The sequence below is a fragment of the Botryllus schlosseri genome, chromosome 11 (assembly GCF_051294905.1).
Source record: "Botryllus schlosseri isolate E-star chromosome 11, Bs_hap1, whole genome shotgun sequence".
In the NCBI taxonomy this organism is placed as follows: Eukaryota; Metazoa; Chordata; class Ascidiacea; order Stolidobranchia; family Styelidae; genus Botryllus; species Botryllus schlosseri.
In genome coordinates, this window is record NC_137246.1 from 12,138,089 (window position 1) to 12,210,177 (window position 72,089).

Consider the following 72,089-nt stretch of genomic DNA (forward strand, 5'->3'; position numbering starts at 1 on the left):
TTCAAGCAACCTTTCGCGGGCCGCACTTTGCCCTAGTCTGGTCAAGGTGGTCGATTTGTCTCGACGAAGAGAAAGGACTCGTTAGCATCAGCAATCATATTTATTCATCAAAACTCAGCAAATAACAGTATAAATTTGGAATATTTTGAATGCGATGTAACTGTCCCTACGACAATGGCGAGTATCGGTTTAGGCTGCTCTACCATTGCGATTGTAAGCAATGCAATGTGCTTTAAAAGCGTTTCATAGTTTTCTGACAATGTTTCCACGTGCCAATCATCCTTGAGATATTTATGCAATATATATAGATTGGGGAGTATAGTGAAATAGTACGTTCCACAGATGCAGCACCAATGAGTCACTCGTTCGAGTCCAACCGAGCTTGGCTTCAGGATATATTCCTAAGTGTTGGAGGGAATAATTAGGCTCATCATCGCCATCCATTTCGCAAAATAATTGCAATAGCCTAGAACGAAAGTGCTGTAAGTCGGCAGCTGAGGAATCTTACAAACTAATGGCGATCTGTTGTAAAATGATCATAGATGTCGACATACTATGACTACTAAGTCAGTGTGTCGCGTTTACTCTCGATCTAGATCAGGGGTTCTGAACGAGGAGGCACGAAGAACCAAGGAAGGGGGTAAGACATGCAGCGTGGCATACCATGGTTCAGAATGCTTTGCGAAGAAGCAGATATGTCTTGAAAATTGGACTCTGAGTCATTTCTTGTTTACTTTCTTGTTTGTTTGTCGAGTCCGAGTCAATTCAGGTCATTTTAGGACAGTGGCACGATTCAAATCAAGTCACCTGAAAGACGTGACTCTAGTCGGCCTAACACTGATTACAAGACCTAAATTATAAATGCATTGCTATTATTACAAATTTATTTACTTCGGACGACTATTGTAGACGTTAAACGTTCATGAAATCTAAAAGGGTAGGCCTACTAGAGCTAAAACGCTAATAAACCCAGGTATACATTATCTGACTCATTGTGACGAGCAATAAATACTTGTACAAATGTACAAATTAAGCGTTCTTACTTCCAGTGTGATGATTTTTTTTAAAACTACCATTACACGCCTTCGCTCACAGCAGTTCAACCTATCATCACCCAGGCGGACAAATTAGCGCATCTTCGCCGTTGTATTTTTCAGTGACTATCCTTGTAATAGCGACGGATAAAATCATATCTATTGGAAAGTAGCTTCAGTCTTCTCACTGATTTGTTTATCCTTTTCGCCTCCTCCGGGAATTTGGCCAGCAACGCGAGGTAATCCTTTCTGTGCAGTAGATAAGTGTCGACGTTGCACAGCGCCACAACGTCGGCCGATCTCTCCATCTCGGTTGCGAATAGCGCGCCCTCGCCGAAATGCGCCCCGTCGCACAGGATGTTACTGAAACTGCTGGAGCGAATCTCGACTTCGCCGTGGATGATGAAGAACATGTGATTCGCCCGTTCACCTTCCTTCACGATAACCTGCCGGAATAACTTACTATTTGGACACGCGGAGTCGGATTGTAGCATCGGGTCCGCATCCGGAATTCATTTGATATCGAGTAAAATCTACTTTCACATCCGGTATGGTGAATTTTATTTAATCAAAACCAGAGTTGGTCAAAATAGTCATCGTTGGTAGAAGCAACGTCGAAAAATTTATACTCAGAGAGAAGCTATAGAAGAAGCGAGTAGCACGCAATTAGAAAAGAGAAAAGTATAAGTATTCTAGGCCTAGTTTGGTAAAAAAAACTGAAAGCTCTCAAGTAGAAATGGAAGTAGTCTAAAAACGTATCCGCTCGTGTAGTGCAACTAGGGAAAACCAACTTGAGTGCTTCGATAAAGTAACGGTATACTCATTAATGATCACCTCTGTTCTAAGCTAGGGGCTGGACAGCTGAGTGATAAGAATTTTTCAAATTCATGATCGAAATAATATTGAATAGTGAATAGTATCGGTATAATTGCAGTGCACACATTGCTATCAATTTTTTAATCCTCTCTCAGCTTATGTGATCAGATTTACCTGTGGAGCTGATAACAGTGGTGCCTTCAAAAATTTAGGGCACACCATCAATAATTACATCTTCAGGCTAGAGTAGCTATGATCAAAAGAAGCACCGATAATCACTAAACTGAAATAAACACTTTTTCAATTCTTGGTGAGACGAATCATATTCCTCTGCGGTCGTAACTGAGCGGGGCTAGGTTTGCAATAACAGGGCTATTCGACGCCGGACAATGGAATATTTATATCAAGGTTTCTACGAACATGCGGCGGTCATTTTCGGCCAAATTTTTCTGGCCTCAGGTATTTGTGGCAGCACACTTCGCGGCATCGCATGCTGGTGTTTCGTAGTGCGGCGATGGCCGGCACCGACATGACTGGGTCATGCACTGCACATGCACACACTTAAACTAAATCATCCCAACGGCCTCAAGCGTTATTAAGAATGCACCGCTTTTTCATAATTGTGAAAACAGTAGGAATCTTTTCTGTAAATTATGCATATTTTCGTCAGGGGGTATACAAGAAAACTGGCGAAAATATGCTACATCGCGCCATGCGCGAAGAAAATTTTTGAGTTGATTAAATCTCTCAAATCACTTTTATACTTTGTTGTAAATTACGAAATGTTGTTGGACCCCTTCGATCTCGACTATCCCTCCCAATTGGACGTTTGGAGTGCGGCTGTTAGTAGGGCTGGGCACAATGATTCAAGTAGCCTACTCGAATCTGAATCGAGCATTAATTTTAATGATTCGAGTCGAGTCGAGTAGTGAAAGACGATTTTTGCGAGTACTGAAATTATCCGCTTCTCACCCCTGAAAGTTATTTTATCAACGAGAATTATAGTTTCGGTACTGTTGAAGCCCTGAAACCTTGATTGGCGGTATCGTAGCATACTAAACATATCGTACAAAGCTACGAAGGTTACTCGACGTAGTACATTTCCGAAGTCATGATTACTCCACATCATTGTCACCAAGTGGAATGAAATCGGTATGGTCGAAAAAATACCAAAGTACCAAAATACCAAATACATTATATTCTTTGTAGTGGCATAAACGGTACATATTTGAACTTTGATGTATTACTTTATATGATGACGTCATAATGATCATAACGATTACTCGACTCGAAGCATATTACGAGATTCTGAATCGAATCACTCAGGTAGTCGATTTTGCCCAGCCCTAGCTGTTAGGGCCCTGAACGTGGCAGTTAGGCCTACTAGAATGGAAATTGTCGTTATAAATTCAACCTTTTCAAGACATTAATCTATGTAGATTTTTCATTATGTGATATGCGTCAATATAGTATATTACCATCGATGAATGTTCAATATAATAAGCACACAGGCTATCCCTGAATGCTCAAACATAAAGCTTGATCCGATCTCATCATACCTGCGTTTTCAGATAGACAGTATAATGCAGCCTGCATCCTAGATGATAGACAAAGTCGTCGCTCACATCTTCAAAAAGTGGTACGGAATGAATTAACTCCGCGGTATTGAACCAAACCACCTCTCGACGCAGCACAGGGTTCAGTTCCTTCAGTATTTGCTGTTCGTCGAATAGTTTTCCTTGAAAACGTTGCTCAAAATAGTCGATCACTTGACGCCTCAGCGTGGCCGGTACTCTACGAAAGCCGAGGTACTGGCGAATCTAAAACGGCGGTCAGGTTACGTTGCAGGTGTGTATCGGGTTACTCTGTATTCTGGATATGGGGTCGGTAACCTCCGACCAGCGATGGCATTTGTGGATAACAATGTCATATCGTGTCACCTGTCTTTTACCGTGTTTATCTTACCACAATGTGTGCTACTGATTAACACGGTTGACAAATAGAGGATTCTATCCCTCCCTCGTCTTTTTATGGAAGGAGAACAAACTACCGTTACTGACGCAAGTAAGTTTTTAAAATATAAATATACGTAGGTTCAAAGACAAGGTAGCGTTATGGTAATGCGTCCGACTTCTCGATCGGTACGGCGTCGGTTCGATCCCCGTCCGGGTCAGACCAAAGACCTGAATAGAACACCGGTATATGACTCTCCCGCTTGGCGCTCAACATTATCGGGATAGCGTGGAGGGGTGGGGCAAGACTTAGAAACCCTTACAAGGCTACATCTGCACCTTCCTTGTCCAGCGGCATGTGCACATCATGCACTCATGGTATGCATATGCACAGATCTTGTGTGAGTAGCCTATACATGCCGCAAAAACATCAAGGACAAAAATATACAGCGTCCTTTTCTTTTATAGAGTTGCATTTAAAACAAGAGGTGTTTTGAAACATTTCGTTTTAAACATTAGCATGAACATTCGCAACTAGAAATAGTCGACGTATCCGATAACGAAAGGCTGGAGCTCTCGATATCTTTGTCGCTTCAGCATTTACAACAAGCAGGAATATATTCTCTTACATTAAGGCAGTGGTTCTCAAACTGGGGGGGGGGGGCGAGAAAGCATCAGCAGGGGGCGCGAAGCTGCGGTCAGCTGGTATTTTTTTCGCGCTCCGCGCTATTTAGCTGCAATCCTTAGTTATTGCTCCATGTATGGTCCCAATTTCATATTTTAGAATAGTCTCATCAACAGTCATAACCTCTCACACCATCAAACTACCCTTGGTATTGCTAGCATTCTGGTTGTATTTTGTGATATGACGATAAAGGGACGCGGACTTTTTCACTATCATAAAGGGGGGCCGGTCAAAAAACGTTTGAGAACCCCTGCGTTAAGGTGAACGCAACACAGGATTGCACAATCCATGGTACTGGCTGATGACCTAATTAAATGGATAATATACTATATTGACGAGAATGTTTAGTAAGGCGCTATATGCAACACAGTCCGCCGTGGAGTCATCTACGTGAATTTGTCGCGAGAAGATATTTCTTGAATACAACCACCTTTCGAGTATTTCATGCTATGAACGCGCGCGTACCACTATATTGTAATTTCAGATGTTATTTTTCGTGTGTAATATTTGAACAGCTTCTTTGAGGTACAGAACTTCAATATACAATTGAATAGTATATTCATATTAAAATGAACCCGAATATTTTCGGCTGACACTCGTCAGGGGTAATCGTCAGCAACTAGTAGAGAATTCGAAAGAACAGCGTATATCAACAATCGCAACACAAAATATGACGTCACCAGCACGAAATGTCGAATACGAGAGCGTTCAATGTACTATTTTTTAGATGATACACGAACTCTTTTTGTTGACACAGCCTTGGCTGGTGTATTTTGATAAAAGTCGACTCCAAGGCGCACAAATGAAAGTGTGAGCGACCCTTTCCGAGTATGCCGTGTATCATCTAAAAATAGTACATTGAACGCTCTCGTATTCGACATTTCGTGCTGGTGACGTCATATTTTGTGTTGCGATTGTTGATATACGCTGTTCTTTCGAATTCTCTACTAGTTGCTGACGATTACCCCTGACGAGTGTCAGCCGAAAATATTCGGGTTCATTTTAATATGAATATACTATTCAATTTTCGTGTGTATTAAATCATGGCTGAAAATACAACAACGATAAAAACAAACAAGGGCCTCCTTTCAATATGTTTGTTTTGAATGCAACACAAAACTATACTTCAAAAGCACCCATGTCTCTCAAGTTTTCCGGTTTGACTATAGATAACTAACCTACGGAGGATACTAATCTATAGTTTCACATTGTAAAGTCATCTTTGCTCGGTGCATCGTCACAATGAATCCCTGACTACACGATATTTTTTAAATACTATGCTCCTAAATTTTCGTCAAGGCAGCTGAAATTTGTAGTGGGAATAATTTGATCTTCAATCGATTGCTCATCGTAGTGTCGGTCGTTGCCCTTGGACTATCTATTCAGATTTTGGAAACCAGTAACCAGGTTTGCCAACCTCTGGTCCACGGTCGTCACGCTATTTTACTTTCGATGCATCGCATCGCTTAGAATTCACATCATCGCAATAACGAATATAAGTGCTAATATATTTGCCTGAGAGAGCTTCATTTGGTAAGCATCGTTGGTGAGGTCCATCTCTTCCATGAGGTTTATGGCGTTGCTGACAAAAATGGCGAATATGCACGCTCCCGATATTTGGCTGATCATGGTAACCCATAAATCAATGATCCCAGTCGGTATCACTTGACTGAATCCTATTAAATTTCCGGAATTGTAAAACGATAATAGGATTAAATTATGCAGAGGTGATCATAGCATTCACTGGTCAAGTAAATGTAATATTGTTAAATTATACTCAAGTATATATAATATAGACATTCAAGGGCATGCAAGTATAGAGATTTTCAAGACCGGATAAAACTATATTTCACAAGTTCAACGTGTAAAGCCTAAATAGCATCCAAGCAAGTGGCTTGGGTCGCAACAACTTTCTTAATTATCGTTGCATCTCTGTTGCCAGAATTTCGAAACTAAATTCTGTGAGCATGGTAGTTATAAACACGGGGGGAATGGATTTCCTCGGAGCGGAGGAAATTGTTTTATTCAAAATCTGATTTTATATTGAGACATAATTCTAGTACATATCTGAAACAAGCTAGAATTCATTCCAAAGTTCCATAAGCATTAAACTTAAGTCGGTTCCCTACACCAAAATATAAATTCCTAATCACATCTCCGAAAGATTGAACTGATTCCAACAGAAATCCTAAAGTACACTATGCCAAGTCTATTACGGCGCAAATGTCCAATGTAAATTTACAACCTACATACATATAAAAAGCCGTTTCTACAGCGGGTACAAGTCTTTATCCTCACAACTTTATTCATAATCGTTTCGTAACATTAAACTATGTGAGTGAATAACTTATCCGAGTTTACCCCCAAAGAGAAGATGAAAATTGCGAAAATCTTACCGATGCACAGCATGTGAGATGTACTTTTGATAAGTGACCATGAATACGCCTCCCACCACGTTACGTTGGGATGGTCTAAGCCTCTCATCCTGACCCAGGTATCTTCAGGAAAGTCGTAAAACATCGGTACCATATACTGCGAGTATATATTGAATATTATTTATTACTTTTACGAGGTTTCGCTATCAAATAAGCAGGCCTTTTATGTTATTATTACTTGACTCAATTAGCGAAGATATCACAAAGAGTCCACGCTAGTCTAACTGTTATAGTTTGGCTCGTGAACCATAAACCAAGTCTATTGCGATACTTGGTTTGTGGTACAGAGAGGGTTGCATTTAAAACAAAAATCATTTTGAAACAAACATCTTTAAAATGAGACCCCTGTTTAAGACATTATGTTTTAAACGACGATTTGTTTTAAACGCAACTCTAGGTACAGAACTTGAATATTGCTTTCCTCGCTATACATCAATTGCAATAGTATATATATCATGACTTTCAGGGCCGTAACAGCACTTCGTCAGGCCCCCCCCCCAAAACTTTGGTCTTGGGCCCCCCATAGAGTTATAGACCGAACTTCTAGGGGGCCTTGCCCCCAGACCCCCCCTTCGGCGATACACTGTTTACCACTATTCATCTTAAACTCTGGGACTTTGTTTAGTGTATCAGTTTTTGTCGCCTATAAGCGCGCGAAGCGCGGAAAATTTATGATTTCATCAGTCAGTATGATCGGGAATTGCGTATTTGTTATCAATTTTTATCTTCTCTCTGCTGACGTAATCAGATTTGCGAGTAGAGCTGAGTGAGGTGTGTTTGAAAAGGTAGGACCACTCAATAATAATTAAACAGCACCTCGTCAGGCACCCATTACGTTGTTCGCGTTTGTCACGAAATTATCTGTACTGTATTGTGAGCCGAGCGATAGCGAGGCGCGAAAATTTTCGATAATTTATGATAAAATCGGTCAATCAGATCGGTGATTGCATATATATTATGCTATCAATTTATTGTCCTCTCTACTCACTTAATTAGATTTACCGGTTGAGCTGAGTGAAGTGTCTTGAAAACGAGAGGGCGCGTAAATATTGATTAAACATCTTCGGGCGGGCGGACCCGTTGATATGACTTCGTTATGGTGTTATTTCGTGACTTCCAGTCTGCTATATCAAAAAATATAGAATCGCCCAAACGTAGGCTTCTAAACTAAGAGACGCACACGATTTCAAATTGGTATTTCTTCACTGGCATAAAATTTTCCCCAGCGGGATGGTAATTGTCTCGTGAGGTTCAGATTGCAAAGACAGGAACATTCGGCGCCAGTCATTCAGGAGCCTATGGACAATTAAACCTATATGTATTTTGTATAGCCTATATAACGAAGTTTTCGGTCTGCATAAGGGCATAGACCTTTTCGGCCAAGCTTTTCTCGCTACCGATCGTTCTGGCACACTTCTTGGAGTCGCATGTTATATGGCCAAAAACTTGATTGTATGTCTTGGTGGGCCGTGGCGCGGTAATGGTCCAATATCTAATAATATAGAAAAATGGCTGCTTGAATTCGCGCGCAGCGCGAACAAATTTTGAAAACTTTGCATAAATTTTCAAAAAATACGCTATGATTTATGCTAATTCACGAAATAATTTTGGGCCCCCTTCGAGCTCGGGCCCCCCCCAATTGGGGGGTTTGGGGTGCGGCAGTTACGGTGCTGATGACTTTAATACTTCTATGGTGATATATATCATTCTCTTATGTAGGTGCAAATTTTCACGCGTCATTTTTGCAGAAGTATTGTGGGTGGAAACTTACGACTTACCAGCAAACATCCATTGAAGTGCATTGTGATTACTATGAAAACGACCATGTAGAAAAATCGTAGAACCGACACGGCGAAATCATATTGCAAGTTGAAGACTTCTTCCCATCGGTGAAGGCCTCGAATTAATCTGAGTCGAAACGTAAAATATCGATCATTTTGGATACTTTTAAATTTAATAGCTATATAGTATATAGCGATACAGGCGATGGAGCTACATCCACAAATGATTTTGACTTCTTGGCGAATTTATTATTTGAGTTTCATGATACTTGTAAAATGACATTCTAGGGCTAGGCATTTTAATCACCTTCCATACGATTCGAGAAACAAACCACTATACAGCATAAAAATAAGTAACATTGCCGGTGTATGGATTTAATTTAACATTGACAATTGAAAATATTGGGTAAATATAGCTCCTTTCACGACATATCTGTACTATTGCTGTTGAGCCGACTATTTTGAGGGTTCCTACCATCCCACATCGATATAAGTCGGCTATATCGGGTGGTAATTGTCCGTAGGCTCATACAACATGTTCTGTGAAAGTATTTACACAATTATGGCATACATTTACAACTTGAAATAACACAATTCTTTTTCAAGGCCTTTGTTTAAAACATTGTTTAAAACATGTTTTAAACAAAGGGTTTTTGAAGAGCTTCTTGGAGGTACAGAACTTCAATATACAATTGAATAGTATATTCATATTGAAATTAATCCGAATATTTTTGGCTGACACTCGTCAGGGGTAATCATCAGCAACTAGTAGAGAATTGGAAAGAACAATCGTATCACAAAGTCACCAGCATGAAATTTCGTGAATGAGAGAGCGTTCAATGTACTATTTTTAGGTGGTACACGAACTCCTTTTGTTGACAGAGTTTTGGTTGGTGTATTTTGATAAAAGTCGACTCTAAGGCACACAAATGGAATTGTGAACGGCCTCGCCCAACGATTCGAAATCGCTCGTCTCGATAATTATTCGCACAAATCGGATTATTGAATAGTATATTCATATTAAAATGAACCAGAATATTTTCGGCTGACACTCGTCAGGGGTAATCGTCAGCAACTAGTAGAGAATTCGAAAGAACAGCTTATATCAACAATCGTAACACAAAATATGACGTCACCAGCACGAAATGTCGAATACGAGGCCGTTCAATGTACTATTTTTAGATGATACACGAACTCTTTTTGTTGACACAGCCTTGGCTGGTGTATTTTGATAAAAGTCGACTCCAAGGCGCACAAATGAAAGTGTGAGCGACCCTTTCCGAGTATGCGAAATCTGTCGTCTCGATAATTTTTCGCACAGGCGGGATTATCCAACAAGTGTTTGCCAATTGCAGAATTTATGGCCTTTGATTGGTCCGCATCAATCTTGAGCGGGTGAGTTAAGGGTGAGCTTTTCATCGAGCGTGTTCTAATGAATCTAGGGACATGCTGATTTATGCGTTCCTGCAAGCGCTTTGACGTTCTTCCCACGTAGCCACAATCACAGTGACACTTAAATTCGTAAACTACATTGCTTTGCTGAAGTGCGGGTAGCACGTCTTTACGTGCACGTCATTACGTGCATCAGCATCAATCTTAAGCGGATGAGTTCAGGGTGAGCTTTTCAGCGAGCGTGATGCACGTGAGTAGTTAAGTAGATCGGTCTGGGTGTGCCTGGGGCTCTTATGGCGGGGTCGCGAGCGGCTGGAAAACCGGGGGTGGCGAGCGGCTCCTTATGCCTTATGGCGGGGTGGCGAGCGGCTATTGCGTCTTATGGCGGGGGTGGCAAGCGGCTCTTATGTCTTATGGCGGCGGTCGCAAGCGGCTGGGAAACCGGGGGTAGCAAGCGGCTCTTTTGTCTTATGGCGGCGGCGGCATGCGGCTATTGTGTCTTGTGGTCGCACGGTAACCCTTTTCAGCATAGGGATAGCTCGCACGCGGCTTCGTTGTTGGCATGTTGTACTTCGTGTTGAATATGTATCAAGGAAATAGTCATGTGATTGGTCCTTAGGTAATGTGTATATCCCAAATTACGGCGAGCACGACAATGATATATCGATATTCTTATGGACGCGGCGATGATTCGTACTTTCGAGTATAGACATCTCTCGCGCGGTGTTGAATATGTACAAGTCACCAACAATAACCGCGCAAACGGAAACGTGGCTTGTAAGAGGATTTACGCAGTGCGTGCGACAGACGGCGATTCGAATATCAACAATAGTCGCGTTCGCAAACTAACACTTCAAAAAGATGTGAAATATTTGTAAAATCCTACGATCGCTCGCGAACGGCCATCACTTCCGGCATATCAATCTATCACTCAATACACAACCGAAGTTGAATTGTAATTGAATGCGTAAATTTATCACCTCGACATCAAAATTCGAAAACAACAACTTGATGCTTTATGTTCTCACTCTAATTTCATGGTAAGTGTAATAAGTGCCGAATAACAGATACACCACCGGCGAGACTTGAATACCAACAAATTGTCACTTATTTCTATTCTAGCCGTAATCCTTTGTGAAGTTAACGCTTATTCAAAAAGGTGTGAAATATTTGCAAAACCCCGCGATCACTGACAAGATAATGTCTCGGACATAACCATCTTTCACGACTTGGTGTCATAACCATACCGATCGCTCACGCGGTGAAATTTTAGTAATCAGTTTGTCACAGAACTTGATTTCGCTGGTAAGATTTAACAAGTAACGAATAACAGACCGCCAGTGTCGGTAACTTGAATAGCGACAAATTGTCACTTATTTCCGCTCTAACCCTAATCCTCTGTGAAGTGAACGCTTATTCAAAAGGGTGTGATATAATTTTAAAACCCGACGACCACTCACCGGACAATGCTTCAGACATAGCAATCCCAACATTTGTTGGTGTTGGCCACACCTCGCGGTATATCATACTCTGACAGAATATCTATAGCGCTCGGTGGGTTTCTTAGCATTTGCTCACTGTATTCCATTATTTTCTCGCTCTTTTCACCACTGTGCCACCCGCAGGATCTTACGTTAGTGCCTCGGTTAGGTCTCTTAGCACTGTCTCTAATTGCTCGTCATCCTGCATTTTATTCCTCAATTTTAATCGTCTTTTAACGGATTTTGTGATCTGGTTGTGTTCAAGGTTCCGGCTTCTGTACTTTATGTCATTTCTTGTCGTCCAGGTTGCTTGCTTTAGTATTGTAATCAGTATCGTGAGTATGTCGTGAAGCCGTTCAGGAGTGTCTTTTTCCGGTTCCATGTATATTATGGTTTGTATTGTTGCTATTTCCAAACGTTGTCCTATTACTGTATACCAGGCTCTTTCTATGGCGGTTATCGCTTCTTCTGTTTTTTTTACATCTAACAAAGATGTGGGGGGTAGTCTCCACCGTATTTCTGCAGAGTTGGCATTCCCTTTCTTCCGTTAGCGCTCTTGCGTAGAGAGACTCATTGGTGTTCATAATGTCGCTGGCAATGCGCCAGTTCAGGTCCCTCTGCATAGGTGTCAGCATTCTATTTTGTATGTTCATCCAATTGGGTCCTTGCATTTCAGTTATTTGTCGCTCGTGTTTACGTTGGATTGCCCCACTGTATAGCTTGTTATTGTTTCTCATGTTGATGTGTTCCTTTTCGAATCCCAGTTCATTCATTACTCTGATTATTTCTTTCCAGTGTGTACTCGGTGTTAGCGCATGTGGTCTGGTGTTGTTTACTAGGTCGGGTCTGTATCTCCTTAGGGAGAGAGCTAGCTGGTGGTCCAGCCTCATGTCCCACGCCTCCAGTGGGCTGATTTGCGTCCTTCTGAGGTATTTTACCACTGGTTTGATCAGTATTATGTCCGTGTGGGTTGGGATGTCAATGACCTCCCTCCCACCTATATTCTCTTTCTGGATGATTTTGGAGTATTCTGGTGTTTTTCCTTTTCCGAAGAGGAAAGTCACCGTCGCACGTCTAAGCTCTCCTCTTATACTTAGGGGCATTCTTGATAGCGACGCTGGATACGTAAAGAGCGGGAGAATGTTAGTTCTCAGAAGATGTATTCTCTGGGGCGTATTTAGTTTCATATTCTCGATCTCTTTCATCAAGTCCCGGGCTGTAGCGATCGGGGCCTTCCAGGGCTCGCGTTGGTTTGGGACCTCTCTACAGATGGTATGACCCAGAATTTCCATTTTCTGTACCCACTTGATTGCTAGAAGGTTTGGTTGTTTCCCGTTCTCTTGATAGTCAATCCCACTGGTTTTGTTTTTGTTGATCTTGAGACCACTTGCTTCTCCAAAGTTGTTTATTGTTTCTAATGCTTGTTGTGCTTCAGGTTGGTCTTCCAGGGTTAGTGTGAGATCGTCGGCGTAGGCGGGGGATATAAATCTTCTCCTTACTCCTGGTAGTTTATAACCTGTGAGGTCTTGTTCTAGGTGTCTGAGCAATGGTTCGGTTGCAATCGTGAAGAGGAGCATGGAGATTGGGTCTCCTTGTTTTATCCCTCTTTCCATAGTGGCATGCATTCTCCTACCTCGCCCCCTATGGAGATTCTTGCTTCGGCTTGATGGTATATTTTTTTAAAGAAACCGCAGAATTTCTCGCCTAATCCTGCTCTTTTTAGTGTGTCTAGGAGGAACTCATGGTTGATCGAGTCATAGGCCTTCTCGAAATCAATCGAGATGATGGTGCCCTTCTGTGATCTTCTCATTTCCTCTGCTATCTCTCTTAGCAATAAGTTCATTTGCCCAATTGTTTTGGGGGGATTTACGTGCTGATCTTCATGCGTTATTTTCGGTAGGAGATGTTTCAGGCGGTTTGTTAGTATTCGACTTATGATTTTGTGGTCTACATTCAGGAGACTGATTGGTCTATAGTTCTTTATGTCATCCTTTTCCCCCTTTTTGTAGATCACCTTGAGGGTAGCCCTTGCGAGGTCCCTGTTTACTTTTAGATCACCATATATCTCATTGTAGACCTCCAGTAGGCCTTCTGCGATGATTTCCAGATTGTTGGTATAGAGCTCGGCGCTAAGACCATCTTCCCCTGGCGTTTTGTTTCTTTTTTGTTGTAATATTGCAGTTCGTAGTTCATCCTCTTGGATTTTACCATCGAGTTTGTCTCTTTGCTCTGTGTTGAGCGTTTTCTGCATTGCGTCAAGGAAGTCATCCGCAATGCGGGTGTTCTTGCTTCTCGCCGCATATAAGCTCTTATAGAAGGTCTCGACTATTTCCCTGATCTCTCTCTCATTATTGGTGTTGTTCCCCTCTGGGGTCTTTAGTTGTTTGATCGTCGCTACCTCCCTCCTTTTTTTTAGTTTTTTGCATAAGAGATAAGGGTTGTTATCCAGGATCGTGTTCTGGTCTGCTTTTGCTTCTTTTTTTTGCTTATTTAGCTCCTCCCTTTTTGCCCTCCAGAGGTCTCTTTTGGCTTTTATGTATTCACGTGTTGGGTGGTTATTGCGTAGGGCGTGTTGTCTTGCTCTTGTTAGAGAGCTTTCTTTCTTTTCTATCTCCTCCCTCTTTTCTCTGGCTGCCTTTTTTGTATATTTGATCGTTAGGTTCTTTATACGTGTTTTGATGGCCGTCCACCATTCTACCCGAGTTGTGTAAATGAGGGGGTATAGAGTTCTCCATTTTCCCCACCTTCTCTCGAGTTCCTCCCTAAAATCCTCCCTTAGGTAGGTCTGTGTGTTGTTTTTCCATGCCTTTCTGGTTGGATTGTGAACCCTATTATGCAGCTGGATTTTCGCGAAGACTGCGTCGTGGTCCGACATGTCACAGGGTAATTTAGTAATCAGTTTGTCACAGAACTTGATTTCGCTGGTAAGATTTAACAAGTAACGAATAACAGACCGCCAGTGTCGGTAACTTGAATAGCGACAAATTGTCACTTATTTCCGCTCTAACCCTAATCCTCTGTGTAGTGAACGCTAATTCAAAAGGGTGTGATATAATTTTAAAACCCGACGACCACTCAACGGATAATGCTTCAGACATAGCAATCCCTCATGCCGCTCACAAGGTAATATTTCGGTAATTAGTTTGTCCCAGAACCATCGCAGACGGTGATTCGAAAACCAACAATTTGTCACTTGCCCGCGATCGCTATATGTTTCACGCCTCTCGAATAGTGGCTGACTTTAGTTGCGTGATAAGATCCATGAAAATATTCAATCGATGTGCTAGTTTGTCAACTTGAAATGTAACTCACTACACAAATCAAGTTGAATCGTATTTGAATGTATTGATTCGACCCAACTCAAATCCTATTAACGCGATCTGTTGAATCGAACGTAACCTGAATATTACTGACGCCAACATTCACCCTCATCGGATCATTCACACATTCCACGCCGCTGTTTTAACACTTATAGAATCAATACCAACTATCTCTGACCCGATAATATTCAATCATTTTGGTAATTTGCCAACTTTAAATCCATTCGCGGGATGTACTAAAGGTAAATCCAAATAATCCAGAATGAAATATTTGGACTTTGACATTGTGCGAATTGAAATAGGTTTGACAAACATGACTACCAACTTTGATCCAGTCACATTTCAAGATTATACTTTGAAACAATCCTTGAAACTGACAACTCTATTCACGACTGAGTTTTCCGTTTATCAAATAGAGTTTCAGTAAATACTATCGCGATATTTTAATGTGTTATTACACACAATAGAATCAATCAATGAAATAACACCTGTTGTAAATATTTCTAACTTGACAACCACTTGTGCATACCGCGATCGACTTGTGACGCGATGAGTTAAATCGGAATATTTCAATCTATTTGTCGAAACCTTGAACAAACTATCGGGTTATTTTTGTTGCAATCGAGTGAACGGAAATAGTATTACATCTCGACATCTCGCCATCTTACCATATTCAAAGAGTCAACCACGAAAACATTGTCAAGTAAATCCGTTACCCGACCAACTCAAGCAGTTAGCCAAGCATACACGAGTCCATACAAACACTAAAACCTAAAATCCATAACAAGTTCGGATGTATTCGTATCCCTACGCATCTTTTTTAATCAACTTGAAAAGTCGTTACTATTCTGTAGGATAGAGGGATTACTACGCGGTATATTCTGCAAGACAAACTAATTACTACTCGGTATATTTTGTGAGACAAAAGTAATTACTCTTTGGTACAGGGGACTTGAGCTTAACATAATATGTTTGAGTATACGAGATTTGAAAGTCTGATCGACGTAGTTGCGACTTCATTTCTTACAATCGAACGCTGGTGTTACATTGAAAGTTATCATGCTGTAAACATAAGGATTGACACATCGATTTAACATATGTAATAGTTGATCATGACTTGATTATTAAATTATTCGCGTTAATTAGACCCGGCGTTGTGTTGAAAGTTATGACAGCAACAAACTTTTCAGTACCAATGTTATTAACATATTAAGCTGTAAAACTATGCGTGTCTGAAATGTTCTTGAATGGAAAATTATTCCACCTTGGTACATATCACCCTGCGTATCGCGGATATCAGAAAATATTTTACAAATGTAATTGTCCCCACTAACCAAGACTAAAGATGAAACAACAATTTCCTTTGTTAAACAATAACCGGTACAATACTTTATCATCGTAATCAGCAGTGAGAATTGAAACACTTTCGCACATTATCCGGTGTCAAGATATCACACTAGGTGAATTGACATACCGCCGCTTGCATAATACCTAATCCGTTCACACCATTTCACATACTTTGATCATTACAAAAGTAAGTTGGAATATGTTTGCTAGATGCATTCAATTCAGTTAGAAATGTCTGGTGCACAACAATCGTAATATCAAAAAAGTACTTGCTATACACTGTTATTTGCTAAACGTGTTTTGCATTGTTGTTCATTTGTAGTATTGATTGTTCTTGAACCCTCAAATAATAATTCCCGACATGAAACCAAGCCACTGAAAGTCGTTACCATCACGAAGAAACGCTGTGTACGATGTTTGTCAAATGTATCCTACCTGGCCACCAGAAAACAATTTTCACTCACTCGAAATGAAACCAATGTGATGGTCTCCATTCGATATTTTGTTTGTGTCAAATACTTTACAATGATCACATTTGAGTGGTTGAGCTTTACATCATCAAGCTGTTATTTGTAAATCAAGATTTCGGTAAACTTGTAAATGTATCGTTTAACTAACCAACATTTAGTGATTGTTGAACATACGACTTCGAAATACTGCGTTGATCGTAATTTCCATCATCGTGATAATCGAAGTACATTTCTTTCGAATTCGTAACAACCGACTATGACATGATAAATTTTTGACAAGTTATGCTTAGAAGATTGGTTGCATATCGCAAAAAAATAATATACCACTCATATTGATACTGTTACTCCATTGATCGATATTTTCAAACGAGTAAAATTTATTACTTGAGTTTCTCCGCTTAATGTAAATGAAAACTCAGCCGTCTTTTAACATCACAAAGACATTGATAAAAAGTAGGCAATCAAACACAACACTTTGTACGACACTAATTATTGTTCCACACATCTCATTTCATACTAAGTGTACACGAAAGATATTCATGACACATGAAAATATTCGCTCATGCTACGAACATACGCAATGATTGGTGGTGCTTTCAAACTGTTTCGATATCACAAGAACTTTATTGTCTGAATGGGTGTTCATGTATCTTAATAATCAAATAGTTCAACACAGAACTAGTACGAACAGAAACATCAGAGTTGTTTACACAAAAGTTTGTATGTGTACAGTATGCGAATACCATGTGTAAGTCCAGCGCAATTGTGGTATCCATCCGAGTTTAGTTAACACAAATTTATTACAACGGAGCCACGTAAACTTTCGTGAAAGAAAAGCATACTCACTTCCAGAGGGTTATGTCAATACCATAGCAGTAAATCAGCTACTCCAACAAGAAAGTACATATGTTTTCTAGTCACGATCCTTACATCTTTCACATAGATCAATATACTTTGCTAACGAAAAGTGCTGAGTCATCACATGATCGCCCTCACAACAAAACAGCCAGTAGATATTATCATTCAAAATATTCCTAACCCTTTACACACCAGTGACAAATCATACAACGAATATGTTTTGTGGGTCGAATTGTTGTTCAGTGTCAAGTCTACCTGTTGAAACGTACATTAAAACAGCGCAATTCAATTAAAACCACGAAGTGAAAATGTATTGCTACTCTGAGTAAACGATAAATCTCCAAAGGACAATGGTATTTTTTACTCTGGTAACGACTGACCTCCAGGTGAAAATGGTAATTTTACTTGGGTAGGTATCGTATGTTTAGTGTCGTTGGTGTTGTTAAACGTAGCTGTCGAGTTGTACAATATACTTGTCGTGAGTCTACAATTACGAAGGGAGAAAATGAAATTGCTATTATGATTGCCAGAAGGTTGTTGTATGTAGATTTGACAGTAACCCTATCATTCGCATATGACAAACACAATCATGGCCATTAACTAACTTGCTCGGTCTCGATCAATGCAAAAGAGATGATTCGTTTTTTGAAACCGTAGCGAAGACCACATGTAAATCTATGCGATAGACTTCTATCTCCTTACATTCAGTCGTGTCGTGTCCATTTTAATACGGATCCCACATGTATGACATGCACACACTAACGCCGTAAACAGAAGTCGATGATTTTGATTAATAAAAATATTTCTTGACTACATCGGAATGTCTATGTTGTAGAAAGTAAATACTTTTATGGTGTTGTGTGTTTAATGAAAGCGATTGGTTACAAGTATGTTTTGGTGGAATAAAATTTATTTTTCTGTATGTGACAGTTTGTGAGGAAATGAAAATAGATTCGTGGTTTTAATTGAATTGCGCTGTTTTAATGTACGTTTCAACAGGTAGACTTGACACTGAACAACAATTCGACCCACAAAACATATTCGTTGTATGATTTGTCACTGGTGTGTAAAGGGTTAGGAATATTTTGAATGATAATATCTACTAGCTGTTTTGTTGTGAGGGCGATCATGTGATGACTCAGCACTTTTCGTTAGCAAAGTAGATTGATCTATGTGAAAGATGTAAGGATCGTGACAAGAAAACATATGTACTTTCTTGTTGGAGTAGCTGATTTACTGCTATGGTATTGACATAACCCTCTGGAAGTGAGTATGCTTTTCTTTCACGAAAGTTTACGTGGCTCCGTTGTAATAAATTTGTGTTAACTAAACTCGGATGGATACCACAATTGCGCTGGACTTACACATGGTATTCGCATACTGTACACATACAAACTTTTGTGTAAACAACTCTGATGTTTCTGTTCGTACTAGTTCTGTGTTGAACTATTTGATTATTAAGATACATGAACACCCATTCAGACAATAAAGTTCTTGTGATATCGAAACAGTTTGAAAGCACCACCAATCATTGCGTATGTTCGTAGCATGAGCGAATATTTTCATGTGTCATGAATATCTTTCGTGTACACTTAGTATGAAATGAGATGTGTGGAACAATAATTAGTGTCGTACAAAGTGTTGTGTTTGATTGCCTACTTTTTATCAATGTCTTTGTGATGTTAAAAGACGGCTGAGTTTTCATTTACATTAAGCGGAGAAACTCAAGTAATAAATTTTACTCGTTTGAAAATATCGATCAATGGAGTAACAGTATCAATATGAGTGGTATATTATTTTTTTGCGATATGCAACCAATCTTCTAAGCATAACTTGTCAAAAATTTATCATGTCATAGTCGGTTGTTACGAATTCGAAAGAAATGTACTTCGATTATCACGATGATGGAAATTACGATCAACGCAGTATTTCGAAGTCGTATGTTCAACAATCACTAAATGTTGGTTAGTTAAACGATACATTTACAAGTTTACCGAAATCTTGATTTACAAATAACAGCTTGATGATGTAAAGCTCAACCACTCAAATGTGATCATTGTAAAGTATTTGACACAAACAAAATATCGAATGGAGACCATCACATTGGTTTCATTTCGAGTGAGTGAAAATTGTTTTCTGGTGGCCAGGTAGGATACATTTGACAAACATCGTACACAGCGTTTCTTCGTGATGGTAACGACTTTCAGTGGCTTGGTTTCATGTCGGGAATTATTATTTGAGGGTTCAAGAACAATCAATACTACAAATGAACAACAATGCAAAACACGTTTAGCAAATAACAGTGTATAGCAAGTACTTTTTTGATATTACGATTGTTGTGCACCAGACATTTCTAACTGAATTGAATGCATCTAGCAAACATATTCCAACTTACTTTTGTAATGATCAAAGTATGTGAAATGGTGTGAACGGATTAGGTATTATGCAAGCGGCGGTATGTCAATTCACCTAGTGTGATATCTTGACACCGGATAATGTGCGAAAGTGTTTCAATTCTCACTGCTGATTACGATGATAAAGTATTGTACCGGTTATTGTTTAACAAAGGAAATTGTTGTTTCATCTTTAGTCTTGGTTAGTGGGGACAATTACATTTGTAAAATATTTTCTGATATCCGCGATACGCAGGGTGATATGTACCAAGGTGGAATAATTTTCCATTCAAGAACATTTCAGACACGCATAGTTTTACAGCTTAATATGTTAATAACATTGGTACTGAAAAGTTTGTTGCTGTCATAACTTTCAACACAACGCCGGGTCTAATTAACGCGAATAATTTAATAATCAAGTCATGATCAACTATTACATATGTTAAATCGATGTGTCAATCCTTATGTTTACAGCATGATAACTTTCAATGTAACACCAGCGTTCGATTGTAAGAAATGAAGTCGCAACTACGTCGATCAGACTTTCAAATCTCGTATACTCAAACATATTATGTTAAGCTCAAGTCCCCTGTACCAAAGAGTAATTACTTTTGTCTCACAAAATATACCGAGTAGTAATTAGTTTGTCTTGCAGAATATACCGCGTAGTAATCCCTCTATCCTACAGAATAGTAACGACTTTTCAAGTTGATTAAAAAAGATGCGTAGGGATACGAATACATCCGAACTTGTTATGGATTTTAGGTTTTAGTGTTTGTATGGACTCGTGTATGCTTGGCTAACTGCTTGAGTTGGTCGGGTAACGGATTTACTTGACAATGTTTTCGTGGTTGACTCTTTGAATATGGTAAGATGGCGAGATGTCGAGATGTAATACTATTTCCGTTCACTCGATTGCAACAAAAATAACCCGATAGTTTGTTCAAGGTTTCGACAAATAGATTGAAATATTCCGATTTAACTCATCGCGTCACAAGTCGATCGCGGTATGCACAAGTGGTTGTCAAGTTAGAAATATTTACAACAGGTGTTATTTCATTGATTGATTCTATTGTGTGTAGTAACACATTAAAATATCGCGATAGTATTTACTGAAACTCTATTTGATAAACGGAAAACTCAGTCGTGAATAGAGTTGTCAGTTTCAAGGATTGTTTCAAAGTATAATCTTGAAATGTGACTGGATCAAAGTTGGTAGTTATGTTTGTCAAACCTATTTCAATTCGCACAATGTCAAAGTCCAAATATTTCATTCTGGATTATTTGGATTTACCTTTAGTACATCCCGCGAATGGATTTAAAGTTGGCAAATTACCAAAATGATTGAATATTATCGGGTCAGAGATAGTTGGTATTGATTCTATAAGTGTTAAAACAGCGGCGTGGAATGTGTGAATGATCCGATGAGGGTGAATGTTGGCGTCAGTAATATTCAGGTCACGTTCGATTCAACAGATCGCGTTAATAGGATTTGAGTTGGGTCGAATCAATACATTCAAATACGATTCAACTTGATTTGTGTAGTGAGTTACATTTCAAGTTGACAAACTAGCACATCGATTGAATATTTTCATGGATCTTATCACGCAACTAAAGTCAGCCACTATTCGAGAGGCGTGAAACATATAGCGATCGCGGGCAAGTGACAAATTGTTGGTTTTCGAATCACCGTCTGCGATGGTTCTGGGACAAACTAATTACCGAAATATTACCTTGTGAGCGGCATGAGGGATTGCTATGTCTGAAGCATTATCCGGTGAGTGGTCGTCGGGTTTTAAAATTATATCACACCCTTTTGAATAAGCGTTCACTTCACAGAGGATTAGGGTTAGAGCGGAAATAAGTGACAATTTGTCGCTATTCAAGTTACCGACACTGGCGGTCTGTTATTCGTTACTTGTTAAATCTTACCAGCGAAATCAAGTTCTGTGACAAACTGATTACTAAAATTTCACCGCGTGAGCGATCGGTATGGTTATGACACCAAGTCGTGAAAGGTGGTTATGTCCGAGACATTATCTTGTCAGTGATCGCGGGGTTTTGCAAATATTTCACACCTTTTTGAATAAGCGTTAACTTCACAAAGGATTACGGCTAGAATAGAAATAAGTGACAATTTGTTGGTATTCAAGTCTCGCCGGTGGTGTATCTGTTATTCGGGACTTATTACACTTATCATGAAATTAGAGTGAGAACATAAAGCATCAAGTTGTTGTTTTCGAATTTTGATGTCGAGGTGATAAATTTACGCATTCAATTACAATTCAACTTCGGTTGTGTATTGAGTGATAGATTGATATGCCGGAAGTGATGGCCGTTCGCGAGCGATCGTAGGATTTTACAAATATTTCACATCTTTTTGAAGTGTTAGTTTGCGAACGCGACTATTGTTGATATTCGAATCGCCGTCTGTCGCACGCACTGCGTAAATCCTCTTACAAGCCACGTTTCCGTTTGCGCGGTTATTGTTGGTGACTCGTACATATTCAACACCGCGCGAGAGATGTCTATACTCGAAAGTACGAATCATCGCCGCGTCCATAAGAATAACGATATATCATTGTCGTACTCGCCGTAATTTGGGATATACACATTACCTAAGGACCAATCACATGACTATTTACTTGATACATATTCAACACGAAGTACAACATGCCAACAACGAAGCCGCGTGCGAGCTATCCCTATGCTGAAAAGGGTTACCGTGCGACCACAAGACACAATAGCCGCATGCCGCCGCCGCCATAAGACAAAAGAGCCGCTTGTTACCCCCGGTTTCCCAGCCACTTGCGACCGCCGCCATAAGACATAAGAGCCGCTTGCCACCCCCGCCATAAGACGCAATAGCCGCTCGCCACCCCGCCATAAGGCATAAGGAGCCGCTCGCCACCCCCGGTTTTCCAGCCGCTCGCGACCCCGCCATAAGAGCCCCAGGCACACCCAGACCGATCTACTTAACTACTCACGTGTTCTGATGAATCTGGGGACATGTTGGTTTATGCGTTCCTGTAGACGTTTTGACGTTCTTCCTACGTAGCCACAATCACAGTGGCACTATAGAATGTAAACGTTTACATTCTATAGTGGCACTTATATTCGTACACTACATTACTTTGTTGAAGTGCAGGGAGAACGTCTTTGCGTGTTGAAGGGAGCAGTTGTGTTGTTGCAAAAATCACATTGGTTTTGACTGTGTCGTAACACTTACTGACCGCAGAGGTCAATTGTTTTTCAAAGCGGGTGGAAATGGGGCCAATCCAAAGTAGATGGATATAAACATCTTTTATTGTACGTTCGGTGGGCTCTGTTGGTTTTTCTGCGTTGAATTGCGTTAATATATTCTCTGTGCCGCAGCTCATGACGTGTTCAGAGTAACCGTTATCAAGTAAGATTTTTCGGATGTTGTCAAGTTCAAAACTCAGTTTGTTACCCGAACATATCATCAACGCTCTATGCGCGAGGGTGCCTATGAGGTTAATTTTTTTGCGTCGAGGACTAAATGAATTCCATCGAAGATATTGGCCTGTTAATGTCGGTTTCCTGATGACAGACGTTTCAAATTTGTTGGTATTGCGCTTTTCGACTAAAACTTCCAGAAATGAAAATGAGTAGGGCCATTTTTATATGACCGTAAAAAATCAATTATATGACTTTATTTTATGGAAAATATGACTTTATATGACTTTATGTGAAATAGTGTATTTTTACATGTAACCAAAGTCACTCATGGAACTGACGAGTAAAACATACACAACATAACAATAATACGCATCCATTTTTATTTTAAACCGCTGTTGTAGTACAGTTTCATGTAGTGTGGAATGTTGGAGTCTTTAAAGTGACAATTTGGACGTAAAAATGACTTTAGCAAGGAAATTGAGCGCTCCACAGACGCTGATGTGGGTTGACACTTCTGCAGTTTTGCATTCAGCGCTGGTAAAATGTCTTGCCTTCGTAGCTCCCTAATTTGTTTCACGTCGTTTTTGTCCAATCGCTTCATAATGTAATTCGCTTCTTAAGGCAATTTTTGAGCTCAAGCGGATCTTTTTTGAAATCAAGGGCATTTAGATCAGCATTAGCCTCTCTGATGGTGTGTAGCCTATAACTTTCCATTTTCAGTATCAAGTTTGAAATATTGTTGTAGTGGTGCCATATTTCGGTGACCAATTCTTCAATCATTTATTATAGTGGTGCCTACCGTAAATACTATTTTATCCAAATCCAAATGTATTTCTACATAAGTAGGCCATGATAGAGTTTTTTAGCCTGCCTACCCACTGACTGAACTTCAAATGACGTGCACAGAACTAAAACAGATGGTGTAGCAACACAATGCAGAGTGTGACCTCATAATGTAATGTGTGACCTTATAGGTATGTGACTGTGGTGTGATGTATAGGCTAACCTTACAGCAGGGGTTGGCAACCTTTTGCTAGTCGCGGGCCAAATTTCAGTCGTACAGCCTTTTGGCGGGCCGGATTTTTTCTTAGTACTATATTTTTAAGTTCACTTCGGTATATTATCCTACATTGCTGCAATCTCAATCATAGTAATCCGAAGACACATGTATTTACACTTCAACGACACAGAATAATTGTGACAATTGACGCAGCTTGCTTTGTGAAAGGTTTTCAACTTCTGGTAACTAGTCAGATGAAACAATAATCAGACCCTATTCAAAATGGACGTCCGAAATACGTGATCTTAGCTTGCTCTTCGTGAATTTCATTGTTCAAAACTATTGTTCACATGCGTACGTGCTTCCAAAAATCGATGCAATTTCTTTTGCATTGCTGGTCAAGCTTGGATAAAGACCAATTTCAAGAACGTACTCTTTGTCAAAGTCGTGCAGCGATATGCTCTTTGTATGAAATTTCTCATTCAATTCAACTGCATCGCATTTCAGAAAGGCCCATTTGAAATTTTCAGGCAATGGTGTTGGCGTCCATATTAAACAGAGTACTGAATAGTCAGGATTCATTTTGTAGAGAAGGCATGTCGGAAAAGCGGGTGAATATTCAGTAGTTAAATTTCGTATCACAGTTAGAAATGTAGTGTTGGTACTAGGTTTTCTCTCCTCCAGTATAGGAAAGTGAGCATAATTTTCTTTGTACTGTTGACATTTCCAGAGTCACAGATTTGTTTTGAATGCGCCTCAACATCTCATGTATGTAGTTGTTTTCACCCTGAAGTTGCAAGTTCAATTTGTTCAGATGTTCAGACGTTGAATGTACCCGGAAAGCAAGATGAGATACCCATTTTCGATAACAAGATTGTGAGTCGGCGATATTTGTATTTTAGAGGAAAGTTGCTATTTCATTTCCCAGTTCATACACTCGTGTAAGCATAGCTGCTCGACTCAATGAGCGAACATGACACATATAGGCCTACATGACATCGCCATATTGATTCTCTGCTTCTAGTAATATCTGGCGTAACTGATTCAGTTGATGAGACAAAAATCATATTAACAGTTTTGACCATTTTTGCCAAAACACTATTCAGGTTTTTTGTCTTGGCACACGATGCCTTCTGGAAAATCAAACTATAGACTGGCTAACTAACACGGAGGCTAGTTATCTATAATTGAATAGTTTGAGATTGCGTCTGAGATGCTCCAAGCGTTTTCGAAGCAAAGGAAGAACACCTTTATTGTCACACCCCGTTAGAGTGATTAACCCTTTAAAAAAGCATGAAACACCTTCGGTTGCGAGATACACCCAATTGATAAGCACTGATCCAGTCTAGTCTATTCTCCATCTCCTACTTCAACCACCTTCGTTTTATGGCGTAACGATAGACTAATACGATGTAGGCTACTATTATATCGTAGCAATGCCGCATTTTTTTCATGCAGCGCTGCACTGCAGATTGAAACTCATTATGAAGCGGCGGGGCGTATTCTTGTGATAACTAATAGGGATGGTGTGAACCTCCGAAAGGTTCAGGTTCGTGTGAACGCGAACCTTTTTGAAAGGTTCTGTGTGAACACGAACGTGAACCTCGTGACGTCACGTGACGTCATATTGCTAATTCCAACCCTTTCTTTCAATGAAGTGATGGCCTAATATGCCCTATATTAATGTACACGATACCTAGCGAAGATTCGGCCCACATAATGCCACAATGCTGAAGTACATATCGGCGTTTTAAACGTCGCTAAATGTATCAACCGCGGTAATCAAAGGATATAATAATTGCATAAAATCAGTACATTCCGTCGCTTTGCCAACAATTTCGACGAGGAATTACCAAGGAATATAAGCTTACGCCCTAACGGTCTTAGCCAGACCGGACAATGTGTTCGGAGTCTGAGTATTGCTACATTGATATTGAGCAGAGTGTACAACGGGTTTCTATACTCGCTACCGATACCACAAACAACAAGTTATGCAGCAGTAGCACGCACCTTAATCGCACGGATTTGGTTTTAATGATACATTAAAGATATGAAGTCAAGATTGACCCAGTACGACCGTTCGATTTTTTACATCGGAAGACGATATCAATGTCATTGATTGGTTGACTAAGCATCATTCGCTGACTACGTGTATCGATTGCGGGTCAGGCTCACAGCAGAGAGTCACTAAATATTCACAAACGGAAAGCTGGATATTCCGAGAAAATTTTTGCAACAAAGCAAGTAAAACTTATAAGATTGTCGAGGTGCATGGTGCGTGCTCGTTTAGTGTTGATTTTTTATGCTGCCAGCACCATGCATGGAGTGGCCCGCAGTTGAAATGCAATAAAATTGTGCCAAAAATCTTATAATGGAGTGAAAATTACAATTTACCAAAAGGTTCACAGTGCAGAACCTACCAAGGTTCTGTTGTCAACGTGAACCTCTAAATTTCCGAGGTTCACACTCAGAACGCGAACGTGAACCTCACGTTCACACCATCCCTAATAACTAATCATTATGTCGCGGGCCGGACAATTGCGCTTGGCGGTCCGGATCCGGCCCGCGGGCCGTAGGTTGCCGACCCTTGCCTTACAGCTTGCCTTCGTTCAATCAGAAACTGCCTTACTGTCTTAGGGCTTAATTGCTTCACCGCTTAAATTGGCACTTTTTATTTAAAGTATACAACAATCTGACTTTATAACTCAAATATGACATAACCAGGAAAATATGACTTTATATGACTTTAAAACTTTCTTAATATGCCCCATAGGGACGTGGTTTTCGCGGTAAAATTGATTTGACGACTTACTGATGAATAGAAAAAAATATGACTTTAATGACTTTAAATGGCCCTAATAAGGAGTTATTGCGTTCTTTTTTAATTGTGAATTGCAAGGTCGGGTGAAGCGCGTTTAAGCGTTTGTTTTAAATGCAACCCTACATGTAGTAGTTGTTGGCCATATGTCAAACAATAAACACTGATGATCTTGCATCTTGATAGTAGATTCAACTTTCCGTATAATTTAGAAGCGCCTTAAATTGAACCATGTCGCCAGTATTTCTCGCTGCAATGTAATCCTATTTTGGTGATTGTTTCCGTGGGCTTTTCAGTCCATGCGCGCGCTTCTCATCAATGTATCTTTGTTGCTATTAGCCAGTGGCGGCTCGTGACAATATCGGGTGGTGGGGCAAGGGCTGCAAGCGACTTTTTATCAAGATGACGTCACAATGGCGTTTTCCAACGTAAACAAGTAACTTAATGATGTTACGGTAACATGAATTGCCCGACAACAGTGGTTTTAACGTATGTGCCACGAGAGGTCTGCCGGTGAGCTGTGACTTGAAGTGTGGTAACTGCGTAAACGGCGTACGGAACAAAGATTCAACGCGGTTCATGTTCGCACTAGACCTGAATAATTATCTGCAGAAATGGAAATGACTATAACTCGAGAGATTGCGTAAGCCTAATTGGAAAGGTCAACGAGTTCGGACACATACCCATACCCAATTGTCATCTCATACATTGGGCCTGTCATATTGAATCCAAAACATCATTCTGAAGAGAATAGCAGTCTCGGAAACTCGGTCTCAGTACAGCATAGGAGATTTTGGCCTTGAAACTGGAGACTGTAACACGACACATATGGTTTTATTACTGTCTATAGGTCTGCTGCGAAATCGCCTTTGGAAAATATATTACCGAATATATACGTGGATGAAAGCCGTAAACTTAGTACACTGTTACACGACATCATCGAGAAGTAGCCTCATGGCCCTTTTCGGTATGGTACACTGTCAAAATTAATGCGAACAGACCGAATTTTGCGTAAAATTTACTGAGGAATAGGCTGATCAAGTGATCAGCTGTTAGCCGACATCGAAAACGAAATAGCTATCGCGCTTGACAGGGGGTTGTAAGCAAATGGCTTGAAGGCCACAATTTCACGGTGAAATTGACATTGTAGAATATAATATCAAAGTAAATATTTGAATGCAAATGAGAATGATATCATCATCTCGTCACCTATCTCAGTATGGAACACAGTTAACGTTACCGCACAGATACACCGGCTTTTGCGTGAAATCCGCAATGCGTTGTAGGCTGAAGTGTCAGATCAGAGCACATATCTACCATATTCGGCCTTGATAACGAAATTACTGCCCTAATCATTGAGTGTCAACCTTGAGACTTGGCACAGCGTTCGATACTAAAATCAAAACACACCGTGCAAAAGCTCATGACAGATCTAGGCAAGGAGCATCGTTAAAATCAATAGAGACCAATACCGGCTTTGCGTAAAATCTGTTAGCGATAAATGACGAGTCAGCTCTCACTCGACTTAGGAAACGAAATTACCACTAACATAGTTCAGTGACAAACTTAAAACTTGGTACAGCGTTCGATACTAACATTAAGACTTACCGTGCCAAATGTCATAACCGATCTCAGTATTGAACATCGTCAAAATCAATGGATACCAATACCGGCTTTCGAGTAAAATCTGTTTGCGATACATGACGGATCAGCACACACTCAACTTCGGAAACGGAATTACTACCCTAAACTTTAAGTAGAAACCCTGAAACTTGGAGCAATGTTAAATACCACCATCACGACATGACATACCAAGTTTCAAGAGTTTTCATGGTGTGAAACACCATCAAAATCGACCTATAACAGCAAAGGTTGACTAAACGCATATGACGGTAACCGAGTTCAGCTATAGATACGATTGTTACATCACACCTTAGGGGCACAGACCTATTGAGCCCCGGTTGCTCGGTAATTTTATGAATAGGAGAGAGTAAATCACCGTTTCTTTATTGTGCGCGGCTTTGAGAGAATAGACAGTGAAAGCTTGTTATGAGCGCTACCGGGGCATGCCCCGGCTAGGCATTCGCAAAGCGAAAACACAGAAGAGAATTCGATTTTCGCAGAGACTTCGCTATATATGGGCATTTACAAGCGAAAGGAGAAGAAGAATACGATTTTCGCGGTGATTTCGGTATATATAGATTGTTGTGCGTCTATAAATGGTAAAGAATTGTTATTGAACAGAATTTTAGGTGGGGCAATGCCCCAGTTGCCCTATAGGACGAGCCGCCACTGCTATTAGCTATGGTGTGAGCGTGAGGTTCACGTTGGATTTCGGTGTCTGAACCAGAGTTGGATCTATTACAATATTTTAATTCAATTAAAATTAAAATTACAATTACTTCCTTGCATGTTTCAATTACATTACAATTACAATTACTCAATGCTAAAAATAACAAATTACAATTATCACTTACAATTACTGGTAAACATGTAATTTATTATAATTACAATTACAATTACAATTACTTTTAAACAGGTAATTGATTCAGTAAAGAGGTGTTCTTTAACAACCGTAGCGACGTAAGTAGCAACAATCTCAAGCTATTCATGTTTCATTCCTGATATGTAGAATACCCTTTAATTAAAAAACTCTAACGTATTCGAACTATTCCTAATAATGAGTATTGAAAACTACAAGCACAGAAAAATGTTTCAAGCGACTGTTAAGAACGAAAGGTTTGAGCGACTAGCAGCGAATAGGCTACAGGACAGTCAATGAAATGTAATCAAACAATTAGGCTACTCAGAGCTGAGTCAGGATAATGAAATGTAATTGGTAAGGCGTCAGCGATAAGGATGATACCGATAAGGTGCGTAAAATTAAAATAAATGCAAAAGGAAAGAACCTCATGATAACTAAGAATTACAATATTTTGGTTCGCATTTATATTTTAACTTGCTCGGAAACTGTTAGATTGCATTTGATGAACATTAGGGTGTGAAAAGTTTCTGGCCCCAGTAAATTTGGCCAAGATTAAAGGTAAGATTGGGATAACATCTCTACAAATGCGTGATCAAGTTTGATGAAGCCTTGGTTGGAAACTGGAATTTTTTTGCTATCGTTGCAGCAAGCCTTGGTACTGGTCAGAGATTAAAAAAACTTTGACCGTGGTGTAGGAAATGGTTCAGCACAGGTTTCAGAAGAGATTGCTGTTCGTCCATTTTTGAAATATGAAGATTTAGTTTAGCCCACTGGTTCTCTAACTTTTTTAGACACGCCCCCCTTATCGTCATAACACACAATGAAACCAGAAAGTTAGCAATCCTTAAATATAGTTTGATGGTATGGAAGGTTATGACTGTTGATGAGAGAATTCTCCAATACGAAGTTCAGACTATACCCCGAGTAATAACCATAAAACGGAGGTGAAAAGATTTCAGTTCACTGGAGCGTCGCGCCCCGTACAGATGCTTTCACGCCGCCCAAGGGGGCACGCCCTCAGTTTGAGAACCACTGGTTTTTTAGCCTATATTGTAATTCACAAAGTTTTCTGTTGCTACTGAAGTATCGGGAACAGTTTAGCGCAGTGGTTCTTAACCTTGCCTCCAGCGCCCCCCAGGGGGCGCTGGCGATTTCGAAGGGGGCGGAAACGCTCAGGGGGCAAAATGGGGGGGGGCGCTGGGCTCAGGGGGCGGTATGGGGGGCGCTGAAGAAAAATGGCTTCGCAGTAGATGATGTGGTGGTAGGACATATCCTTAGTGAGTATTCAGAGCAAATTAACACCGAAAACTTCGCTATATATAGCCTACAAAAGACATATAGGTTTAATTGTCCATGGGCGCCTAAATGACTGGCACCGAATGTTCCTGTCTTGGCAATCTGAACCCCAGAAGAGGAATTCCATCTGGCGGGGAAAAATTATATGCCAGTGAAGAAATACCAATTTGAAATCGTGTGCGTCTTTTAGTTTAGTACGATTGGGCGACAGGGATATCTAAAACTAGATATTCCTGTTGGGCGATTCTATATTTTTTGACGTAGCAGACAGGAGGTCGCGAAATAACATCATGCAACGAAGTCATACCAACGGGTTCGCCTGCAAAATATGTTTAATTATTAGTAACGGGCCCTACAGTTTCGAAGACACCACACAATGTTCGCTCTGCGTTTTGATGAGTCTGCGCACACTCAACAACTCACTGCGCAGACCCTTGGACAACAGTGCGTAACGACTAAAAAAAGGTCATAACTTCGGATTTGTTGTGCTCAACGTAGATTTTCTATGCGCAGATACCGTGTCAGCACCGCTCACGTGCGCAGCTTTGAGGGAACATTGCACCTCACTCAGCTCTACCGGTAAATCTGGTAACGTGAGCAGAAAGGACAAGGAATTGATCGCAATATATATGCAATTCCCGATCTTACTGACCAATTTTATCATGAATTATCGTAAGTTTTCGCGCTTCGCACTGGCTTGCTAAACAGTACAGCTGATTTCGTGGCAAAAGCGAACAACGTGATGGGGAGCGGTCGGTTTATCACCCTATGGGAGCCCAAGACCCAAGTATTTTCGGCGGGCCTGACGAAGTGCCGTTTCGTTCCTGCCAACGGGTATACCCCGAAGATGTATAATTATTATTGAGGAGTCCTACCTTCTCAATCACACATCACTCAGCTCTACCGGTAAATCTGTTTACGTGAAAAGAGAGAGCATAAAAATTGATATCAATATACATGCAATTCCCGATTATATTGACCAATTCAATCAATAATTATTGAAACTTTTCGCGCTTCGCGCGTCTAGATGAGCATAGCTAGATCAGTAAATGGACAGTGGACACCTAATGTAGATGACTAGTATCAGCAAATAGCGGATAGCAGAATGGGGGTCTGGGGGCGAAGCCACCCGGAAGTTTGGTTTATCACCCGATGGGGGCCCAAGACCAACGTTTTTTGGGGGGCTTACGAAGTGCTGTTACGTCCCTGGTAACGAATTAATTGTACCTACGAGCACGCCCGAATATGTTTAATTATTAATTACGTGCCCTTCATTTTCCCATACAACAGCTCACTCAGCGCTACTGGTTAATCTGATTTCGTGGGCTGAGAGGATAAAAAATGTATAGCGGCTTATATATGTAACTACCACCTATTCATTCATGCATTATAGAAAATTTTGGTACCTAGGGCGACCAGGCCACACAAACTTTGCTGACCATCGAAATCACGCTACGGGGTTCTTGTGGGCGAAGCCCGCAGAAGTTTGGTTTATCACGCTATGGGTGCGCAAGGCAATCGTTTTTAGGGGGTTGACGAAGTGCTGTTACGGCCCTCCCTCTTACCCATTGTCTTTATTACATTCCTTACAATATGAGGTAGGGGGGCGCTGGAGCACGATAATTTTTGAAAGGGGGCGCTGGAGGAAAAAAGGTTAAGAACCACTGGTTTAGCGTGACTGAATTATCTAGTTATAACGCAGCACGCGTAGAACACCGATGTAAATAGGCTAATTATTACATGTGGTGACTGTTTACTAAGGTCTTATGGCGCCCCTCGTCGTCATCCTGGTTCGTACCGGATTTTCACTAGTGAGACGAATAAATGATTGATTAAATAATTATTTTATGTTGTGATTGTCAGGTTTCCATGAAAATGTAATTGAGATTGTAATTGAGCAAAATTTTGAGCAAATTACAATTACAATTTCAATGACACAAAAGAGAAATGCTTCAATTACAATTACAATTACATGAAAAAATGTAATTAGTTACATTCAGCTCAATTACAAATTACAATTGATCCAACTCTGGTCTGAACATCATAAATTTGGAAGTTAGTGTCCACCCACAAACGAACCTTCGTAAGTTCTGCACTGCGGAACCGGGGCTTCCGATAACTTAGGTTAATTATTAAGTTATCGTAGGCCCCGGCGGAACTTTTCGATTAATTACAATTCTTCACGTCATAATAAAATTGTGGCTCTTAAAAATTTTAGACCGCGATCCAAATTGTCGTTTTCGTGTATCTCGCGACCTGAGCCTTTTTAATATCTGTATATGCTGCGTTTTTAGGGGCATGTATTGTACATAGAGAATGCGCAGACGACAGTTGTACGCAACGCAGCTCTAAGAAACATTTGTGACGCAAGGCGATTTCAAATTGGGGTGCATTATTTTCCTTTGCGTGTGCCATTTGTACAACATTTGTACTACTGTCTATACTTAGATTGCAAGGGCGGGATTATTTGGTGCCGACCATTCTCATGACTGGACATCAGACATGGGGTGATTACTTCAAGAATGTAATCGATTGCGATTACGATTACTCATGAATCACGCGATTACGATTACGCGATTACGATTACGATTACAGCAAAATCCGCGTGTAGTCGATTACGATTACGATTACTTTGGAAAAGTAATCACGATTACTCACGATTACATTCATTTTGCTTCTGAGAATTTATCTTTGGAAGACAACAATGCGATGAAAAGACCTCATGAGAGAAGGTCTTTATTTTAAATGAGACATAATGACGTCATTTCCAGTGTATGACATAATATGCCATTGCATGATTCACACAGAAATAGGCATTTCGGTGCCAGCCAATACCGCGCCGCAACACCCCAAGGGCCCAAGACATGCTACATTGGCCGAAACATTGTGTATTTGTCCATTGTCCATAGCCGCGCTGGATGGTCGCGAAGAATAGTCTTCTCACTCTCAGCCCCACAATACAAATGTCACCGGAGGCACTCACTGAGGAAAATGATGAGTCACGTGCATAAATGACAATTTTTGGGTGCGTCTCACGAAAGTTTTTCGTTTAGTTTTGTTTTCGTCTGCTACTTTTGGGCGACTCCAATATCTGTTGACTATATGGCAGACAGGAGGTCACGAGTTAACAGCATACAACAAAGTTTTAGTCGTAAATTATGTGCCTAAATATTCGCGCTTGGCGCGACTTGACAGCAAATGCACAGCGGATCCATCGCATCAAATCGTGTTTTCCAGTTCTTATAAGGGGGGTCTGGGGACTTCGCCTGCCACAAGTTTCATTGATCGCCTTATGGGAAGCCCAAGATCACCATTTGTGAGGATGGCGGTGGCGAAGTGCTGATTCAGTACTGATTCTAGCTGAAATCCACGCTAGCATGGTGTGTAAGCGGATGGCTAGTGGCATATCCGAATGATGAGCATAAAATTGCGAAAGAACAATTGTTGCCCGTTTTAAGTAGGGCCGTATGAGAATATGATAAGGTAAACATCAACTTCTGACTGCAATCCACTTAATACAGATATTTCGATCTGCCGTTATACGAGTAACGGAAAATAACGGCTCGGTTATGATTTTTTTATCAGCAGCCTGGTTTTTAATGCTTCGATGTAGAAATTGTCATGTTTAATTTGACGGGTACAAAATTTCAAATCGTTGGCCATTGTATACAGGCCTACCGCTAGCCAATCAGCTACGGTCAGATTGCGTTTACCTAAGCATAACAAAACATCAATACATTGTACAATGCACAATTTGTACATATACGTTACTATTCGAAACTAGGCCGAGTGGTGATTATTATCCTGCTGCGAGGTAGTGGCGTGTGCAGTGTAATAATCAGTGCAGTGGCATAATCCACAGCGGGTGTTATTTAGGGCTGGGCAAAATCGAGTACCTGAGTGATTCGATTCTGAATCACGTAATATGCTTCGAGTCGAGTCGAGTAATCGAGTATCACTCATTATGACGTCACAACAGGATGTACTATGTCGAAGTCCAAATATGAACCTTTTATGCCACCACAAAGAACGTAATGCCTGCTATCCATCACATTAAAGATACTTTGGTATTTTTGCACTTCTTAACAATTTTGTTGGATGATAATGACTTCGGAAATGTGTTATTTCCAGTAACGTTCGTAGCTTTAAACTGTGCCTGGTATGCTCAAACACGGCCAATCAAGGTTTCACGGCTTCCTCGGTGGAAAATAGTATCAAAACTATAATTCTCGTCAGTAAATTAACTTTCAGTTGCAAGGACCGTATAATTTCAGTACTCGAAAAAATCGTCTTTTACTACTCGACTCGAATCATTAAAATTACTACTCGATTCAGATTCGAGTACTCGAATCATTTTGCCCAGCCCTAGTGTTATTACAATCACAGTACTACATTATTTACATCGAATATCTATTTACTACGTGCGGATAATTCGTTACGCAATTAAGAACCATGCTTATACTTGTGACGCAATAATGAGTATAGAGGCGTTTGAAAACCCGACATTTCTGCTATCCAAAACACGCTCCATCAAATATGCCGGACCTGATGTGTGGAACAGTATCCCGCCGGCCATCCGACAGTCGACGAGCATGTCCACATTCAAGTCGAAATACAAGCAATTACTACTAAATAAATACAGTCCATCCTCAAGGTTACCGGACCACGACTGACCTATCGATCTCGCTTCCCATGACATGCCGCCCTATTTCTTGTCGCTTTCTTTTTCTATACTGTATTCTTTACTTTCATTCAGTGTGCATGCCTCCTCTTTACTACGCCTAGGCCAAGGTGGGTGTCCGATTCCATTGACAAATCCAAGTCGCTTCGACATCTTCCTGTCTATTCATTGTATCGCATTTTTTGTGGTGTATTGAACTGATAAAATTGCTAATAAACCAATGATGATGATGATGTTTTAAATCACACTCTTCGTTGCTCATGAATGTTCATTGTTCGGTTTATGTCGTGGGCATTGCACAAATGAAAAGTAATCGTTCTTTCACTAAGAAATCGATTAGATATGTGAAGTAGTCGATTACGATTACGATTACTTCGGATTTTTTTCGAATGTAATCGATTGCGATTACGATTACTTGGAAATGCTGTAATCGTCGTAATCGATTACGATTACTAATCACGATTACCCCATGTCTGCTGGACATATCAATATCGAAGGTTTTGGCCAACCAGCGTCGGTCAATTTTGACCCATGTTTTACTGCCGCTGATCTTTTGGCACCGCACTTTGCCCAAGTTTGCACTTTGCATGCTTAACTAAAACGTCATGTCTTCATGTGTCCCGGTGCGGACGGGGTTGGACACAAAATACCTTTGTATCATAAGTCTTGAGCCTCTACGTTGCACACCCTACACTAGAGCACCCCAACGTATTCCGACGGTGTTTTCCATAGAATGCAATGTCGGAGTTATCATATCATGAATTGATCCCAATTTGTGTAACACAGAGGTAGGCACATTTTCATGTTCAAGCCATATTGTAGTAACGAATTTTCTAAGTGCCTCGCTTATTGGCTATAAGACAGTGGCCTCGGAAAGTACGAACCAATCACAAGGAACCGCGCAAAGGGCGAAGAATTTTGATGTGTTATATACATATTAAAAGATCGATCTTGTGTGCGACCCAATATCATAATTGTTGGCAAAGCGACAGAAGATATTGATTTTATGGATTATTATAACATTTGATTGTTCCAGTTCATAACACTTGTTGACGTTTAAAAAGTCGGCATATACTTCAGCATTGTGGCATAATGTGACCTGAGTCGTCGTTATGGGTATCATACTATACTTTACGGAGATGTAGGGTTGGAATTAGCCATATGACGTCGAGTGACATCATAGGTTTCTGTTCACGTTCACGTTCGCGTTCACATAGAACCTTTTGAAAAGTTTCGCGTTGTTCATCTTGTCAAAATGTCGCACTCTTGTGTTGATTTGAACTTATTAAAAGATCGATTAACGAACAGACGAACATGTCGGCCATTGACAAAATATCGACACCGCCCTGATGTTTGCAAATTCAACGACGATCATTATTAGCCTATATCAGATTGCATCTAGTAAAATTTCCTATGGTATATTGTGTGTCCTGTGCAGGTGAAAATACTCGCATCGGGGTTTGTGGTTATTATAAATATGCCCAGGGGATTTCAAATCATCCCTGAACAAAAATTACATTACTACCTACAAAAGGCAATTTAACCTGGTATTGCAAATATGCTACATGCATATTTTACAATTTATTATGTCATGCAATTTTAATACATGTAATGCCAATTAAAATTTCGATACGACAATCAGACCGTATACGAGCTGAGTTTATTATGAGTGAAACTAAACTGGTAAAATCAATCTTTCAAGATATCCAGCGGAAAATGGTTTGGTAATTTTTCCTAAATAAGTAACGCGTCTGTTCGACTTGTGACCTCAACCTCACAATAATGGCATCGGTTATTCAAGCGGTGATATGCGTTTAGTTCGCTTTCCATATGTCGCGGCAATATGTTTGGGCACTATTCGGACGAATCAATTATCAGAGTTGTGAATTCAGCGGTCGGTTTCGAATTACAAACGTGTGCTATTGAACGAATCTATAAATACGTTATCAGTATATTCGTCGAAAAACCTACCTTGGTAGCCTCGCGATTCTCACAAGAGATAACGCCTTGAGAATGCGTACCAGTCTGACAGCCTTCGTTTCCCTCGATTGGACTATAAGCTGTATAATGAAATCGATCGGTGTAGCTGCTAACAGGTCTGCTGCGAACCATGTGCGAAGGTACCTGAAATTATTTCGAACATAACAGGAGGGTCGAATGACTTTTCGATTCGGACCGTCAGTAAGTCCGCGAGCTAAGCAAATGGATGCTTCTACCGTGAGGTTTTCCCTCACTCTAGCCAATGAAAGAAAATTTTGGATGGCTGGAGATTAGCGCGCTGCGTAAAGCAAGGGTGATTGGCGCTCTTACCAACAGACAACAGTCCAATTGATGACGTCACAGGAGATACGGGATTACAGCACATTATACCGTTTACCTATCCGCATTTTCCAGTTTTTATGTTAACCATCCTACCATCACTACAAGATTACAAACGAATACTCACTGGCGTGCAATTCTTTTTGGATCAAGAGTTATTTCAGTTCGATCATCGCCTGTCTCGGAAATCCCCGTTCGAAAATTGAAAATAATGTCGACAAAAAACCACAAGTCGGAGAGCAATTTGAATACGGTGCTTCGCATGTCCTCATTATCTCTTATGGAAAGTGCGTGCTAATAATCAAATGTGATCAGTCCTACTGAATGTCTGTAATACCGGGAGAATGCGATATCCATTGGAATTATGATGATATTAGCAAATATAAGGATTGCTGATGCGACATCCCAGGAGAGTCGGAAATTACTGTAGGGATGAATTATGAAAGGTCCGGATTTGCGCAGTTTTTCCTGTTCATCCAAGACCTGAACAAGAAATCGCTATCTATCAGCATAGCTATCCTTTGGCTGAAAACAGAAGGGCCTTAAATGAGTTGCTGGGTACATTGTCCGCCATAAAAGCTATGGATCTCCAGTATTTTCAAACGGCAGGGAGATGTGTAATTTATTGGTTCAACCTTACCGCCTTGTTACTTCCGTAGAGTTTGCGAGACCATTTTGTGACCGGAACTTTTTTCGGAGCTGGGGTGAGGTATTCCATTGCCCTGTAACATCACATGTCACGATTTTCTGCTCTGGTATATGAAGACTGACGAGATTGGGATGTTTAATATGCACAAACCGTGCAACACTTAAAGATTGTTCATCATTTTGAAAATAGCAACACGGGACTACGTCCAACTGCTGCTCGAAATCTTAACACTGCTTATCAAAACTCATAGGCATGGAAACAGTTCAAATTAGGTAACGATATCACACCGCTACATCTTTGCTACTGACCGCGGTTCTACCACACTATAGTCCCGCTATGACTGATGCACCCTATAGTTGAAGGATTTACGCTAACACATATGCATACCGTATAACGGAATCCCACGAAGGTGCGACTTGAACAATGAACTTATTGTTTAATGCAAATACGGACAACTACCAGCTACCAGTATAGCATACGTATAATCCAGGCTGTCAATTTCTGCAAGCTCAATACTTACTGCATAGCGCCAGCAAATGACGGACTCGAGTGCACCGTCTTGGACAAGGATGACGCAGTACCTTTTACGTCTAGTGCCGAATCTGATCGCGACATCCGTTTTCGTAATTTTCTTCCGCGTGACGTCCTCATTTTAAACTTTATTTTCCCGACACTTTTGCGTGGAAGATCCAGGATTGCCCACAACTTCGCAAGACTTCCCTTTCTGTCAATGACAAAACGACAAGCTACCAATAAACGCGAAACAGAATTCGAACGCATTATCAATATTTTAACATAGGTATAGTCCCGGATCGAATTGGGACGCTGTAGAAGAAAATACATATCAGGAAGGGTTTATACCTCACGAGGAGGACGTATTTAGAACCGCAGGCTTACAAATCTGACGTTACCAGACGAAATTCCGACACACACAACAAATCTGCCCACTGCCCACTGCTTCTGCCTACAATTAGGGTTACCATACGTCCTACTTTTTCAGGTTTTTGAAAATGTCCTCCGAGGACGCCCAAATGTCCACCTTTTTGAGATTTTGTCCTCTTTTTTGATAATTTTGGTCAAATTTACTGTCAAATTGGAGTGAGATACCGTAAATCAGCACCAAAGTAAAGCTCCGGCGGGTATTTCGGGAGCTGAGCCGGAAAGATTACTTTTTTTAGTCAACCACCTGTAAACGTGAAGGAAAAAACTGTATTTTGGGCGCTGAGCGAACAAGTTGGCCTTTTTTTAGTCAATCGACCACGAAGTGAGAAAAATTTATCATTTTCTCAAGATTTTTGTCCGGAATTCTGGGTTTGAAAATTTCGAAAAAGTGTCCTCCTTTCCCGATTCCAAAATATGGTAACCTTACCCACAATAGAAGATCGCCTGTCTGATCCAAACTCTCTGGGCCCCATTTGACGAAATTTTCTTAATACTGAACTATACATTAATTCTCGGACGAATCATCATCATAATAATATAATCAATATAAAGTCGTCAGATTATATTTTCATCTGATCAAGACTAGAGCCCGACCAATTATCGGTTCGCCGATAATATCGAGTCGATATCAAACTTTGAAAGAATTATCGGTATCGGCCATTGGAGGTGAAAAAATATCGGCAATTTTCGCGACGTTACAACATGTTGGTATGAAGTCAGAAAACTATAATGCTTGACCACTTTTGGAATATTGCTGTATTCCATATAGGTTACACTTTCAAGGTGTCCAGATGCAGCCTTTCTAGTTTATTTCATGTTCAAATGTGACAACGGCTGCAAAGCTGTTGAAATAAATGCTCCGAAGTTTTGAAAGTTCGTCTTTTGATGTAGATTCCAGATTATTTGAATATGGGCTGAATATATCGGTGATATCAGTGAAGTTGTTAGATATCGGTTTTATCGGTATCGGCCCAAAAATCCAATATCGGTCGGACGATATTCAAAACACAATGCGATGTAATCAGCAGATAGGAGGATGGCGAAATGATCAGTTGCGGTCTCTAAAAGGGCGTCGATCATAATAAAGTTGGATTGATTGAAGCATGCGTGTCAACCACGCGGCGCGAGGGCCGCATTCGGTCCGCCAGACGATTTCATACGGCCAGCGGAGCAATTCTGTGTAGATTGGAAATGCTTGCATTATCTAGCACATTTGTAACAAATGTTGATATTTCTCGTAGGAAATACTTCCAATAAATAATCCCTCAAGACAGCAGATGTCGAGCACGTTCATTGTCCATAGATCCCGTTGTAGCCACCCGACTGCGGTGTTGCGGTTTCATTCCAGTTACCATTAGTAAAAAGTCGGTGATATTGACACCCAATTTCGAGAAAGCCAAAAATGCAGACTCAGTTCAGAGTTTTATTGGGAATGGGTCAAAAACAGTTGTTCATGAAGGCGAAAACGCCAAAACGCCAATGCGGAACCGTTATATGCAGTTTACATGAAAAAGATATATAATTCAAATATATGAGGTCGCAATAGCATTATGTCTTATCTATATTCTAAATCCGTTGCGTCGCTGTGTACAGTAATGATTGGACACGACTTTCATTTCGCGAAGATGATAATTCTATACCTGTTACAAGCGCAGTATCTTTTATCAGCAGCCTGCCGTTTCATTCAACAACTTGACAACTGACAGCCAATAACGCGTTTTCGCGCTATGATGCAACAGGTAATATCGCACATACCACTTACTTGATTGACAACTCGGGACACCTCGGGTAATCATCGCGAGTAACCTTTTCCGACTTTATGCGTCGCGATTAACATTTTTTAATCAGACGATTAGCATTATCTCGGATCAGCTAACTTTATGATCTCCTCCCAAAATGCGACACGATTAGCAGTTTTCAATCACACGATTAGCATTCTCCCGGATCACTTAATTTTATGATTTCCGCACTTAACCTTGACTTAGTGCCCGATATCACATTTTTCCGTTGTGAACATTTTATTCGGCGGTCTTTTTTAGACGCCCTTTCCTTGCTCGTTCCATTCGCTGTCCTTCTGAGTATATCGGTTGATTAGTAGGGATGGTGTGAACCTCTGAAACGTTCAGGTTCGTGTGAAGGCGAATCATTTTGAAAGGTTCTGTGTGAACGCGAACGTGAACCTCATGGCGTCACGTGACGTCATATTGCTAATTCCAACCCTACATCTCAGTGAAGTGATATATATTATTGTACGCGATGCCTAGCGGCGACTCAGGCCACATAATGCCACAATGCTGAAGTATATTGACTTTTTAAACGTCGCCAAATGTATCAACTGGAGCAATGAAATGATATATTAATCCCATAAAATCAATATCTTCAGTCGCTTTGCCAGCAATTAATTTCGACGAGGACTTACATGGGAATATAACCTTACACCTCGGCGGTCTAGGCAAGACCGGACAACGTATTCGGCATCTGAGTGTTTCTACTTTGGTATTGAGCAGAGTGTAAAACGGATTTTACTCCATTAACAAGTAATACACCTGTAGCCAACACCCCAATCGCACGGATTTGTTTTTATGATACAACAAATATATGAAATCGAGATGGACCGAGTACGCTTGTTAGATTTTTTACATGATACAACACGATATCAATTTCACTGGTTGATTTAATATGCATCATTCGCTGACTACCCTAGTACCTACATGTAATATCGTATTTCGCTCTTCATGTTGTGTGATTGAGGGTCACACAGCAGAGTCTCTAAATATTCACGAACAGAAAGCTGGATATTTCGAGCAAACTTTTGTAGCAGGGAAATTTTTGTGATTGTCAAGGTGCATGCTCGTTTAGTGTTGATTTTTATGCTGCTAGCGCCATGCATAGAGTGACCCGCAGTTGAAATGCAGTCAATTTCAACCAAAGACGATATAATGGCGTAAAAATTGTAATGTATAAAAAAGGTCCACAGTGCAGAACCTACCAAGGTTCGTTTGTGAACGTGAACCTCTAAATTACCGAGGTTCACACAGAACGCGAACTTGAACCTCACGTTCACACCATCACCAGCAATGATTATTTTTATATGCAAATTGTGCGCATGCATCAGGCATATCACTCACTACGAGTGCTTGATTGTTCTATATAGGCCTCTATTATCACTAACCTCTCGCCTCTGCTCATTCTAATCTCCGTGTCATCTACATCCGGATCTGGAACATTGACAAGAGTTTGAGGGATATTCCCGGAGGATTCTGCATATTCCTCCTCCATATTGGGTCAGTCACTATCGCATGAAGTTTCTACGTTTATCTGGGCATGGCGCAATCCAGAGAGGCTGTTTTCCCGGCAAACACTATTTTTGTACTTTGTGATGTCACAAAATAACATTCCTTATCAAAATTATAATGCTTTTGATAATTGATTGCAAGCTTTCGGGAAAAATCATTAACGTGTAATGTAATATATAATTATATCGAATGTGACTATGGAACGGAAACTCCCGTTTTCTCATTGTTAGGTCACGCTTGACTAATTCTAGAAGTTTTGTTTAATCGCAACTATTTCCCGTAGGTGAGATGTCATATCACACTAGAATTTGATGACGAAATTACTACACTAATCAGTTGGTGGTAATTTTGTTACTTGCTATAGCGTTAGATTACATCATCAAGATAGACAATTCGAAAGCTGGTCGCTCATCTCGGTATGAAACGCCGTCAAAATCTACATAGATATATAAGCCTACCGGCTTTTGCTCGAAATCTATTACGCGCTGACGCTGCGCGCGGTAAGGGAAGGCAGATTAGGCAGTCTAATTCCAATGTACTCATTAAAATTTGTTAAGGCGCGTATTCTGAATTATGAATTTTCCAACTTGCAATGACGCTACAACCTACTACCATAGCAATGCACAACGTTGCTACGTTGTAGATTGCGATGCTGCAACACTCCATGACCTCAGTTACTTGAATAAGGACAAATATACACTCTCATGATGTGTTGCTGGGATTTATTATTATCTCTCCATAACATTCAGATTACCACACATACCACAGTTAACAATGACGTTATTAGTTCATTTACTAGCTAATAAAAGTCTATTATTCTCAATCTAAATCATTCGACCCACCTCCGTGATATCATGATCGAGATTGTTTTCCATCCACATTCCACCTTTATCAGTAATGAGCGAAATCTTTCACAGACGGGTCATTCGATATCGTATGTTTCGTCAGTTCAGTTTAGTAGTTCAATAATTTCATTAAACAGCACAAGATTGCGATAATATGAAAATATAGGAAGGATCCTTCGACTCTATAGTCGTAGCAACTCGGACTAGTCTTGAATCAAACATATCATCCACCTTAATCAAATGCTAATTCATCATATCGCGATACATTGTATCGCAATCTTGTGTTTTTTTCGAAACCATAAAATTATTAAGGATTTCAACTCAACTCAATAAGAGGCATGTAGGCGGAGGCCTAGGTACGACCTATAGGTAACAAAAAACAAACCAAAAGGACGGGCGATAAAATGTGGGTGTCTGTCTCGGAAGGCGAAGTCGATATGTCAGATCGTGCATGGTCCGTTAATCTCGAGTGCAGACCATCATAAACTCAGTAGAATCTGCTTATAAGTTGACTGAAATGAGGGAGGCCCGCTGCTCGTCGACTGTCGGATCGGCGTCGAGATGATACTGTTCAGTCGTTGTGATCCATCACATTCGATATAACAACGGGTTCTCTTGTAATTCGTTCTAAACCTATGGTACTCGAATGAGGACGCGCGTGATGCGCTGTACTTATGAACTTTCGATTTCGAAGTGAAGAATTCGTTGAATATTGCGGTCCAATGTTTATACTGCATAGATGACCCAATTGACATGAAAGTTTCTCTCTTGAAAGTGATACGAATCAATTCAAATAGACAAATAGCCTGCCTGACTCGAAAAACGTCCGAAGTAGAAATGGAAGTAGTCTAAGCCCACTCGAGGACTTTGAAAAGTAGAAGCACTTTATTGTTACTGATCAATCCAATTCAATTTATTGGTAAAAAGTTCATCATTTCAATACACCACAAGACTGCGATACGATAAAAGATAAGAATGTGTCGAAACGACTTGGAGTAGTCTTCGAAACCAGACACCTACCTGGCCTAGGCTATGTACAAATGGAGGCATGTATACACTGATTGAAATTGAAAAGAAGATAATACAAAAGGACATGCTGTTGAAAAAAGGTGGCATGCATCGGAAAGCGAGATCGATATGTCAAGTCGTGGTCCGGTAAACTAGAGGGCTAACTAGTATTCATTCAGTAGAAATTGTCTGTATTTCGACTTGAATGTGGACATGCTCGATGACTGTCGAATAACCGGCGAGTTACTGTTCCACAAATCAGGTCCATATTTGATAGAGCGATGATCCTTTTTGTCTCCCATATGGTGGTTGGACGCGGACGCGCCTGTGTCGTACATAACTTAATTAGGTTTACCATATTTTGGAATCGGGAAAGGAGGACACTTTTTCAAAATTCGCAGATTTAGAATTGTTTAGTAAAAGTCGGAAAAATGGTACATTGTCCCCGACCTTGTGGTTGGTCGACTAAAAAAGTCCACTTTGCGGCTCAACTCCAGAAATAAAGTTTTTCTTTCACACTTTACGTCGGCGGACTAAATAAAAAGTCGTCACTTTCGTTCCGATCACGAATTTCCTATTTAGCGTCATTTATGCCCAGCTCTTGGCTCTAAGAGCTGTTAAGGAGGACGAATTCAAAAATAGTAGAACATTTAGGCGTCCTCGGACTCGGAGGACATTTTCAAAAACCTGAAAAAGGAGGACGTATGGTAACCCTGACTTAATGCACTTTTGATGCCGAGGTAAAGAAGTTATTGAAGTTTTCGGGGCAGTGGCCGCAGTTGAACTGATACATGAACTTGGCAATTTATAGTTTATCCGCCTGAGGTGGTCAGTAACGAAGTACTACTACGTTTTCGAAGTAGTCAAGTAGTTTTCATCTACTTCTGGTACTTATACAAGTAGATTTTTTTCGCTACTTCTACTTCTACTTCGTAATATTTTGTGAACTACTTACTTACTTTCGCTATTTTCAGTTTGTCAAGTAGAAGTAGTTTAATCCTCCAATCAGGAAGATAGGCTGAGGAATTTCGTAGCTGTTTTCACGTAGTATTAACATTTAATTGTCATAAAAGTTGAGAGTAAAATCCAGAATTTTCGTCGCGCTTCGCGCACAGTGGATATGGAGTGGCGGGTTGCGCGGTTCTGTTCACACCGCATTGTCGCCCATGTGAACTATTTCATCATAACGTTTGAATCTGATGTTTCGCATTCTAGCATTTACGTATCATATCGTAATTTAGCAGTCCATGACGTGTCCTAATCTGGACAAGTGGACTCTGCCCTTTTTCAGCTTTAGACCGGTTTTAGAATACCGGTATTAGAGCAGTTTTAGCATATCACCTTTGAAACTTTCTGAACTAAAGACATGAAATACATTTTCCGCTTTTAGAAGTAGTATTTATATTTCTCTTTCAATTCTCAGTATCATGATTTGAGTTTTAATTAGTTACATTTCTTTTGTCTGGAGAACATACATGTTGAAGTATAAAAGCAAGTGTAGTAATGCCTTTAATTTCCGGAAATATAGCTTCACAATATGACATTTTTACGATCCATAATATTTTTTATCAACGTTTACTGATCGCGCAAAGTGTGTAAACCGTATCCGATACAACTTCTCCGTATTGCTCGTCGACTACACTATACGGGCCTTATAACATGGGGGAGGGCGCCATACCATGATATTTTCTAAAACGGGCTGTTCGAGTAAACAGAGAATTAGTATCGCATTACCATATATCAATATAGCCTTTTCATCCCATGATGAGGACGAATGCTTATGCTGTCGAAAATGGGATACCTGCTGGTATGCATCAATATGAATCAAGCGGTTGCACCTTTCGCATAGCTCAATTTGCAGCTTTTTATAATCCATGCGAACGAATTACGATCGTTTTCACAGTTAGGGGGAGATGTGGTACCGATGGATCACTGGGACCGAAAATACTTTGAAAATTCTCTATGATAATTCCATGATTGCACTCCGTGAACTTGTCTACAATTGCATGCTGGCAAAATCTTTCCTCACATACAAAAAAATTCGACGTGCGCGAGCAATGGGGTCTCTCACAGATGATTTTTGTTTTAGGGGGTGTAAACTAAATTTAGATCGACCTATACATTTTTGTTTGTAACCTTCAACACAAACAAACCAGCAATCATTTTTATTGTGAAGTGTAGGGCTTGTATCAGGCTATATAATGGCACCTATTAGTTTTTTCAGTACTTTCCTTGAGTGGACTTCTTTCGATTTATGTATAAAATTCGTAGGGTGGGGACCGATGATACAATAGCCAAATCAAGCAAAATACTCAAGCATACTAATCACGAAACAAATGAAACATGACTACGCATAGAAAATCTTTATGTAATAATTGCATATGAGGTTTTATCGCTATAACGAGGTATTTGGAAGTCACACTGTCGATTTTCATGCAATATGTATGTACCCTCAAATTTATAAGTCCGAGCCTAAATCGAAACGTGATTTTATGACAACATTTGAGTTAATATTTATTCTATTTTTTGACAGTTGCGACCAAACATTCTTCTTTGGCTTACTGTAGCTTATAGATTATAATACTGAGAAAGAAAAGTAGTCACATTTGAGTTTTTTTGGGGTATATGTGTCATAGGTCTCCGGGTCGTGTGTCATTGGACCCACCGGGTGCGGGGACCGATGACACGTTCGAGCAACAAATTTTGAACGTCCAATTATATTTTTTGAGAAGACGGATATTCATGTATATGTGCGCGATAGGTAGAGCTTGTATCAAAGTGCTGAGCCAGCAAAAGATCTGCTGTTTTCGGCTGAACATTTCAGGGTCAGCGATCATATTCCGATTTTTGATCCATCGGTACCACATCTCCCCGGCCCTACTCACTTACTCGAGTAGATTTAAAGTCAGTCAATTCTACTTCTACTTCTACTTGAGTAGCATTCTTGACTACTTTGACCACCTCTGGTTTCCGCGTATACCTTTTATGTTTAGGACACCGAACCTTTTGAGCAGTGTTTTGTTGGACACACATCCCGGTCTCTTTGGGGCCCTGGCTTTGATACGGAGGACCTGATGATGTAGTTTTTGCAGAGGCTTCAGTGCTAGGGTTACCATATTTTGGAAATCTGAATAGAGGACACTTTTTCAGAATTTCCAGACTTGTAAAAGCGGAGGAAAATCCTGAAAACATGGTAAATTTTTCTCAGTTCAGCTTTCTCGCTCAGTGCCCAAAATACCGTTTTTCATTCACATTATCCGGTGGTTGACTGGAAAAAAGTCAACTTCACGGCTCAGCGCCCGAAATACCCGCCGGAGCGCCGTGCTGATTCACGGCATCTCAGTCGAATTTGGCCGTAAATTTGACCAAAATTCTCAAAAAAGAGGACAAAACCTCAGAAAAGAGGATATTTGGGCGTCCTCCGCGTACACTTTCCAAAAAGTCAAAAAATATGACAAATACTCCTAAAAGAGGACGTATGATAACCCTATTCAGTGCGCTAACACTGGTAGCCCCCCAACAGGTGATGCCATCAGCGTGTACTCAGCTCAACTCAAATTTGAGTACACGCTGATGCCATTATAGAGATTGTAGGACAATCTCTACAATGCCATATATCAACTGATCATCTCGGTATGTATTCCATATTTCTATACCTTGACGTCTTCATTGAGATTGCGGTTCAACCAATTCGAAGTAAAAAAATGTTTTCTAAATATATTGCAGTATATAGTACCGATATGATCAGAATAAAATTAGCAAATATATTCAGAAACATCACTGTCAATCTTCCGAATGTCGAATTCACTGTGTCCGGTTTCCTTACCGGGTCTGTCAAAATCGGATGCAGGACAACTGGTTGTGCGGGTAACGGAATTTTTACAGGAAGTTGTATATCATTCTGTTTCTTCGACATTTGAAAATGAGATTATAATTGCAATGCAGCTAATTACTTGTTGCAAATGCAACTGATATCGTATTGAATCGGTGAGGCCTTAAAAGTTTCTTCCCGTACTATAATTGTGTTCAAGGGACTCGACTATCACGGTAATGTGTTTCCTCTGGTGTTTTGAAGTATTGGCATAATACTGATTATGATTTGTGACAGTGATGGGTATTTGTGTGCCAATCATAACATTTTAGTTTTCACTGCATTATATTTTTGCTTCATATTTAATATATATCTATGTTTACAATACCAACAGTATAGCACTGAATTCTTATATAGAATGAGAGATAGCCAACATGTCTAGCAGTGACATACCGGTACCGCAGTGTGGAATATCAGCTGAGAAGCTTCTTGCTATGCACAACTACATCAACAATCTATGGGCCCGTAACGTTTACTGCGACGTAACCATTAAGGTTCAGGGGGAAACTATACATGCGCACGGCGGCGTTGTCTGTGCCCATTCCACATTTTTTCGGGAGAAACTCAAGGACATCAAAGGAGAGAAGATTGTTGAGATTACAGGAATGGATCCAGATGTCGTGCGTAAATGTATCGGTTACATGTACACGGGAGATATTGATGTCACGATCGAAGATTTGGACAGCATCGCGACTGCTGCTAATATATTCACGTTGACACACGTTACCGCAATGTGTGAAGAAGCTTTAGCCGAGGACATTGAAGTATGCAGTGCAATGGCGATACGCAGAATAGCGATGCGGCATGGTTGGAACAATTTGGTAAAAAAAGTAGAGGAGTATATGTCTGAAAATTCAATGAAAATCATGCTGAGCGATACATTCGTACTTTATTCGAAAGAAGATTTCAAGTGGCTGTTGTGCAATAAAACAATTTGCCATCCGTTAGAAGAAATGCAAGTTTGGGCGTCCGTTATAAAATGGACTGAGTTCAAGCTGAATGAACGGGAGAAAGATTTTTTCGAAGTCTTGAAGTTGGTTAAGCTCGAAAATCTCTCTGTTCCGTTCATGAACGATATGATAAGGCGCGAACGAATTGTCATGCGATCGCAGGAGTCCATGAAGTACCTGCTGCAACATTTATTTTCCAGATTAACAACCAACGGAAACAACAGTCAAGGAATAGATGGTATGCAATGGCCTGACATCAGTTAATTGCATTTACGACTCAATTCAAATGATTCGCACTAATTAAACATGCGCCTTGCGTCAACCCTTGCTAGCATTAACGTAGGTGATGTCCTACAAGTATAGCAGTTAAGTTCATGAAGCTGCAAATGAGCAGTGGCAATGTATTAGCTACTATTATTTTATGTTGATGGTAAATATGTGCGTGACAATTTTAAAAGCCTTGAAGTCAACTGATGTTCCCTCGTGGGATATCACAATTCATTGTAATTTAATCACGAGACTATATTGTTTCAATTTTACGTATTATCTTTTCGTACAGATTGTGTGTGAGCGTTATTTCAATGCCTGGCGTGTTAATTCATCTTTTCTGTATGTGCCTTTGTTTTTAACTTCAATTGTCAGCCATGCAGTGGCTTATCCCTGCACTACATGGTCCTATTATGATGTAATCGGTATATCAGATATCATTTTAATCATGTATATATCTGTATCTAATTATGTTTGGTTGTAGAAAACTTCTAGCTGGGACGTGATCTTTCACCATCTTTATTTTCCCATGCAGATATCCAGATTCAGTGCCACTTTAGATCAGCTGACGGCTACTGCTGTTTGCATTTAGTGACGACAGGCTAATTATGAAATATTAATGTGGAAAGTTTTACAATGATAGTTTTTTACATACAACTGACTGATGAACTTGTATGTTGTTTATATTGGTCATGATAGTGTTCATAAATCACGGAAAATTGCAGTAGCCCTTATTTTAAATTAGTTATTATCAATGTCTCCAGAATTTGTTGCTAATTTTTATTGTACGTGTAGCCTACCCCTGGTTCTATTTCGGCTCTAGAAACACATGCTCAATGTATTATTCCATCATCAGTTCTTTGCGCTTTTTTAAGTAGGCTAGTCTTTTTGTTCATGCGTGGATTCAGCATTAGCTTTTATGTTTCAAAGAATGTTTGAGTTAGTGATAATTGAACTGGCATATCCATTTTATGCTGAGGTATGATAGTCTACATAATGCAGTGAGAAAAATTGAAAAATATTTTCCATAGTTAAATGTGCCACAGTCAAGTTCTGAACTCTCCAGCACAGTAAGGCTCACATATTATGGTTTAAAACGATTATTACAATGTTCCAGGTATTTTGAACTGGAAACGTGGACTTTTCTTAGACATTCGAACTGCTCTGCAAATATTATCATGTTAACCTGATTAACACCATTTAAAGTGATTTAGTTTTGACTGATCGCAACAATATAGATATTTATTCACTGTGACGATTTTGACTGACTTGTACATTTTTGATGGCAGATCATTATATCCCTAAATCATAGGCTTGATCCTAGATTTGCCCTACCGCGAATAGGCCAATGGATCAAGGTGACTATTCATATCTGGGATGTTTGAAAATTATCTTCTGTTTTTGAATATCACACTTGATGTGTTATATTTGAAAGGAAATGATGTATGGCGGATATAGATACAAGTAAGTAGCTTTTAATTTCTATTGGTGCCGTTACCGAGAACTTTCATGCAGTAGATTTCAGTAATTTGCATGACCATCTATTTGAAGAATCGTTATCAGAAATATGTTTTAGATAAGTATTGATGAAATACCGGTATTGCAGTTCCTGTGTTGTGTTGTGTTGTGAAGTGCCAATATGTGTGTACTACAGTCTTTTGACATCTTCGATGAATGTATCTCGTTATTGTATCCTGGTTGAAATTTTTTTCTCTGCATTACTGCGCCATTGATGTAATGTGTGTAGGTGTAGGTGTACTCCTACAGGTGGCGACTGTGTAGTAAGGCCTTGCGGCCACTCGTCATCCTGGTACGTATCGGATTTTCATTGGTGTGTCAAATGAATCTATCTATTGTCCTTACGAACTAGATGCTTATTATGATTGATTTAATTTCCTAGTCAAACTTATGTGTAGTACCGTTATGCTGTTTAGCATAGTTAAATAGTATATTCATATTGAAATGAACCCGAATATTTTCGGCTGACACTCGTCAGGGGTAATCGTCAGCAACTAGTAGAGAATTGGAAAGAACATTGTATATCAACAATCGTATCACAAAATATGACGTCACCAGCATGAAATTTCGAATGAGAGAGCGTTTAGCATAGGAAAAGTGTTTGTCAGGCTCTGTCGCATTCTTTAATTAACCAGTGTTATAGTGTAGTCTCTATTTTTGCGACCTTAGTCACACTGCATATTTGCCAACTTTCGATCTCATAGGGAGCACTGGCGCTGTATAGAAATTCTGAATGATGATTACAGGTAACGATAAAAAGATAGAGCACCATTCCTACATAAATATCTCTCTAACCTACAATTTTAAATACCGTAAACCGGGGTAACTTTGGACTTAAGGGTAACTTTGGACACTAAGCAGTAAAAGATTTAAATGGTTATTGATGGAAAAGGGTTGCCGCTGGATGTCCAATTTTTTTCATGAGGCAACAGTACCACAAGTAGTCTCAATAAAAAGTGGATTCATTTCACTACCAGATAAACCTGACCCAACATTGATAAATTAATGGCGGGGATCAATTTCATCAAAATTAATGGCCATTAAACTTCTTATAACCAAACATAGATAGCATACTCCTAAAGATGCGCCTGCTGAATATGGGATATCGTAAATTACGACAAATACATCCATCAGAGGACATAGCAAGTGAAAGTGTATCTTATAAAGAACATTAATATATATATTTGAAATCGGCAATAAATGACGGTAACATTCTTCATGTTTGCTGTCGATTGCTGACACTGCCAGTGGGACACCCCTTATCACCATATGTTATTTATAAGTCCCAATTGGTGAGGGCATGAGGGAAAATTGAGATAAGAGATGAATAAGCGGACATTAGCCTTCATAAAATAATAATTTACAAAAATAAGGTACTTATTTATGACCATGAAGATTTTGGATTAGGTAACTCTACTTTTTGCTCCATGACCAGGCCTGTTTATTTTTGGATATTGGGTTTTATTTTTGGAGATTCTCCAAAAATAAGATTTGAAAACATCCAAAAATAAGCTTTTTTTGGATGATGTTTTTTCAAGTTTTTTAGTGAAATGCACGAGTCAGTGCAGTGTAAATACTGTTAAAACAACCAGGAAACTCACAAAAACAGCATGTGTGTGCGGGAGGGGGCCTCCGAAACACTAAAAGTACTTCCACTTACTGGAAGGATCAGAGGCGACACGACAAGGGTTGAAGAGGCGGCATGGTATGAAATCGTGCGAGTGTGGTGCGGGCGGGACCTTGTGACGTAGGCCGAATACCGCCACCTCTACATCAATAACTTCGTCCACACGATGATGTGACTGAATGGCTATCTCCAACGGCAACAGGACTTGATTCAGGAAAAGAAAAGTATGTGCCCCAAGTTTGTAGACACATGTTGGTTGTCAATTAAGAAGATGACCACTTGGTTGACTAGACACCGTACCAAACTCCTCGGGGTTATAAACGACAAAAGTCTGGCCTGTGCACCTCCGCTGCAGTGGTGGATCCAACTAATCATCCTCGAGCGCATGGCCACAGAGCTGAGCACTACCGTCACAAAGATTCAGAGACTTGGTCATCTGATCGTGGAGCATCAGGATGAGCTCCATCGCCTGGTCGAACGCCTTCGAGCTCGGTGCCCGCTGAGGACTGGGACAATGACACCCGCGGCAAGGAAGGTCCTCTGGTCAGAGGGTGCTGGACTATCAAGTTCACTGAGTCACGCGATTTCGTGGAGGATCAGAGTGTGCACTGTGCAGTCCTCGACCTTCTCGAGAATATCGACGAAGAAGAGAAGCAGTCCACGTTCGAGGCAGCCAGGAGCCTTATAGCAGGGCTCATCGACGGCATAAAGAAAATTGAAGTTGCCGACAATGAAAGGGTTCTGCCCTGTCTACCACATCAAGTGGTGCAACCTCGTAGGCAGGACAGAACAAACACTTCTTGCTCTTTTAGATTCTAATAATATAAACAAGAGTGATACATATATGTAAGCTACTTTATTTGCAGCTCAGTGAAATGATCGACAAACACCGGGGTGGGCTGTCGAACAAGTGGACACCTGAGTAGATACAGAATATCGAAGACCAATTCCAATCCAATCCATGTCTGTCTGATACAAAATGGACGTCACTTTCAGGCGCATTATTGACGAGCGACAGTTCTTTGGACCCACATGGCTCGATGTTTCCCACAACTGCGACGGTCGAAGCCGATTTCTCGAAAATCAACTGGGAGAAATGTCTCTACCGGGCGCCACCAACTGATTTTTATTTGGAGGGCATTCTCCAGGCCAAAGACTTGTGACGAATATTAGAAAGTTAGATCAAGATCACTGATGATGTCGATGTGTTGAAGAACATGAATACATGATAATAACATACTTTCGGTGAAGTTTTCTATGTAGTATTAGGGCTAAAAACACCTTCATTTCTTATTTTTGGAGATTCTCCAAAAATAAAATTTGAAAACATCCAAAACTAAGCTATTTTTGTTATTTTTGGAGAAATCCAAAAATAAACAGGCCTGTCCATGACCCATGAAAAAAAAAAACTTGCCTCCCCTACACCGTAGCATTTCCAAGATACAAAGCGGAATTGTTGAAAATTGTCCCAAGGTTACCCCGGTTTACGGTACTCCTGTTCGTTAAGAAGTTGATTCATCAAGATTTATTTTCATTTTTCTAGCAATGACAGCTCCAGAACTATGTTGTCTTCGTACCCCAAATATGGATCGAAAGATAGAAGCAGGTATGTAACCATTTGAAAAATTAGCAAAGTTTTTGTTCTTCTCGCCGTGAGCTACATACAGACGGAATGCACATTAGTCTTTCAGGTATGGAGAGTTAGATTCCTACTAATCCGGTTTTCTTCTGGCTTTACAGCGTTTTACTTCCAAACAAGCAAGATTATTATCTTTACTCTAATTCTACGACATACTCTTCTTCCTACAACAGATCATCAGCATCGGTGAGTATCAGTAGGTGTGCGTTTTGAGCATCAGACTGTATTTTTGGGTCCGTGAACGTTTGATCCCCTGCTTTATTGTAATTCTAAATCTTTATGATATTGATAGGTGATGTTCCAAATTCTCATGCTGTGCATGATTCCCAGAGTTGGCTAAGAAAAGGCGGCTAACGTTCTTGTCTTACTCGCTGAAGCTGACAGTTTCCTCTAACAATGCAAATCGAGGTGTCGAATATGAAAATATCAATGATGATGTTTCTTGGTGGACATGGACAGCAGCAGTCTTACCATTGATTTTGAAGTCAAAGGTGATAGATTCAATCCAATCCACCAAACTTTGAAGATATTGATTCGCTGGACATATAGTGCAGACGTTTTGCGTTTTGGGTTGTTCAGGACACTATATGTTTTGCTAAAATAGATTGTGGAATATTTGGAAAATAAGCACAATGTCGCAGTGTTATAGGAAATAGGCTATAACCGTTTTCACTTCACCCAAGCCACCCAACCACCTTTTGGAATCAGATTGTGCTAATATATTTCGATACTTACAGTTGAGGATGGTGTGAACGTGAGGTTCACGTTCGCGTTCTGTGTGTGAACCTCAGAAATTTAGAGGTGCACGCTCACAAACGAACCTTGGTAGGTTCTGCACTGTGAACCTTTTTCATATATTGCAATTTCCCCTTCATTATAACATCTTTGTTTGAAATTTATTGCATTTCAACTGCGGGCCACTCTATGCATGGCACTGGCAGTCTCATGAAAAAATCAACACTGTACGAGCATGCACCGTGACAGTCTCAAAAATTTTGTTTGCTTTGTTGCAAAAGTTTGCTCAAAACATCCAGCTTTCCGTTTGTGAATATTTAGTGACTCTCTGCTGTGAGCTTGACGCGCAATCACACAGCATAAAGAGTGAAATACACTACATGTAGGAATGATGCTTATTCAATCAATCAATGAAATTGATAGCGGTTGTCTGATGTAAAAAATCCAGCCGGTGTACGGGATTTCATATGTTTATTGTATCATAAAAACTAATTCCGTACGATTGGGGGGTTGGCTACTGCTGTATAACTTGTTAATGGGGTAATATCGGTACCAAGTATAGAAACCTGTTTTACATTCTGCTGACTATCAACGTAGCAATACTCAAACGCCGAATACATCGTCCGGTATGTCCTAGATCGTTTAAGGCGTAATCTTATATTTTCTTGCAACCTGCAAGTCCTTGTCGAAATTGTTGGCAAAGCAACGGAAGATATTGATTTTATGGGATGATTATATCATTTGATTGCCCCAGCTGATACATTTGACGACGTTTAAAACGTCAATATGTACTTCAGCATTGTGGATTATTTGGCCCGAGTCGTGGCTAGGTATTGTGTACATTGATATAGTAGGCTATCACTTCACTAAAATGTAGGGTTGGAATTAGCAATATGACGTCATGTGATGTCTTGAGGTTCACATTCGCATTCACACAGAATCTTTCAAATAATACAATATTACCTTAACTGCAATATTTTTAATATCATTATCTTGTTCAATTAATTGATCAACCCTTCTATACACCCAATACTAGCCCATAACTTCCGTTTCTTCAAATTACATGTGTGAGTATCTTAAATTAACTTTTGACACTGTTAACTTTTCTTGACTTTCAACCCTATTGGTGCCATCACTTGTAGTAGGTTACTATAGTGTTGCTCAATTTTTTGACGCTCTTGGGTTTATTATATTGCCCCAATAATTTGGCATCTATTTCGCTTTTAAGGACCCAAAACTAAGTCTAAAGGGTTTAGCCCCCCTTGAAATATATGAATATGGTGTGAAATTGTGAATAGCCTATGTCTATTGAAACTGCCATATGACCCTGCATGCGAAATGCCGACTTTAATTTGATTTGTTTCATAGAAAAATGAGATGGTGCGTCCTGCTATGCGTCATAGCTCAATGTCGAGAGATACTGGATCCACAAGAGGACGTACTTACGATAACGATCACCGAAAAGAGACAATGCCAAGATCAAATACCGATTACCTCAATAAAAAGCCGACCGAAAGAGGCAGAGACACTTCGCTGAGACGTAGCACCAACGGACCCAGGAGTAATTCCACGGCAAGACGACGGGGCTCCAGTCCGGCGTTTGCAAAAACGCAGCCTGTCCCGGAATTTACGACTATCCAGAGCAAGCCGAGGGCCGGGAGAAGTTCCTCTATTGATCGGATGTCTCGAAATCCGATCGCAGCGCCACCGCTTGAGATCAAACGGACCATTCATGACTGTGAGTATTGTGTGGATTGTGTAATTCCGACTGGTGTGAATGATTATGATGGTCGCTGATGGATTGCGCGATAACACAGCTGCTTTGGTAAGGAGTTAGCAAACCGTGACTCGTTAGATTAGTCGATTTCCCTGTAGAGTAACCTACGTCAAACACAGATGATATAGATGTGTCCGCAATGAGTAGCTGTGTCTTGGAGATACAAGAAATGGAATGTATGGTGTGGCTAGTTGAGTTGCTGTGAAAATTTTAGTCTAATTCCTGCCTTAATAAGCTTTCAAAATAGTTTAAAATTTGCTGTGGTCTTGCATAATTTGAAAGGAGCCCTTGCGTCAGTTGAGATGGAGAATCATTCGATGCAGTGTTGGATTGTTTGAAATGTTTGGGTAATAAGAGTGCTTCTATTTTCGAATGCCATAATTTTATGTGATTTTCCTCAATCAAACATCTGCCGTGCCTCTTGTGAGTCGACAGAATACTACTGTACATAAGGAGAACTGATTGTATCTTAATTGGACTATGGTGAATTTGTAGATTTTAATTTGCATTATTGGTTCACGGCATCTTGTACATTCTTAAAGTCTCGATATCTTTGTTGGTTTTTTATGTCAGTTAATTTCCATACTGATTACGTTTCCGTAAGTGTGTTCATCTTCAAACGTTCTAGTCCACAACGAAATAGTATCTTTTTCGGCATTATATGTGTTCTAGTGCTGGGTAGGCCTATGCATCACTACTATTTTTGTCGTCTGTCTCATTCACACCACCATACATTACATCGACCTTTGGCACTGCAATAATACTGGGTAATGGTAATATTCTGAGTTTTGACTGTTGGTCGTTTACTGGTTCATGTCGTCTTGTGTGACTTTGTGTTTCATAGTATACATTCATGATATTGCAGATTAGGCTATAGGTTAATACTTCTCCGATATTCATTGTGTACAAGTGCAACAGCATACTTTCCAGATCCTGGCAATGCAACCGCACTTAGCACTTACAGTTAACAATTTTTCCAGACTAATCAAATTTCAATTTTGACATGTTCATTTCAATCCAATATCTCAATGCACGTCACCTTTGATCTTGAAGTAAATGAGGGAAAGCTACGTTTCGCTGTAAATCATGATGGGGCATTGTGTTGAGACATCTTGTATACAAGTGAATAAAAACTAAAATGTATTGATTTTGCCAAAGTTGATGTGCCAGCTAATCTATTGGATGCGACCAGGTGACAGGAACACTCAATGCGACAAATTAGCTGAACTCATATTACGCTGGAGATGATTTAACATCTTTGGGGATAGCGTACAGCATACTGCCAGCTTCCTATGCGGTATGATAATGAGCTAGTGCAATTATCACTCAATTGACCTACAGTGCAATTACATCATGTGTGTTCTCACTCTTGTAGTATCCAGTAGAGAGCCAAATAGGGTTGAAAGAAAGTACGTACGTTGTGATGAAAGGGCTGTGAATGTGCAGAGAATAGTTGAAATGGCCTGACTTTAGAATTGCAAATGGCATTACTCGTGTCAAAAACGAAATTCGTCACTTATTCATCGTTTATGTTATTTGTTAGCGCAACTTACACAGCTAGCTCTTCAGTGGATGTAAAGAACCATTAAAGATCTTTCCATGTATGTTTAAATGGCCGTGTAAGTGGATGCAAAGGTGACCTTCATTAAATTTTGCAGGCATTTTCAATAGTGAACGGATATTTGTACACTATATAATGCTGTTAATTCTGATTGCATTTACCTGTGCGTTTAATATTGCATAGTTATGTTATGTCAAGAATTTGATAATGGTAAGAGGGTCAGAGAGAATGATGTTGTAATAGAAGATAAGTAGATCTACTTGTGATCTCGATGTTTGGCTGTTGAATGTTCCGGAATTAATGTGTTATTGTTAAACAGGTTGTCGATAAAACAATGCGTTTTTCTTTTAATTCTTTTGCGAACAGATGTTAATTTAATGGTGTAAAAATTAGTTCTTACACAGATATTTTGCTTGCACTTGCGTAATAGCTAATTTTTCACAAATGCATAAGTATGCATGAAAACTGCTGGCGATGCAATCACAGACAGGCGGCCTGAATCACTTTCGAGGTAGGCCTACTGTCCTCTGTATTTTTAGTGAGCAATTCAACTTTTATATAGCCTTTTAGCCTCTATTGGTAGACTCATGTAACTCAGCTCTCCATGTTGCTGTTATGCAGGCTTAATATCTTCATTGAAACGAGCTCATTGTTTTAGATGACAGCCGAATCAAAAAGACCAATTCGTACTCCCCAACGTTTCAAGAGGATTCTGCGAGCAGCCGTGGAAATGGTGGGAATTTGACTTCTTTTTCGAGGTCGTCTTATTCTAGTCGATACGAGGATCACGTTCAGAACGGATACTCGGTAAGTCGGATTAATGAATTTATTTTCGCGATCTCCGATTTAACCTTCAATAATCATGCAGGCTATCGACCGTTTTTCGGGCGAATATCAATAATCTGGCACCAATCAATTGGATGGCATTTAATAATACTGCCACACTTTTACGTTTCTGTTTAATACTGTAATGTGTCATCTGTGGCGGTCACGGTGATTCAGATATCAATTGATAGCTACACGATCATTATCATGCAGTTCCTATGACACATTTACTCTTGTATAGTACAAGTATAGCTGTAAAACATAACAGTAGTTTTCACTATAATTATTGTATTATTCTTTATACTACAAAAGTGACTGCAATATGAAGCTCACTATGCTGGTAAAATGCTTTTTGCTATTGATGATGTCTAGAATACCGAATTCATCAATTCTGCCAATTCCACAAACTCAATCGTTTATGACATCACAATGCACAGTGGAGTTCCTTTCTAATTTCAATCGCAAGCGGACAGCATTGAAGATATGCCTGCTTGTTGTTAGCATGGGTTAGAAGTGTAGGGATTTGATGTGGGTGGTTTGCTTTGTGTCATGCCGGCACGGGGACATGATAAAGGCACTTGGAGCAGTGAGACTACGAGGAAAATTCACCCCAGGAGAGGGGTGCACGGAGTTGGCTTACAAATTCAGAGTTCACATCGGCAGTCTGTGGTTGACGCAAGACTATCAAATGATAACATCGCTGTAGGTGTTACTGCGGTGCTAGGAAGTAGGAACTAATCGTTTTGTTAGTGAGACATCTGCGGCTTTCAGACTCTTTGCTTGCATTATTCATGTGCGTAGCCGACTAACATGTAGGAATCACCAAAATGTGCATAATCCATTACAGGATACGCCGTCTTCAAGCCACCGAAACTTTCATAGCGCAAACGCTGGCCTGATTGGCCTGAAAAATATCGGCAATACGGTGTGTGAGACTAGCTTTGTGGGTTTATGGCTTGCATACATAATTGATCTTCCCTTTTTAGTGTTTTATGAACTCGATTTTACAATGCTTGTCGAACACAAAGTCACTGCGAAACTACTGTCTCGATGAGACGTACTTGCAGCAGAAAAACCCAAAATCTCCGCTGAAAGGAAAGTTAATTGCAGGTCAGTCTCGCATTATGTCTGGGGGAGTTGTTGCGACAAAGTTGATGTTTGGTGATGACGAACATGATCAACATGAGTATTATGATTTTACCTTACCTGTCACTTCTGGTATTGTATTTGACATCTTTGTCTCATTTCAAAAGCAGATATTGACGTGTACTGCTGTGGTTATCGGGTATGAGAAGAATTGGCAAGTTTTCGTATACTTGCTTGGACATGAATTAAACTTTTGTATCCTGAGCTAAAACACGGTGCCTGAATTATTTAAGGAATGATCGACTGTTGGCGTTTTCAAAGATATTGTTTGCTTACTCTGTTTAAATTCTCAATGCTGACTGAAATTAATCAGATTATTACAAGTCGCATTGGGCAGATGAATGTTCCCATTTTAGTGAATTTATTCACACAATAGGCCAGTCGTGACGCCGTCATCTCTACCCTTGGTAGCCTTTTTTTTTATCACTGTGTGTAGTGTGTCTTATTCATTGCTACTCTGTCATCTATGTTACCGTGATCACATAAAGTGGTGCAGAACCTTCGAAAATTATTTCAAGCCAAAGTATTTGCGACTGCTTGACATGAGCTGTAGTCCAATGCGGGACCCAGGTGCGAATCACATTATTATAGTGAGTTATCGCGTGAATGTTATCGAGTTTGCTGCTTACGTGCTTAGCTATAAAATTGCTTACTAACGGGCTAGAATCCACATAGCTCACTCCTTTCAACTCTTGCAGCGTTCTCTGACGTCGTTACCCATCTCTGGCATCCCACCAGCAGCAGTGCCATTTCGACGGCCGGATTCAAGTCGCAGATTCAAAAATTTTCGAAGCGATTCTCGGGATATGAGTGAGTCGATTGCAGTTATATGATGCGCGTAAATGTCGACGGCTAGTCGTACCCGATCAAAGTTTCTTCTGTAGCCACTTCTTTGGTGGGTTGGAGTTGAACTGATGTTAAGTTAATGCAATTTATCGGTATGTTAACACGTACCGATGTATAGTACTCTGTTTAGCTCTTACTGGGAGTCTTTTAATGGCTAGCATTGTTTATTTGGATATGATTAAAAATTAACTTGCTCCAAGCCAGTGCTTCATAAGCCGGTCTCAGGAATTCACGGGAGGTCAAGACACACAATAAGTATTCGTGATAATCTTTTGTGTGAAAATCATGTCCTAACAATATTGTTCTTTTACCACTGTCGTTGATGCGCAGTTCATTTTTCGCACCCGTACTCTATTGTAATGTGTCACATGCGTGTGTAGCAGATTGTTGTTATGTGACAGGCGAAAATTTAGGGTTCACCGAAGTCATGCAGACTATCACAAGGACTCACCTGGTTAGTAACGGTGAGAACCACTGCACTGAATGAAATTGATATAAACAGAATACAGTAAATCCTTCGGGACTAACTACACAAAATTCAAACAACCGATGACCAAGAAATGTGCAGAGAAAACCCAGCTGCGTGACCACTGTTATCTGGTCATTACTACTTTGTACTACTTTATTTTTTCAAACAACTCGAAACAAGGATCGCTTTTAGTCTATTTCAGCAATCCTGTTGACATGACCCTACTATGTGACTGATCTCAAAATTGTCTTGACCGCACTTTTCCGACTAGCATCATTTTAGATTGTTTAATGCGTATCGGCGAACTGCATGGGACTATTAAGGAAATGTGGTCATGGAGTTATTTTGAGTGGGTGCTTCCCACTGCTTCCCATTCGTTGTATTACTAAAGCTTGAGAATATATTGCTAATATACGACACATGCGATGCGAATCAATGCAAGTTGGCGCATGTAGGAGGAGGGTAGCAGACCTCCTTCTGCCAGCTTCCGTAATAAGTGGTGACTTGGATATGGACACAATAGAAATGAATTCAAGGGTTTCTTGAACTTCTTTTACCGTGGAACATTAATTTTTGGGGCTTGGTTGTGTGAACCCCTCTTTAACCGTACAATAACTATTGGCGTCAACGTGGATAAAACATTGAAGACGGTGAAATATTCCAAGTAGCCTAAACATGAAATTTGGGGATTAAAATTAAATTTAAAGAAGGGTCAACACTTTTCCGTTCACCCCTCGTCCCGATTACCAGTTGCTGTTGTGGTGAGCACTGAAAATTGAGACAATGTATGGACAAAAGGCAAAAATGTGGACAGATTTTACCGATGAGGATAATTTAGTTTTATAGTGTACAGTTGTAGTCTTGCCATCGGCTTTTCACGGAGCCCTTGAAACTAGTCTGCGGACCCGCAAGGGATCCATGAACCCAGGCTGAGGAACCCCCATTTCAGATTTTGATTTGACTTGGATCTCAAATAATCTCGTCCCTTATGTGTTTACATCCGACGTCCATTAACGGGTCGGATATCGATCAGACATTTGCGTAGGTCTGCGCAGCCGCTTGACGAATCGCGTTTGCGAGGCCGCGGTCGATTTATTATGCATGAAGCTCGCGACAAAATCAGTGACACGGGTGCTTTTGCGTGATTCAGACAACAAGATTGCCAAGAGTTCTTGAGATTTCTGATCGAGGGACTGCACGAAGAAGTCAACAGGGCGACGGAAAAGAGAAGTCGTACCATGCCAAACTTCGACTCCTTATGGTAAGCGAAATTGCTAGTAATAACTAGGGGTGGGCGTAAACGAAAATTACCTCGTGATGATTTCAAACATCTGATAGGAGATAATATATCATTCAAAACATGTACCACAAGGATACCCACGTTGATAGAAACAGCATACCCCTGTAGTAGTGATGGACTTGCAGTATTGTTTCAGGTCGCTAATGGTATATTAGTGTCAATTAATTAGAGATAGTAGAGTAGTGCTCGAATCGGAATAATCAAATCGCTGGATTTTGCCCAGACCCACTAATAACCGCTGCTGTTCTGGGTGCGACGCAGATTGAGGAATTTTGAGACTTTTCAGAGATGTAATCGCATGGTGCAAATTTGTTGGGGGTCCTGAATACCGTTTTTGCATGACCGCTTTTGCGCTGTTCTGTTACATAAATGCACTTTGTGTGATCTTTGCCAGGTTTGTTATTTTCCTTGTAGTCACAAGTTCAAGTTCCCATATCATAGGCTTACCATATTTTGGAAATCCAAAAAGAGGACACTTTTTTAGAAATTCGCAACTTGCAAAACCGGAGTAGAATTCTCAGAAAACATTGAATATTTCCCACTTTGTGATCGGTTGACTAAAAAAAAAAAAAAAAAAAAGAGGTCATCACTCATCACTTCTGCTCAGAGCTCAAAATACTGTTTTTCTCTCCACATTGCCCGGTGGATGACTAAAAAAAAGGTCATCTTTTCGCTCAGAGTTAAATTCACCGTTTTTGACTCTGAAATATCCGCCGCAGCGTCACTTCTGTGCTAATTTGCGGCATATCACTTGCAATTTGCTCTAAATCTGACCTAAATTTTCAAAAAAGAGGACAAAATCTCAAAAAAGAGGACAAAAGGGCGTCCTCCGTGGACACTTTCAAAAAAAGTCAAAAAAGAGGACAAATCCTCTTAAAAGAGGACGTATGGTAAGCCTACCATATCAAATTGTTGCATCAATTATTATAAAAATATTCGCGCGTAAAAAGTCTGCATTTGCATATTTTAGTAATATGACGCAAAATGGCAATTGACACTAGGAACAGGTTTAATCTTCTGATGACAATTTAAATGACACTTCCACTCGCAAGAGTGATGCAAACTACCCAAAACTACTTTTCAAATTCCAAAGTGAGACGATTAAGTAGTTTTGCCTGTACAACTATACAGGTAAAAGTGGACAAAATCTAAAACCAAGACCGCTTGAACAAGTAGTGCTAGTCGGCCAAACTTGCTCGAACTTCGCCGTTGACCACCACTGGGTCTACGGGAGTGGCTGGAATCTTCCAGGGCAGACCAGGATGCTGGGTTGTAACAAAGTCACGAGGTTCAGAGTCACAAGTCAATTTCACTTTTATAGTTCCGAGTCGAGTCAAGTCGAGTTATTTTCCATTCACCGTCTAGTCAACTCCGAGTCACAGTCAGTGAGTAGAGGGTCAAGTCCGAGTCATAGTGAGTTGTGACTTTAGTCTGAGTCCCAGTTCACTGTTAAACTGTGAGTTCAACCCACTTTTTCAGCTCTACTTGAGTGACATGGAATGGCTTGCATTCATAATATAGTAATTCTTAACAGTTTCTGTCCCCATTTTCAAAGTACCAGTGCTGATAGACCAAATACCAATAATGCGGTAACTTTACTATTCTTCGATGGTACAATGAACTGTCTGTCTTAACCGTAGTAGTATAAGAGTCATTGGTTCTCGCCATGCACAATGACACAAGTCATTACAACTCTACCAGGATGTGCTCGGCCCCCTATTTTGTTATTATTTCATCAAATATTTCTACAAAGTGCGTTATTTGTAACGTTTCTATTTGTCATTGGTAATAACGCCTCCGCCGTGTCTTCTTTTCGTTCTTCAGCGAGGAAAGCAAGGCCGACAAGACGTGGCAATTCTACTTGAGCAAAGACAGCAGTTTCATCGTCGACCTGTTCATGGGTCAGTTGAAATCGTCGCTGGAGTGCCAAGAGTGCGGGCACGTGTCGGTTACCTTTGATCCGTTCTGGGATTTGTCGTTGCCATTGCCCAAGGTAATGTGAACCGTGCAGGCAAGGTCGGGTGCATGGATTTGAATCTGAACTCAAGTTCGCGTAAGCGTTTAAGATGGTTTCGACAATCCATTACCCGACTTTAATTGGATTTTCTACTGGGTTTTGAAAATGTGCACAATTCAAACACAATTGGTTCCTAGTTCTACAACTAAATTTTTTTTTAATGCGTTAGTAAAACTATTCACTTGAAAATCCACAGCTGAAAATACTCAACAAACCAGTAGTTATTTGACTGCCAACTAACTTGATTGTTAATTTGCACGAATTGTTAGTTTGCCTAAAAAAACGATTCACACCAATTCGGGCATTTGAAAAATATAGTGGCAAATTCTTTAATTATTTATTTATTTACAGATCTACCCACCGTAAATACTATGGTTTGAAATCCTAAATGTTGAACATCAATAACTTTGCTTCTACAGGTTGGAATTGAGACAAATTTGTGCATCGTTTTTTCAGACAACCTATCAGTTTCATGGGTTAGCCATGAAAGTTTTTATATCTATTTTTGTTGGATAAATTCAAAATTTTGCACTCCAATAACTTTGCTTATAGGGATGGGGATTGGGGATTGAGTCGAAATCGGTGTGCAGTGTTTTTTTTAGGCAACCTAATGAATTTTATCAACTACACAGTAAAATTAAAAAAAAAGAAGTTATTTTTGAACAGCCCTATTGTACAGGGTGGCGAGATAGCGCAGTGGTATAATCCGCGGCTGCAACACCAATGGGTGCGGGTTCGAGTCCGACCGAGGACGACTTCCGAATTCCGACACCTAAGTGTTGGAGGTTTACCTAGGCAACCTCATCCGCGTCAGCAGTGTCTTACAAAAAGCCTAGAGGTGGGCCGTGCTATAAGTCGGCAGTTACGGAAAATAAGAAGAATATCGGCCTGGTGTAAATGACCATAGTAGTCGACAAACACCATGAATACCCCAAAACCACCAAACAAGCCCTATTGTACAAGTCTGCCTTGAAATCTGAAAATTTGAGGCAACTACACTATAGTCGAGTTACTTTGTAAATTTGCGTGAATATAGAAGTTACTTGACTCTTCTCGTGATCAAAATTTGCACTCAGGGGTAGTGACACTGGTTGGCGGTGCTGTATTTTAGAAATCTGTATATATTTATTTGTTCATTGTGATTCTACGCCTAATGCAGTTCGCTTTCGTTCGATCCAGAATTCGTACAGAAGTTATGACCTGGACAGTGTGAGCGTGACGTCCTGCCTCGAAAATTTCACGAAAGAAGAAATTCTCGACAGAGACGAGAGACCGGTGAGGCTTCTAGAATTCAGAACATGTATTTTGAAGCGCTGGCTCGTAGCCAGTCGAAATAAGGAAGGGTTTGATAAAAGGAGGTGTTTGGATACTGTATTTATAAATTCACCAAGAGAGCTTGAATTTATTAGGGTTAAGTATATGCGTGAATGTCCATAGTACATGGGTCAGACAAACTCCCTCCTGTTGATGAACTTACTCCTATGTTAAATACATGTAAGTTACTTTTCAGCACGATATGATAAGATTACCAGTACGTCCGACTGTGCTGTCAATTAGCAAGTTTGTAACTCCCGTGAATACGCAACGTATTCTCTGTACACCAATAACCGCGCTGACACGTCATAATACAGCCATTGTATCAGGATATGTCATGCATTCTATTTTGCGAGTAAATGAATACCAAGTCTGTTTTGGAATCTAATGGCACTGATCAGATGATTCAGACCTTTCTTATTTTCTGATATTCGAATTTATTCCGCGTCACGTTTATAGCCTTGAAATATCTCGGTTTTGTTTCAAAATAGAAGTACGCGTTCGCAAGATACATATGAGTAGTCGATAGGATAGTTTTTCTTTTATTTCGATGAAAGTCTTGATAACCATGCAGATAATTTCAATTTAATAATTTAACAATTGTGCAATATATGTATTGATTATCCATGCCTTGGACGTCCGTAATTAGGTTTACTTCATTTTTATTGGGCTAGTCTAGTTGGTAATGGCTTCAAAACAATATTTCTACCTAATTGCCGTAACTTTTTCCGTAAAATTATATCGAATTGACGGGACAGTGACATTCGGATTGCTGAGCCGCTTTCTTGTGACTTGTGGGGCGACAAATGCCTTTTGCAATGTCAAAATATGGTGTCGGTAAAGATGATTGGATCGGTTTGAAATTGTACTTTTCGATCCTCTTTTTCACAGACATGCGAGAAGTGCAGATGCCGGAGAAGAATGACCAAGAAATTCACGATATATCGTTTTCCTAAAATCCTTGTGATTCGTATCCTTTCTCTGAAAAGTTTTCAATTTGCATCCTTTTTGGTTTTGCACTTCTCATCCGTCATGAAAATTACTTTCGTTAACACGATATGTTTAAGATTTGAAGCGATTTTCCGAAGGTAGTTTCAGGCAGAAGTTAACGACCAGCGTCGATTTCTCTCATAAGTTGAAGATATCCAATCCAATTTGTGAGTATTTTCTAGCTACACCGGACCGTTGTGTTGATGAACCTTGTGTGCTGAAATTTGCTTTTGCAGCTGTCTCGGACGCGTCTTTCAACCTTTACGGTGTTTCGAATCACAGCGGTTCTTGTTTCGGCGGACACTACACGGCATATTGTAAAAATCCGGAGACAAGGAAGTGGCATTGTTTTGGAGATTCTGTGTAAGCATCATTATCTTTTTCTAAGCGTCTGGCTTTCTGTCGTAATATTGGCATTGATGCGATACCGACCTTACTCAATTACTAGGAATTGGACGTTTTATTGCATGTAGATTGCTGGCGAATGTCGAAAGCTGTATTATTATTATGTACGTTGGGAGTTTTTTTATGGTATTTGAGATATCATTTCGATACTGAAGATAACTTTCTGGGTGTACGTCTGTAAAGGCCTCGTTATAAATTGCAATTGTTTTCATTTTATTGTGACTCACTGGGTTGTTCCAATGTAATTCCCATTCGAATTCATGTTCATATCTACTTGATCTATTTCGAATGGCAGTCTCCGTTAACCACTAACCTCATGCAGAAGTAGTAAAAAAGCGAAGGAACATTGCCGAAAATTTAGAGCTATGATTGTGTTGAGCCGTGAGCTGTATGGAAAAAATGCGGTGTCCGGATTGGCATGAGAAAAAATTGAATTGTAAACTGGAAAACTGATGCTATTCAGACTTATAACATTAACTTACGCTGTTGAATTTCCCTTCGGCACTGCACTCCCTGACCGGTATTTTATCTTGCCGTTTGTTTCATAATCTCGATTTTTATATTCAAAGGGTATCCTCGATGAGCGAATCGTCAGTTCAAAGCCGGGAGGCATACGTTCTATTTTTTGAACAGTCATCTCGAAGTTATCTGTGATTGTATTTATAAATCGGAATCAATTAATATTTTATTCTTTAAATATACATACTGGGATGTAAAGTTTAGGTACAGCACAGTTTCTTGCTCTGATATTCATGCTTGGTGTGTGTGTCTTGAACGTACTATATACTCTAAGAAAATTTCCAGATGATCATCAACTCGTTATAGCCTGTGGATATTGGTTATGTAACCTATACTACAACGGCCGAACGTCAAGCGTCCTATTTTTGTTTTGCATCTTCTGACCGATGCTTGAAAAAGGTGCCATTGCTTTGTCATGAACTGTACTGTGCATTTTTTAAACTGTACTTCTCATTTTAATTTCATTACACCTGCCGAAACTGTGTGTGAATACGTAGCAACGAAACAATTCATCGGTAACGTTTAATGATATTAGAATATTTTTATAGATCGGTGCTTGTGTTGATCACGTGTTTACGCTCTGTTTATTCCATGGTTACATACCATGGTGAAGTTTTCCGATCCCTGTGTTTTCATGTGACTAGAAGGCTGATATTTTTAAAATATATGAAGGTGAAATCCAAATATATTTATCAAAATCTCTGAAAATAATCTGGCGTGCTCTAAGTTGGCTGCATACTATTATCAGTACCTAGATAGTATGACCTGCAAGTAGAGCACGCGATTGTGGCTGAGGTAGTTGCTGTTATATTTTTAATCGGAAGACGTAGCAATTGGAGGCAGGCTAGAACTGCCGTTGAGCACTCCTCGAAAATGCAGTGTTTAGAACAAGGGTGGGCAAACCACTATCCGCGCATGGCCCCTGAAGGTCTCCAGAAATAAAATCATAAAAATCCCATACATAAAATGAAAACGGAAATAACTTAATTCGGATCGCGAGTGTGAATTTCGATTTGCAACTCCAGCGAGTTTAATGCTTTCAGTGCTGTACTTGGAGAAAGCGATTCCTGCATGTCTTTGGTAGATTCGTCTTGTATATTTCACCTCATTCATAACTTCGACCGCAATCCACTCATAATTACTTGTTCAAAGCCATAGCGAAAAGTTGAAGATGAATGCTCTGAATAAAAAATCAACCGAAAAGTATCCGTTGCTACAATTTGAAAGGCCACTTTAAACCGAACATCCTAATTATTTAACAATTTATCAAATTTTATGAGCGTCAACGGAATTAATAAAATATTTGAGACAACAATTAAGTATGTTGATGTCGTCTGCACAAAAGAATGTCAAGAAGAAAAGTTTACCAGTAGTACAGTAAGCCATTTTCTGAATCGTATTTGAAGGTAAAATAGTAACGATGATGTAATCATTGTGTGTCCCTAAGTTGAACCAAAAGCAGAATCGGCAGATCTTTGAACAGATTTCTCCTCACATAGTCAAATTTCCATTTCTTTACAAGAATCGATGTAACCGACTTTCTTCCATAATTTTCATAAATTTATTGATATTGATTATGATTAGCTTATGAAATCTCGTAAATGATTCTGACGCGTGTATTCGGTCTATATCAGTGATTCTCAACCTTTTTGTCTTCGCCGATCCCTTTTGGACTGTCACGGACCCCCTCAAGTTTTCGAGCAAAATTAGCTCAATTATCGTGCAACCGTCATCTGTCTGGTGCAAATATTAACTGTAGGCTTGTGAAAAACAGCCACAAAATGACTTATCGTAAAAATAACATCATACTATATGTAGAAATTGAGAATAGACTTTTATTATTTCGAAGCGATTTTTGCAGCTGTAATTATTGTCTTGAAAATCCGCGTCTTCGATTTGATATGAACGAGTGCCGAAAATATTTCCTCAAAAATAAGCGCTGACGAATCTAATATTAACGCGTATCGCTTCCGACAACACCTTTTGCTGTGATCGCAACATATGGGCCCCAAATTAAGAAACATGTAGTTTTTAGTGAACATACAACATCCGTCGTAGGCCCCGGTCTAGTCTAGTCATTTCTATCTGTCATCACATCTTGAATTTATTCTGGAATAGTGGTTATGTATAAGAGAGAGAGAGAGAGTCTTTATTTTCATCGAACCAAAATACATAACAAACGGAAGTGATGGTGGTACAGAAGATATGCGTGCACAGTATTCGGTATTAGATAGGAATGATCGATAAGACCGTGAAGGTCATCTAGTCTGATCACACCAGCATCAAACAGGTACACTTGACTCTGAACAGTCTGGCTGTAAAGAAATGTTTAGTTAAAGGAAAATAGAAAAAAAATAAAACAATGGTGGCAAATGATCAATGAAGCAATGTCTGGGCGAGGTAGGGCAACAGTGTTAGTGTGACAGTAGAAACAGTAGAAAATGGCTTTCGTGGCGTGGTTTCAAACCTTCCATTGAGACATAAGAAAAGAATTCAGGAATAACTATTTCAAACGACCCCAACAAAACTTCTCTAAACAGCAATATATGTTTGTATCAATAGGCCATTGTCATTTGCATTGCAATTAAAATAAGTTTGCATTGTAAGATATTTTATCTCAGAAGACCATTCTTATGCGATGTGAGTCCTGAAGTTCTAGCAATTATGAAGCGAAACTGTCTCATGCTTTCACTGGTCTATATATATTCAAATAAAAGTTTGGGTTTGTTGGCGAAGGCGCGAGTTATCGGTATCCGCGCAAAATCCGACATCTGTAGGACTCTACTTGGGATCCAAATTTTTCTATGGTGCGGCCAACGAATGGATTCAGATGTTGAAAGCGGCCCTCGAGCTAAAAAGTTTGTCCACTTCTGGTTTAGAAGATAGCATACATCATGTGGGTTAGCTGGCAGACCTCAGATAACATTCCATGATTGTGATCTGGAGCCTATATAATGCAACACGGTCTAACAATTAAACCTAATATCATGGTACAGATGCCAGATTGCTCAAAATCCATGCATTTCGACGGCATACTATCCAATTCCCTCCAGCAACATACAGAGTGGATTTATGATGTAAAAATTTCCTATTTGGTAAACAACTGGAAAATGGCTACGAAGTTGGACATTTCCGTCTATTACGCCTCTTTTATAAACTACGATGCCAACCTGCAAATAAACGCACTATTTTCAGAATATGTACAATATTTATTTAAATCCTCACCGCTAGGCAGCATGTAGGACTTGTGTAAAGCACATCAATCATCAATACACATTACACACATGTTCGAGCAGTAAATGCTGAGATAAGACTGGAAATAACGTTCACCGATCATGAATTATTCGGCAACATAATTGTGGCAGAAAATACGCATAAATTGAAGAAATGCAGGACGCGAATCCCCGCCGGTTAATGCTCAGTTGTGACCTCGCCAAAGTGCTCGCTCATTGTGGAATACCGGAAAGTGAAACCTGTTCAAATACAGATCGGTGCAATGCTCTAAATACATATTTTGATCATCTCCATTTTGTAACGCTACTTGATTTTTCACGAGTTAATATCGCCACAAGTATGTACTAGGATTGTCC

At 40.0% G+C, this 72,089-nt stretch overlaps 3 protein-coding genes across 4 annotated transcripts in view; 1 reads left to right on the forward strand and 2 right to left on the reverse strand.

The window, feature by feature from the left end:
• Positions 1-1,127: 1,127 nt before the first annotated feature.
• On the reverse strand, positions 1,128-42,913 carry LOC145450125 (potassium/sodium hyperpolarization-activated cyclic nucleotide-gated channel 2-like). Its single transcript, XM_080328613.1, has 11 exons — positions 42,747-42,913; positions 39,153-39,356; positions 38,624-38,705; positions 38,321-38,466; positions 38,111-38,260; positions 37,636-37,788; positions 8,701-8,830; positions 6,884-7,019; positions 6,003-6,163; positions 3,410-3,670; positions 1,128-1,480 (listed from the first exon to the last, which is right to left on the reverse strand). The coding sequence occupies exons 1-11, from the start codon at positions 42,851-42,853 to the stop codon at positions 1,154-1,156; spliced, it is 1,857 nt and encodes a 618-aa protein (XP_080184739.1). The 5' UTR covers positions 42,854-42,913; the 3' UTR covers positions 1,128-1,153.
• An 8,204-nt stretch (positions 42,914-51,117) lies between these two features.
• On the forward strand, positions 51,118-69,210 carry LOC145450126 (ubiquitin carboxyl-terminal hydrolase 2-like). Of its 2 annotated transcripts, XM_080328615.1 has the most exons (15): positions 51,124-51,275; positions 54,500-54,562; positions 54,697-54,781; positions 56,699-57,068; positions 59,327-59,475; positions 60,341-60,418; positions 60,480-60,603; positions 61,338-61,449; positions 63,105-63,215; positions 65,079-65,247; positions 66,451-66,546; positions 67,477-67,555; positions 67,653-67,742; positions 67,812-67,938; positions 68,550-69,210. In XM_080328615.1, the coding sequence occupies exons 1-15, from the start codon at positions 51,250-51,252 to the stop codon at positions 68,632-68,634; spliced, it is 1,764 nt and encodes a 587-aa protein (XP_080184741.1). In that variant the 5' UTR covers positions 51,124-51,249; the 3' UTR covers positions 68,635-69,210. The 2 variants fall into 2 exon arrangements, with proteins under 2 accessions (XP_080184740.1, XP_080184741.1); XM_080328614.1 differs by having other exon boundaries at positions 51,118-51,275; positions 67,653-67,938.
• Positions 69,211-71,687: 2,477 nt separating this feature from the next.
• The window catches only part of LOC145450120 (intermembrane lipid transfer protein VPS13A-like), an 11,862-nt gene continuing 11,460 nt past the window's right edge, over positions 71,688-72,089 (reverse strand). The window contains exon 2 of the mRNA XM_080328605.1: positions 71,688-71,972. Coding sequence (XP_080184731.1) covers positions 71,911-71,972 — 62 coding nt within the window. The 3' untranslated portion in view covers positions 71,688-71,910. The remainder of the gene's footprint in view (positions 71,973-72,089) is intronic.

Excerpts from the sequence above, each read along its gene's own strand:
- LOC145450125 (XM_080328613.1), bottom strand. The coding sequence starts at position 42,853 with ATGGAGGAGGAATATGCAGAATCCTCCGGGAATATCCCTCAAACTCTT. Across the intron at positions 37,789-38,110 it reads CCAAAAAGAATTGCACGCCA|GTACCTTCGCACATGGTTCG; the intron begins GTGAGTATTCGT and ends AAATAATTTCAG. Across the intron at positions 3,671-6,002 it reads ACCAAATGAAGCTCTCTCAG|ATTCGCCAGTACCTCGGCTT; the intron begins GCAAATATATTA and ends CCGCCGTTTTAG.
- LOC145450126 (XM_080328614.1), top strand. The coding sequence starts at position 51,250 with ATGATGTATGGCGGATATAGATACAA. Across the intron at positions 51,276-54,499 it reads TATGGCGGATATAGATACAA|CAATGACAGCTCCAGAACTA; the intron begins GTAAGTAGCTTT and ends TCATTTTTCTAG. Across the intron at positions 67,939-68,549 it reads CATTGTTTTGGAGATTCTGT|GGTATCCTCGATGAGCGAAT; the intron begins GTAAGCATCATT and ends TTATATTCAAAG.